The sequence below is a fragment of the Coffea eugenioides genome, chromosome 2, assembly GCF_003713205.1.
Source record: "Coffea eugenioides isolate CCC68of chromosome 2, Ceug_1.0, whole genome shotgun sequence".
Lineage (NCBI taxonomy): Eukaryota > Viridiplantae > Streptophyta > Magnoliopsida > Gentianales > Rubiaceae > Coffea > Coffea eugenioides.
Window position 1 is genome coordinate 39,563,248 of NC_040036.1, and position 70,937 is coordinate 39,634,184.

Sequence of the window (70,937 nt, forward strand, 5' to 3'; positions counted from 1 at the left end):
CTGTGACAGTCCCACCTCTCCCTAGGGCGAACCCTAGGGTATCAGCGGGTTGCTTGCCCAACTCTCACCAGGACTCAATTGTTCAAAGAACTAATATCATCAATGAAACGGAGGAAACATCTTCCGATACAGGGAATTGAAACCCTAATTAACATATAATCACAAACCCAACGATCCAATTTAGTACATATATCATCACATGTCAACTTACCACTCAACACTCAAAATTACATAGCATAAGTCATACTTAAAAATTTAAACTTACAAGTCTGCTTAACCAAGGTTACAACCTCAAAATGCAAGTACGATCAAAATAAAGCTAAGAAAGCTTTTGATCAAATCCCTTCCCGATTTGTTAAGAAAAACAAAGGGAGTGGGGTGAGCTAACGCTCAGTGAGGTTCCAAATAAGACAAGTAAACACATAGCCATGTAAGATCACAAAATAGCCAAATAAACACCGTATAGTAAAATAACAGTTAAATCACAGTTCAATTCAAGAATATGGGTGGTTTCTAAAAGCCAAATCCACTTGAGTTTGATCATTACCGGTTCCGTTGACACTCCATCAACGTTTGCATTTACCGGATATAAAGTCCATAGAACACCGCTTTCTTCAGTTTTCGTCCACCAATCAACCCTCCACCGGACCTGCACTCCATAAACAGTAGTTTGATAATACTCGAGTATACCAGGAATCCGAGTTTCCAATACTCAAGGATTCCAAAGAAATAGGATCAAATCGAGGATTTTACCACTGGTGGTGTTGGACAACACAACAAGCAAGCACAATGGATATGTTTCACCAGGGACCTCCAAGCAACATTCGATTTTCAGTGTACAGTAAACAGTCCTCAAGGTTTATCGGTCTTCTCGACCAAGCCCTTGCTGGCTCGATACAACCAACTCACCTATGAGGTTGGGTACCCAAACAGTAGCAGTAGTTGATGGATATCACCCAAACAACTCAATCACAGGCATTCATGGAGATATCACATCTCATAATAACAGTATACAGAGCTTCAGTGAAAAATAAGGGAGGTCGGGTGCGATAAAGTACACACTCGCTTCCATTTTATCAAAACCGTATTTGGCTCCAACAGTTAACAATCAAGTATTTCAGATATTTCACATAACAGGTAGCAACTAGTGGAACACTCACCTGTCCAGCAAAAGTAGTAATTAACGTTAAACATCTCAGTTACGGTCACCTTCGTTCCCCAAACCTAGGGCAACGAGTGAAATCGTTAACAATTAGATTCGTTCCTCACTAAATTATAGGTTCATTAAGAAACCAAGTGAGTAGTCTAAGCTACTTAATCCAGCATGCAAATGAGGTCCATACCATGGTCAAAGTTCATGAGAAAACAAGTTTAGTGTGTACATGAAAGCTTAGCAAAAGAAAAGTTTCATTTAGGCTTAAGGTTTCTTTTTTCGGGTTGAACAGTCTTGCCCGGCAGTCTCGGGAAAATGGTTATAATTCACTATAGGAAAGTCTGAATTAGATTCTTTTGGTGGCATTACAAACTAGATTCATACGGCTATATTTTTGTAGAAAAAACCATTCCCAAAATCCCAACATAAGTGGTTCAAAATTAAGCAACCAAATGAATTTTCTGGACAGTCTCGGATGAACAGTAATAACCGGGCAGCCAACTTTCAAGACTCGCCACGAATCGCTCGGAACGAACCAGAAAATGAACTTGGTACCATTTTAAAGCTCTATGAGTCTACTTTCAAATGCCACAAACGGCACTCAATTCTGATCATCGAGTAAATCGTTATGACCTTCACAAAATTGCTGGTCAGAAAATTTCGTGACCTAGTCCAGTTTTGCCTCTTTGTTTATAACTCAAAATTTATCCAACCAAAATGGCTAATTTTTTGTAGACAACCTCCACACACATAACCCAACATATATCCCTCATATTTGTAGTCAAATTATGCACAAAAATACCAAAACAAAATAGGGCAGCAAGCCCTTAAAATTATGGACAGCACCTTCACCAAAATCTTCTAACTTTCACCCCTTTTATGATTTTCACTCCCTTCACATAACAAGTTTTAGATCTAACTCAAAAGAGGTTTAAAACATGTTAATACCTCATACACACACATGAACAAGGTGCAAACATTTCATCAAATACATGGTAGGCATACTTACTAACTCACTTACTACTTTTTTAGTTCAAGAGTTTTAACCACAATTTCTAGTTTAGGTCAACTTCTAGTTTGCCCTCAAGGCTTTAAGTACTTCATATAACACAATAAAACCAAAGATTAAGGATCACACACCTCATAAATAACCATGACCAAAGTGCAAACATTTCATCAAACACTTGGTAGGCATGCCACCTAACTCAACTACTCTTTGGTTTATTCCAAGAGATTACTCCAAATCTCAATCAAACAACTTGTAGTTTGCCATTAACACTTTGATGCACATGATATATTACCATAAAACTACCATTTAAAGTGTACTTACCTTTCTTGTAAGATGCTTGAGCCACCAAATTAATCCACCAAAAGTGAGAACTTCAAGCTTGAATCAAGCACTAGATTGGAGGAAAATTTCTCACCAACTCAAACTCTTTCTCTTTTGGTTTTTGCTCAAGTTTAATCTAGATGTTGGAGCTCTCTCTCTTCCTTGCTAAGCCCTAAGAAATTCGGCCATAAGGAGAAGAAAATGGCCAAGTCCAACTTAAATTTGTCTCTTAACCCTTAGTCAACAAAATACTTGGCTAGGATTTTGCCACACGGTCACTTCTTGTCCACAACTTCTATTAATCCTTTGACTAATTATGTTTCAACCCTTCCAAATGTACCAATACCTATTTAACACCACTAATATCTCACATAAAGTTTCAACCACAAATAAAAGCCACTTGGTACAATGTAAGTGGTAACTAAAAAAATTGTTTTAGTTGAAGTGAAAGGATATGAAATGTAATGCATGGAAATTATTTTAATACATGTAGAATGCTATGCAAGGGTATATTATAAGTGGTGAAATAGTTAAAACTAATTCAAGAAAAACGTTTTAATTTCTTAGAGTATACGATACCACATAGGGGATACAATGTTAGGGCTTATAATCCGTGGTTTCATTCTTAGAGTAAGGCATGTAGTTTAGACAAATTATATTTTAAAGTTAGGATTCTCACACTCTCTCCCTCTTTAAAGAATTTTGTCCTTGAAATTCTCTTCTTAGCTCAGGATATTTTGCACGAATGTCCTTTTGAATTTTTTTTTTTTAGAGTATTGCATGATATCATTTGAAAAATCATATCTCAAGCTTCTTAAGTCCACAATTTATAAACTTTATACGGTCAAAAAATAGATTCAAAGGGTTACAACTTCTAGAACGTACCATTGTAAGATCCAATCCATAAGTCAGTCAAATTCCCACCTAAATTTTCAGTTCCACCCAGTAAAAGACAGAACATGTATGCGATTTTAGTCAATTTTGTAAAATCACAGATATTCAGGGGAATTAAGAACAATAGTGGACTTTTCACAGTTGATAGTACTCTGAATCTAGTTGCGAAAATAACAAACAAAACTCAATTCTTCTTTTTTTTTTCATCAAGATATAACAGGTTTCCTAAAACTGCCCAAGGTTTCCTGCGGACAAATTTTCAGCGGTACATCCTTTGTGTTTACTACTTTTTCAGCCAATTCAAGGCTTCATTCTTTCCACAAAATAGCTTTAACTCAAGCATATACATACCAAGCCAACATCTAACTACATCTCACTATATCAAGCATATAACCGTCGTCTACTCAAGTTTAGCAAAATGAAACCCGAAACTGAAATTCTTAATCACAAGTTAGAATTTTCTTTAGGCAAGTCATACCAAAGCTATCAGACCATGGTCAATACTTAAGCATGACGTGTGGTAGAAAATTCACCATAAAACTATAAATTACCACAACACTAATTCAACCCATGAAATTTTCCATAAAGCTGCCAAAAGTACTACCTTAATCCACTTGTTTACCTATATTGGGAGTAGAGGAAAATTGCTAGCCAAAGTTACCTTGTAACCTCAAGAAAGATGGAAATTCAGGGCTTCTTCCTCAAAAATCACTCCACCAATACCTTGAAATCTTTCTTAGTTAACATTTCCATGGAGTAACTTCATATTCAAGTACAAAATTGAGGTTGGAGTTGGAGGTCTCTCTCTGGTTTCTCTTCTCTCTTGGTTCGGCCAAGTAAGAGGGAAGATGAAGACAATTCGGTCAAATTGTTGATTTAGTCAAGGTGAAAAATGTGACGCAAACCTTAATCTCGATAGAAAGAAGAGTTACAACATGGTTACTATTCTTGCTAGCTCTTTAACCCATACACTGTACATTAAATCATTTCTTCCCTTCGAGCGACAAACGATAAATTTTTAACTCAAAGACCAAAGTAGGGCAATAAACTCAGGGATAAGGATCCAATACTGCACCACCACCAATATTTCATAGCACTTATTAAAACAACAGGTACCAAGTCCACTGTTCCTAAGGGAATACATCTTGCTATATAAAAATGTCACTATGCATAGTCCAATGATTATAACTTATCCAGGCAAAAACCTCATTAATGGCTATTCAACTAGGCAAATGTACTGGTACAAACTTATTCTGTACCTCTTCTGGAACCCCTTCATATTTCCTTTAAATCGTATGTTCTGATGCAATAGTTCAATGTTCTCTAGGTATTTTGGTTCCCATCATCTTTCCCAGTACTCAGTTCATCTCTTTTGGAACTCTATTTCTTTTTGAATAATCTCTATTTTCTTATGCAGATCAGTCACATTTGTCATCTCACTGATTCATTTATCTCGATAGTAGCTTGCCAGTAAATCAAAGGAGCAAAGTAAGTAACTAATTACAATTGGAAACTCTAGTCATATAACTTTTAAATTCATTCTCCTCCGATCCTGCCACAAGGAATTAAACATAGCTATCCTCAAGTGAGATAGACAAGATAGTAGAATACAGGTAGGCTAATAGCTCAAAACACAATGCCACTTATTCTTATTCGGGAATTTCAATACAAGAGTATCCTTATCACTTATGCACATAGCAACCCTAAAGCGTACTTTATGTGTCGGAACTTCTACATCCTATCTCAAGCTCTTGCATACAGGTATAGAATCCAATTCTTTTCTCAAATTCCCATGCATAATTCCAAAACTCACGATCTCGCCACGATCATAATCGAGTCAAGTCCATACTTAGACATTAGTGGATAGGTGTCAAGGAAGCATAGGAAAGAATGTCACAAGAGGAGTAGAAATATCCATATAGTTGTAATCAAACCGCCCCACATTCGAAATAAACACTTATCATGTCTTCACAGTCATGGGTGAAGGAAATAGGTCTTCAGTGCAAATTTCTCGACGTACAGTACAATCTAGCCACCATCTATAGAAACCCTGTCAGACTATTTTGAGATTAGTCCATGATAGCTTCCGAGATTCATTCCCTCAATCAGTCCAATAACTAGGTCAAATATTAGGATCTTTCGTGCCTTGACTTTTGCCATTAAAACTTGTCTCAAGTGCAATCAAGATACAGACCCTTATTCTAGGGCTCTCCACTTTTTGGTACTCAAGTACAAGAATCCACAATAAGGTAATTCACAACTCGAGCCGGCCAGTCTCAAGAGTAAATCACACATATTAGAGATTCCTACCCGACGTACATATCTACCTTCCCCAAGTATCATGATAAAGGGTTTACGCTTATAACAGTCATGATTCATAGCTTACGCCCAAAAAGAGCACCTAGTCCTTTCCACTGACTCACATAATCGGAACAATAACACCACTTGGCCACAAGCTCACTTCGCGCAGAGACCACGCGAAGCAGCAAAATATCTTCCATTCTTTCAAACCAGTTCTCGGCAATTTCGGGATCTAGTTCTCCAAGAAATTTAGGAGGTGTGAACTTTTGGAACTGATTCAGGGCTCTATCTTCACTTACTTCAAGGTTCCTTTACTAGTTACCCGGTGTTTGACCTTGTTGGTCAACGAACGGGCCAGTAAACAGTAGATCAGTCATACGATTGATAGCTGTAGCTACCTGGTCCCCTACTCCACCTCCGGGTCCCTGGTTCTAATTGACTACAAACCTTTATTCCTCTTCTTGGTCCTGGACCTATTCTCCTTTATTACTCACTGGTCTAGGGTCCAAGTATTTTAACCAATGGGTAAGTACGTGTTGGTACATGACAGATGCTTATTCCTTTTCAAAAGTCAAATAAAATGAAATCGGAGTCACAATAAGCGAGTGAAAATATAAAGCAATTAAATGCCAATGCCGTAATAAAGTCGAGGTCAAAGTCACCGTAACAGTCACAGTCCAATTCACAGTCACAGTCAAAGTCAAAGTATTATACATTCCAAGGCTCATAGTAGTTGTTTGTAAGATAACTAGACCAAAAGTATCAGGTACGAGACTCACAGATACAAATACAGTCATACAGTCATATCAAGCAAAAATCCAGTGCAAGTAGTCAAAAGAAAATTGTACAACCACCGAGTCACCACATCCCTTATCCTTTCTATGTATAGTAGTCAAAATCATCCAAAGTAGTAGCCTAGAGGTGTAGGCTTAGTTTGATGCGGGACTAGCTGACCCTCCTCCGGTCTGGGCAAGGTCAACACTTGCCTCGTCTCCAATGTTAGAGACTTCACCACTTAAGTCCACTGAAGTCCCCAAACAGGTCATCACAAACATTCAGGTTTGACTCGGCTCTATTCCTCACTTTTATTGCCTCCCTAAATGCCCCCTAAACGCGTCCTGAGCTTCTCCAAGCTACATACAAAGATTTACCAATCCTTTCATGGCCTTCAACCATATCATACCCGTGCTCCTTAGTTCGATCGGCTTGCATTTTAGTAGTTTCCTTTAGTTGATTGACTTCAGCTTTAAGCCTAGCATTGTCCCGGGCAAGCAACTTCCGCTCCTTCACAACGGCCAACACTACTCCATTAGAATAGGTAAAATATGCAGACACTCACACCACTTGTAGTGATTAGATAAGCCGCAATAGGCTCTAGGCCTCCGGGTCTGATTTGATACTTAATCATCGGTAAGTCCCCACGGGATGGCTCGCCAACCGGTCTATTGCTAGGGCCGCCAGATTCATCCAGCCTACACAAAGTGTAGATAAACTTAAGTACTCTTAAAGAAAAATAATCAAATATAATCCTCAAGTCGAAAATTCCTAACTCGCCCAAACCAATTCAAACCTAGGCTCAAAATTTTTTTTTTTCCTTCCAGTGATCACTTAACTTTCAAACCAATCCCACAGTCCAGCATCCTAAGCTTTTATGTCTAGGATACTCTACAAAGATCTGAAGCCTAAGCTCTGATACCAACTGTGACAGCCCCACCTCTCCCTAGGGCGAACCCTAGGGTATCAGCGGGCTGCCTGCCCAACTCTCGCCAGGACTCAGTCGTTCAAAGAACTAATATCATCAATGAAACGGAGGAAACATCTTCCGATACAGGGAATTGAAACCCTAATTAACATATAATCACCAATCCAACGATCCAATTTAGTACATATATCATCACATGTCAACTTACCACTCCACACTCAAAATTACATTAGCATAAGTCATACTTAAGAATTTAAGCTTACAAGTCTGCTTAAACAAGGTTACAACCTCAAAACGCAAGTACGATCAAAATAAAGCTAAGAAAGCTCTTGATCAAATCCCTTCCCGATCTGTTAAGGAAAACAAAGGGAGTGGGGTGAGCTAACGCCCAGTGAGGTTCCAAATAAGACAAGTAAACACATAGCCATGTAAGATCACAAAATAGCCAAATAAACACCGTATAGTAAAATAACAGTTAAATCACAGTTCAATTCAAGGATACGGGTGGCTTCCAAAAGCCAAATCCACTTGAGCTTGATCATTACCGGTTCCGTTGACACTCCATCAACGTTTGCATTTACAGGATATAAAGTCCGTAGAACACCGCTTTCACCAGTCTCCGTCCACCAATCAACCCCCCACCGGGCCCGCACTCCATAAACAGTAGTTTGGTAATACTCGAGTATACCAGGAATCCGAGTTTCCAATACTCAAGGATTCCAAAGAAACAGGATCAAATCGAGGATTTTACCACTGGTGGTGTTGGACAACACAACAAGCAAGCACAATGGCTATGCTTCACCAGGGACCTCCAAGCAACATTCGATTTCCAGTGTACAGTAAACAGTCCTCAAGGTTTATCGGTCTTCTCGACCAAGCCCTTGCTGGCTCGATACAACCAACTCACCTATGAGGTTGGGTACCCAAACAGTAGCAGTAGTTGATGGATATCACCCAAACAACTCAATCACAGGCATTCATGGAGATATCACATCTCATAATAACAGTATATAGAGCTTCAGTGAAAAATAAGGGAGGTCGGGTGTGATAAAGTACACACTCGCCTCCATTTTATCAAAACCGTATTTGGCTCCAACAGTTAACAATCAAGTATTTCAGATATTCACATAACAGGTAGCAAGTAGTGGAACACTCACCTGTCCAGCAAAAGTAGTAATCAACGTTAAACATCTCAGTTACGGTCACCTTCGTTCCCCAAACCTAGGGCAACGAGTGAAATCGTTAACAATTAGATTCGTTCCTCACTAAATTATAGGTTCATTCAGAAACCAAGTGAGTAGTCTAAGCTACTTAATCCGGCATGCAAATGAGGTCTATACCATGGTAAAAGTTCATGAGAAAACAAGTTTAGTGTGTACATGAAAGCTTAGCAAAAGAAAAGTTTCATTTAGGCTTAAGGTTTCCTTTTTCGGGTTGAACAGTCTTGCCCGGCAGTCTCGGGAAAACAGTTATAATTCACTGTAGGAAAGTCTGAATTAGATTCCGTCGGTGGGTTGGAAATAGGTTCATACGGCTATATTTTTTTAGAAGAAACCATTTCCAAAATCCCAACGTAAGTGGTTCAAAATTACGAAACCAAATAAATTTTCTGGACAGTCTCGGATGAACAGTACTGCACGGACAGCCAACTTTCAAGTCTCGCCACGAATCGTTCGGGTCAAACCAGAAAATGATCTTGGTACCATTTTAAAGCTCTAAGAGTCTACTTTCAAATGCCACAAACGGCACTCAATTCTGATCATCGAGTAAATCGTTATGACCTTCACAAGATTGCTGGTCAGAAAATTTCTGGACCTAGTCCAGTTTTGCCTCTTTGTTTATAACTCAAAATTTATCCAACCAAAATGGCTAATTTTTTGTAGACAACCTCCACACACATAACCCAACATATATCCCTCACATTTGTAGCCAAATTAAGCACAAAAAATACCAAAACAAAACAGGGCAGCAAGCCCTTAAAATTATGGACAGCACCTTCACCAAAATCTTCTAACTTTCACCCCTTTTATGATTTTCACTCCCTTCACATAACAAGTATTAGATCTAACTCAAAAGAGGTTTAAAACATGTTAATACCTCATACACACACATGAACAAGGTGCAAACATTTCATCAAACACATGGTAGGCATACTTACTAACTCACTTACTACTTTTTTAGTTCAAGAGTTTTAACCACAATTCCTAGTTTAGGGCAACTTCTAGTTTGCCCTCAAGGCATTAAGTACTTCATATAACACAATAAAACCAAAGATTAAGAATCACACACCTCATAAATAACCATGACCAAAGTGCAAACATTTCATCAAACACTTGGTAGGCATGCCACCTAACTCAACTACTCTTTGGTTTATTCCAAGAGATTACTCCAAATCTTAATCAAACAACTTGTAGTTTCCCATTAACACTTTGATGCACATGATATATTACCATAAAACTACCATTTAAAGTGTACTTACCTTTCTTGTAAGATGCTTGAGCCACCAAATCAATCCACCAAAAGTGAGAACTTCAAGCTTGAATCAAGCACTAGATTGGAGGAAAATTTCTCACTAACTCAAACTCTTTCTCTTTTGGTTTTTGCTCAAGTTTAAGCTAGGGTTAGAAAGCAAGATGTTGGAGCTCTCTCTCTTCCTTGCTAAGCCCTAAGAAATTCGGCCATAAGGAGTAGAAAATGGCCAAGTCCAACTTAAATTTGTCTCTTAACCCTTAGTCAACAAAATGCTTGGCTAGGATTTGGCCACACGGTCACTTCTTGTCCACAACTTCAATTAATCCTTTGACTAATTATGTTTCAACCCTTCCAAAGGTACCAATACCTATTTAACACCACTAATATCTCACATAAAGTCCCAACCACAAATAAAAGCCACTTGGTACAATGTAAGTGGTGGAAAATAAAACTAACTAAAAATTGTTTTAGTTGAAGTGAAAGGATATGAAATGTAATGCATGGAAATTGTTTTAATACATGTAGAATGTTATGCAAGGGTATATTATAAGTGGTGAAATAGTTAAAACTAACTCAAGAAAAATCGTTTTAATTTCTTAGAGTATACGATAACACATAGGGGATACAATGTTAGGGCTTATAATCCGTGGTTTCATTCTTAGAGTAAGGCATGTAGTTTAGAAAATTGTATTTTAAAGTGAGGGTTCTCACAATATCAGCACCTCCTTGACCTACTTCAATACCATCCCAATTTTCCTTCCTACTTCCTTAGAGATCCAATGAATTGGAAGATTCCACACTTGTACCCATTGTGGGGCAATTTTAAAAGCTTCCGTATTTTCTTTAATTCCTTCCTCGCAACTACTGAGCACAAGTACTTGGCTATCAATCACCCATGGCCCTCCATTGAGGATTCTTAACCTGTCATTTTGTTTAGGGATAAAGAACTAGAATAAATTAGGCCCCAACTCTGTTATTGATAATTCTTTTGGGTACCCCCAAGCTGCTGTGATGAAGTTCTTAACCCCAGTAAAGTTTACCATTTTTTCTCCTCTTATCTTCCCAATAATACTATTAGAGCACTCAGACACTCCTGCATCAATGTCATCCAGCTCTATCCATGTCCCATTTTGTTCTAAACCGGACAAGGCAAATTTTTTTAACACTTCCTCTAGTTCCTCCGCCATGAGATCTAAAGAAATCTAGCAGGATTCCTCTAGCTATTACCAACCAATGAAAAGAAGTTGAAAAACTAGTGAAGAAAATGACCCAAGCTACTATCTTTTCTATGTAAATACACTACCAGATAGGCACAATACAACCCTAGCCATGCAAAAAAATGCAGAATTTAAGGCATGGTAGAGTGATACATAACTGTTATACCTGAATTTCTTGCTTTCCACAAAGGTCCACTAGCATTTAAAACCTTCCTTCCTCTCGCCTTTTTGCCTCTAATAGTGGAGCTGGTCAGCCAATCTGAGACATCATAAATGTGGAACTATTAATTACACCATGGAATTCAATGAGTGTCGGTCCTCTGCTTTCTGAATTCGAGCCTTCCAATGTTCTCTGCCTTTACATTTGTTTGGATTTTTTGGTAAGGATCTGTTGTTGTTTGTGGTTGCACTGTTGTTTGTTTGGAAGAAGTTTGTATTTTGAGTTTTGAAACTGTGAATTTTGAATTTTGCCGGGCTCTTACTCCCACCCAGTGGAAAGGAAGCTCTCACTTAGAGAGAGGAACTATATATATATTTTTTCTCTCAAAGGGACTTGGTAAGTCAAACTCAGCTTAGGGAAATGAATAAAATGGATATTGATACAATTACAGCTAATGGGGCATCAAATTATATGTATGCAAGGTACTTTCAGAAAGCTGATACATTGGATAGCACTCATAATAAAATAGAATTGGACATCTACTTGATGGAAATGAAGGAAGGTCCTTCACTATCCAAAATTTCACATATTGGATTGGTGGAGAGATAATGCTTGTAGGTTCCTAATTTTTGCTGCAATTGCTAGAGATGTATTAGCTATTTTGGTGCCTACAGTTGCTTCAGAGTCTGTTTTAGTATTGAAGGGCTTGTGTTGGATTTTTTTCAAATCTCTTTAACTCCAAGAATGGTGGAGGTTATAATTTGTGGACAAGAATGGATTCACAAGGGTAATCAACCCATTGATTTGGAAGAAAGCCTAGCTGAACTTGAAGATATGGAAATAGGTAATACTTTTCATATTCTTGTTTTCTTTGTTTTAAAAATTATCTTATTGATTTGAGTTTCAACTTATGCCAATTTCATTTTTGGATGCTTTTGTTTTGTTAAAATTTCAAGTTTGACAGAGGAGCATTCTATTATTAACATTGAAGATTGAAAATTTGAAGAATTACTCGTTCTTCTTAATGTGTTGTAGTGTGTTGTAGATGCATACACTTTTTTCATTGATGTTTAATGTTTTGATTTATGTTCTTAGTTGAAAAATTGGTTCTGTTTAATGTGATGTACTGTGTACTAATGAAAATTAAATTTATCTATTAGATATTGTAATTCTAATTTGTATTGGATATTTGAGAATGACTTGTAATGGATTGTTGGATGAAATGTTTGAGAAAATTGAGATTTGGATTTGGGTTACATTTTAGTATTAATATTGGAATTATGGACTAGCTAATGAAGTTCTTACTTCTTGCATTAGAGTTGGATACCCTATGACCCACCCCTTTTTTATTCTTGGGTATCCGAAGACAGATTAGTGTCGAAAAATTGCTAACTCGATAAATTAGGGTTGAATAAACCAAATCACATTTGATATAGGTATCCAATCGTGCTGCCCCTAGTGGATGATTGTGGTAGGAAGGATTCAACAAATATGAGTAAAAGAAGAAGAGAGAAGAGAGGAGGTGAGTGATGCTACTAATGGATGGTTGTAGTAGGAAGGATTCAGCAAATCTTTAAAAATATCATAATAAAATTTTAAATTTTAAAAACATCTCAAAATATAACTAGAGTGAAAAGTGAAAAGTTATTGAGATAAAATACTAGAGTATAGTTTTTGATACATATTCCAAAAAATATCTTATCCATATAGACCAACAAGTTTTTCATAATGTTTTTATAATAATTTACAATAAAAATTTAACAAATATCTTCAAAAATACTTAATCCTATAAAAATTCAGTACGTATCCTGAAAAATATCTAATCTGTAAAGATCCAAATGCTTCTTGTAAAATTTTTACAGTGTATTATAGTAAAATTTTAACAAATATCTCCAAAAATAATTGATCCCGTAAAAATTCAACGGTAAGCTCTGTTGCAAAATTTTAGGCAAATTCTCATAAAACACACCATCCAGAAGATGAGAATAGGAATAATGCATTTTTTTGGGCGGTCATAAATTGTAGAATGCAGGCACATGCCTCAGTTTCGAGCACTGGCTGTAGCACGGGTCAAAACGCTCTCCTCTTGAAATGGCGACTGAGGGTTTCGAAGTTGAAGAATGGGACGCCGATTTCCTGGACCAGCTCGTGCAAGCCGAAGAGTTAGCATTATTAACAACCTCCGCCACTCAACAACCACAACAACAACAACAATCACCACCACCACAACAGCGGCAGCAGCAACTCCTTTACCACCACCCACAACCTCCTCTTCAGCCTTCACCGCATCCTGTTCCGCCGTACGGAAACATTAGCTACTCTCCTCCTCGGGAGTTGTCTCAGAGAGTCCATGACACTTCAGCGGTAGGTGGCCGTGGACACCGGGCTCTCGCTTCCTCCTCTATTTCTGTTTCCATCCCCGGTGGCCCCGAAAGCGCCACAGAACGAGAAATCGATGGCTTAAAGGTTAGGATTTTACTGATGCTTAGAAATGTTTCCAATCTACTGATTCTTTGTCGTAGATAGTGTCCAAAGTAAAGATTTTTTTGCTTTGTTAGATGATGTTCGGCAATCATATAGGATGTTCCTTTTGTATGCTCATCACTTTTGGAGGCATTTAGACAGTTTGGGTAAGAGCACTATTATTTGCTTAAGTGGATTATTCTTTTTGTGATTTTCATAGTATTTCTTTTAGTATCTTGCAAGTCATAATGGAGCAAAAGGAACAAATAGGAAAATGTGGAAGGAAATGTGTTTTCTATGTTTCTCCCATGGTATTTTAGATTTTGAAAGGTTTTGGAGAAACTGAAAAGGGCTTGTTTTGGATCCCTAATTTATAAAGAGCATAATCTTCGGCTAGCTTTTATCGAGGATATTTGTACAGACTTTTCTAATAGCAAAAAAAAAGTGTATATTTGCAAATGGCCTTTAATAGATATCTTAAAAGTATGGCCTCATTACCAATTAGGCATCCAAGCAAGGAGAAATCACCACCGGATTCTACTTTTTGTCCTTTATGCTGGTGGTCAAGATTGATGTTTTTCCTAATTTTTCTTGGCAGTTATGATGTTCCTAGATTTCATTTTGATCAGTTTAAAGTTCAACTCTCAACTTAAACCTGGCTACTATAAAAGTTTTCACAATTGATAGACTTTAATTTAGAGCGTATTTGTTACATGCTTCCCTACATACACATACTATCGTAGCGGAATACATGTTTCCATACATGCACACACACTGTTGTAACGAAATAGTGGGACAATATTGGAACATGTACAAGTATTTGTAGATAAGATGTATAGTTTTTTATGTAACATGTTGTGTATGCCTATAGCTAAAAAGTGCATGTGTACTCTGTTCAAGCATTTGGGTGGTTAAAGTTTTCAAAACAATCAATAACATATGCTTCTCATAGTTTATCAAAAATTATGAATGTCGACAAGCTTCATTCTTGCAGCTTTTGTAGCATTTACTAGAAGTAGTTTTATTTACCAAATTAAGAAGTTAAGTCAAAGGGAAAAGTTCTGTTTGTTTGTTCTGTTTCTTAAAGCAGTCAAGAATCAGTTTGTTGGAAGAAAACATGGGGTAGACAAAAATCTCCGCAAATTATGTGTAAACATTTTGACTTGTTCAAAGATACACATTCTGGTAATAACTTTGATGAGAGGCAAAACTAAATGAACTTTTTATGCTTTTGTTAACATAGAAAGTTTGCCTTTGATGTCTTTGACTCAAAAACTTGAATTTTGTCAATTTTCACCTGATATTGTGTGCATTGTGGGAATTGCATTACAGAGAGAGCTTGGTCATGTCTCGGAGCAGCTTAAAGTTCTGGTATGTACGTTCTGTGAATATATCAATTGATGTGGGTAATCATTGAAGTAATTCTTCTTGTATACTGTATTCAGAAGGAACTTCAAATTCAACTCTCTTTTGATGTAGTGCAAAGAAAGAAAAGAAGAATTGGCATAAGTTGGAAGGATCTTATTTAGTGCAGGAAGTATTTCGGAATGCTTAAAAATTTATAAGATTTTTTATGTTTTGAATTAATCTTTCCTACACTGAAGTGTATACACTGTCAGTGCTGGATGAATGACAACTATGCAAAATTTGGATTTGAAATCCAACTTTTGCACATGTCATGGATCCAATGGTGATAAGTGTTATACAGTGTCAATGTATATAAGATATACTCTCTTGTTTTTGGTTCAATAAAAGGACTTACTTGATTAAAAGGTAATTTCCAATGGACAGATGCACCTATACTCACATAGCTTGTTCCAGACTGAAATTTAGATTTGAAAACTATGCAAGAATTGGAGCCAAAAAGTCTAAATTACTAGATTTTCATTTTCTTTGGCTTGATTTTTAGTTTCTGTTTTAATTGGTGACTATTCTGTCTGCTGTTAGTTGTCTACTTTAGTTTTTCTTAATATCCATCAACTCATAGTCAGCCAGTGAATATGAAATTGTGCTATCTTGGAGGCTGACTTCATTCTAAGCTCTCCCTCTCTCTCTCTCTCTCTCTCTCTCTCTCAGAGTTACGACCTAGCCGTTGGATAAGTCCATTGACGTTTATGTCTCTTCCTAATTCAAGATTAGAATATTTTTGGTATATGGTTATGGTAGTGATAGTCCATATGTTGTTCATGCTAATTTGTATTGCAGGTATTCCAAAAGCTGAAAACCATCATATTATGTTATTTTTTATTTAAACACTAATCTAGCAAAGGCTGAAGTATGATCCATTACTGTGTTTGATATTGTTGAAAATCATGGCTGGTGAGTGCTTTCATAGGTAATGAATCATTGTGCCACTCTAGGAGGAGGAGTGCATAGACCTAAAAAAACAAAGAGACAAGAAAGAAGAGCAACTGAAATTCATATCTGCAAGGATTGAAGCCAGAGAAGCGGAGGACTGCCCTGCAAATAGTATTTCCTTGTGAGTGCATCTGTCCTTTGATGCTTGTTCTGTCCTTTGTCTGTAGAATTGCAGGTCACTTTTCCCATTGCACTGAGGGTCCATTTCTTTAGGTGTAAGATATTTTGTATGGAAAAATTTTTCCAAAGAAAATAACCTCATGGAAAAAAATTGCTTTTGTCTTCATGTTCCTGTGTTTGTTGACTTAGTGAATTTGATCTCCTAGAAATCAAAGACCCGTCATTGCTGTTGGATGCCCAATTCCCCAACCCATCACTCCTTCCAACCCATGGTACCATATGCTGACCACCAAAGCTACCATCCAATTGATGTGCTTTCCCATCTTGTCACTTTCAGAGTCAAAAACCTCCTCCCAATAGCACCACCAACACCACCTCCCTGCCCATTTCATCCCCATCCTCACCCCATGGCAAGAAAAAGTAATCATTAATCAGTAGAAAAATCTCATGAAATTGTTTTCAGATTAATCAAATTATTTTCTAAAGAAAGAGAGAGTATCTTCTTTCAGGGAATCCATACCCCAGTATTAAAGGTACAATTAGATCAAATAAGCTCCTCATCCAATCCAGAGTCTGTTTATGATCTATAGAAGTGAACCCTCAAAGAAGGAACCAAGAACTTTGAGTCTTTTTAGTTTTCATGAGGTTTTTGGAAGTTGCATTGGAAAATTGCAGGCAAGATCCACCAAGTGAGATGGGTGAAGATTATTTGAGAGCCTAGTACTGTTGCTAGTGCAGTTGTATCATATGAAAGAGCAAGTGAAAGCGTAAAAAGAAATGGCGAACATGTGGGAGGAAAATAACTTCAGTTAATAAGTTGTTTTGTGCCCAATGATGTAACATATTTTTCATCCGAAATTTTTTTTCTCCGCACTTATGCAACCGAACACCAGAAGTTGGTAAAAATAATTCAGTCCCATCAAACATAACCTGAAATTGGTAACTTTTTCTATTCTTGTCAACTGTTCAGTATTTGGACCTTTTGTTTTACATTTTTTATAACTTTTTTGAAAGTCTCATATTGTCATTAGAACTTTCAGTAGTTAATTGTTATTCACATTGAGAATTGAGTTAATCAAAATTTTTGATAAAATAAGGTATAGGTACTTCTGGAAGAAAACCCATAAAAGCTGACACTTTTAGGGTGGTGGACAGAATAGCATTTTTGGTAAAGTAGCTGGAAATATCTATTTTTCAAGATTTTGCTTTTGTTGAACCATCAATGTCTCATTTAATGAGTGTAAGGCTATAAAACTGTTTTTTCATAGGAATATGTCATAGAGAGGAAACCAAGGAACAATACAAGGGTTTTTCACAATGGTTTTGAGGCTTGAAATAACTATTTCCTCACTGTGATACTGTCTCCAGGATATAGTATAGTCAGACTTGAGCTTCAATCATTTTAAATACATCAAAATTATGGAACCCCATAAAGCATTACTATGGGTATTATTTAGACTTTTTCTTTGTCCTCTAACAGTATATGTGACCAACTCGTTTTTTATAGATTCTTGGGATCTGTTCATGTAAAGGCATCCTCTTTCTCCTAATACTTGAACTGTTGTCTCTTAGTTTTAACTCATATGTCCTTTAATTAATACCAAATCTCTTATATTTGACACCTTTTTCTGAACGTTGCTTTTTTTTTTTTTTTTTATTGACTAAAAGATGACTTTTGTAACTGTCACTATGTGAGACAGCAGAAACCACTCCAAAAAAAAAAAAAAAAAAAACCATTTGTTTACTTTAAAATTAAACATTACAGACTACACTAACAGGTAATCCCAGATAATAGTGGTGGAGCAAGCATCTTTGAGTTGTCCATTACAAAATCCAGATTTTTATGGGGGGCAGTGAGGAGCAGCCAGCAGGTGACTATCAGTCTATAGTAGTGTTACCCATAGGTGCTACCAGTCTGTTAAATTATTACTTAAAATAATGAGTAAAATTTTCAGCATCTTTGTGAAGGCGGTACTATGAGTTGGAAGACTATGATAGACCCAGAAAAAGGATGTTCAGTTTCTTAATTCAAAAGTTAGGTCATCTCTCTCTCCACAACATCAAAAACCAAATGGTGCAGCAGCAGCTTCCACTATATTATGTTTCATGTTATGTCCAATTCTTGGGAACTTATCCTTAAAGATCTAAGCTCTTTAAAGTGCATAAAAATTGCATGGGTCATGTTATCCAAACTTTTTAGGGTGCAAAGCTTACTAAAAGTTTTTCAAATTTGTGAACAAATAGAATCCAAAGGTAGGCAACTGTCCTCTAAATCTTTAGAATCTGAAAGAAATAAAGCTTTAATTACTAACCTTCCATCCTGGACACGTTTTCCAACTTGTTTTCCATTGGCATTCTAGGATTGCCTTTCAGTGAGGAGTGTTGGGTCTGTCAAGGTGAGATAGGCATGCACTAGTGATACATCATTGCTTGGACTTGAAGGGATGTTTGACATTACCCTTTAGTCAAATACTGCTTAATACTCAAATTAGTGGAACATTATGTTTTTCTATTTACATTGTGCTCTACTTTGTTGTAGTCATTTCTAAATGACATTATTCCCATTGGCAGGTGTCATTCTGTTGGAAAGGATCATGATGATGATGGAGTCCTGCCAGAATGTCAAAAGAATAATTCGTCAAATGAATTGTTTGGCATCAGTGTTCATCCACGTGAGTATATATCTAGAGATGGGACAAGTTAGGTCTTATGCAGCTTTATTATTTCTTATGCATGTTTCATCTCTGCATTGTTGTTTGGTATATTAGGTACATCACCTAGTAAAGCGGTTGGAGTTCAGACAGAGGATGCTGGTGACTGTGATAATTCGTGCTGTAGAAATGATGTAGTTGTTGGTTGTCATCATCACAAGAAGTTGCTAGATGTATGGGATTTATCAGATGACAGATTAGGAAAAAATTTAGCTTTAAATTTATTTGGGAGTTGTGAAGCAGATTTAAAAGTCCTTTTTGGGTACTTGTACTTGAGTTTACATTCCAATACAATGATGGAACACCCTATGCATAAATCCAATGTCCCTTTGAAGGATCACCACCATTTATCTCATTCCACTGATGCTGCAATAATCTTACATCTTTACCTCATGTTGACCAAGGTAAAATGACTAGTTTTTTTAATATTTATTTCTGATATTTCATTTGAAAAAGATCTTGTGACCAACTTAGAGAACCTATTACAAAAGGTTTGAGATGGCTAAGATTTTTGTGGATTATGTAGAACTATGTTAGTAAATAGTGTTCCCTCCTTGAAAATTAAATATTCAGTTGATATCTATTTATGACTCGTATTTTTATTTTTTAAGTTGAAAGGTGAATCATATATGTTGTTAAATACTGATAATAGCATAACAAGAGTTATAACTATTTTCAAATCGCTATGACGAAATTGGAGGGGATCATGCTAACAGGGCTAACATGTTTAATTGGTTAGGTATTGAAAATTTTCTCAAAGTTTATCTGCTTAAAGATAATACCAAACTCTTTCTGGAGCATGTACCATCTGTGTTCTCGGCTCCTTCTTCTTTTTTTTTTTTTTAAATATCCTGGTCTTCTGTACCATTTTATAGTTAAAATCTTAGATAAAGTATTAATCTTTTTGTTTAACACACGAATGGAGGAGTAAATCTATGCTACTTTTGATGTGGGACCATGGCAGGAAAGTCAGATAATTCAGTAACAGTTAACGGCTTCTTGTAATTGAGCTGTAATTGGGACCATGTGAGAAAGTCAGGTTTATTATATAAAGAAAGATAATTTTCTCACTTTAGGATGACTTTTTTCTCCTTTTACACACCCGTGAAGGAGAACTGTATGCTGCTTTTGATGTGGGATCATATTCAGAAAGTTTATATAAATCACTTAACAGTTTAAGGCTCTTCTAATTGAGGTTTAGTCTGGTTTGTTTTATATAAATTAAATGCTCACTTTAATAAACTTCATGGCTGTTATTTTCAGAGTTACTTTCAAATAAATACTCAGTTTTGAACATTTCTATGCCATTGCAGATTGGTAATCAAATGGTAAGATTGGAAGATTTGCTGGAAGCTTTGGTTGATTGTTGCAGGCTGAAAAATGTAAGCTTTGGTAGTGTGAATTTCTTGAGTGATTTATTTATTTTTTAATCCCTCAAGCTCCCTGTTTACAAAAAGTTTATGATACACTTTTAACCCCCCAATTCTGAGGAACATCCTTGATATGTATTGTCTAGTCTTATGGCAGAGTGAAAAAGCAAAGCTGGTTACTAGTTTTGTGAGAAGATAGGTAGAGCTGTAGGAGCTTTTGTATATGCTTGGTCATGGATGATAATGTGGATGGCAAGATTGTGATTTTTTTTTAGTTCTTCTCTAAAGAGTTGAAGCATAGTATAGGCTAAGACTGCATGAATGAATGTCTTCCACTTTTCAGGCATTGACTGATCCCAAGTATGTCATTTAGTTCATACAGCTGCGTGTTCTACTATTTTGTGCAGATTGTAGTGGGTCTCATTCTAGATCTATTGATGCATAATTTGTGGATGACATTTTGTGGGATTTGGGACGCCCGAAATGGTGGATTTTTATGCTTCAGTTATCTATGATTAACTTCCAAAAATTTTGTGCTAGTATTACTATTTTCGTTGTATTAAAGTATCAGTGCCACATTGGAGGGTCCTCTGGACTATAGAGACTGCATTGACTATGTAAGATTAGGAATATCAAATTCATTTTTTTATATTTATAAGTTCGTTGATAACAAACTTGCTTCCTTTTCTTGTTTGTGGTCAGATTTAGTGCAGGTGGCCTTCGAGCAGTACTAATTGCTAATTTCTTGCCCCACAATCGGGCAGTGTGCTGGGGAAATAAATAAATTCTATTACAAACTACTGAACTCTACTCAAATCAAAATGTGTTCTTTAACAAAAAGAATAATGGATTTTTAATGGAGTGAGCAGAAGCACATTCTAAGGGATAAGAAAAATTATTAAGTTGTGAATTGAACATCTACAAGGGCAATACTCACCTTGTTGCTTCGGGTCTTGTCATTGAAATTCTTTTGCTGGTGTCTCTTTGAATTTGGACTTCTTTAAGCTTATATAAAACATAAAGTGGATTACTAGAAACTTCAATTTGCTTCTTCAATCTTCATTTGATTGCTTGTCTTATTATGATTCATGCATTTTTTGTAGTACTATTTACTTTACCATCCTATTTCTGTTATAGTTTTAGAAAAGAAGCAACATTTAAAGGGGGTGAGCTTTGTCTTGTGAACTTGGATTATACAAGTGAACTAAGCATTTCTGGTATAAACTCTGGGTATATTTGTCTTGCTTCAACCTGGTAGTCACAAATATAACTTTTTGTGCTTGGACATGCATTCTTGTTCTAACTAGGAAGTCATTTGTAGATTTTAGATACCAATTTTAAGCATCAAATAATTTATGCTTACTGCTAATGTTTGCTTTTGAAATGATCTGGTTGCAGGGTGTCATTGTTTATAGATCTTTGCGTGTCTTACATGTGGTTATAAAGCATGCTTCCCATATGCAAAAGAAAATTGGTAGGAGGTATATTTCCCTTTGCCTCTCTCCCCCCTTCTGCCCTCCTCTCTGTCATGCCTGTCTCTCTGCATTGATCTGATTTTGTACATTGTAACATTCTTGCAATGCCATTTGATGGAACACCTTTGTTTTCTTTGCTTGATAACTCTCCTAATGTGGATATCTTTGGAGAAAAGCCATCCGGTGGCTGGTGAAAGTTTTTAGTTTGTCAAATTGGTCTTGCCTTTTCTGTGGATGTTCACTTCTCCATGTTGAGTTTAATTAGCATAACAGAAGGTAAACATGTGGAAAACGTGTACTTGGAATGTTGGAGATCAATAGTGTTTCACTCCCCAATACTTGACCACTATATAGATCCCAAAAAAGTAAGACATGAAAGAAAGAGAGGAAAAATTACTAACATATTCTTAATTTTTGCCAAATGTGGTTTTGCTGACAAGTGCAATGGGGTGCCTAATAATTAGGAATTAAATTGATCCATAAGATACTAATCAGTAACTTGATGTAGCCTACTTTGCTACATTTCATTTAAGAATTTTTGGAAGGACTTATGGAACTCACCTCTAGCATAATTGATTAGGCAATGCTTGTATAGAAAATTTTGGTGTAGAGATCACAATAGATAAATTGCTGATATCTCTGTCTCTCTCTCTCTCAATTTCTTAAATCTAACTAGTTGTTTATGACCTTACGTGCATTTCTGAAGAGGATTCTTGAAGAGATCTCCGGAGTAGTTGTATATAACAAGCGATAATACTCTTATTTACTTTTTAACGGTAATAGTATTGTTTACTAATTCTCTTTTTGAGGTTTTTTATTCTTGAGATTTTAGCTGTAGGGTACTCCTAGTACATCTTCTGAGCAATTTATGATGCCATATAACACTCAAATTTTTTTGTGTAGTAGGGGGTATCAATTATACCCAAACTTTGGTACAGCAGAACTATTGAGTATCAAATCTTTTGAAATTGTTTTCAATAGGTTCAATGGAACTATTCCAGTGGAAATTGGTACTCGCTGCTTGTCGTGTGAAAAAATGGTTAGCACTTAACTTTTAAAAATTAATAATAATAATAATAATAATAATAATGGCAAATGATAAAAAAAAGAATATCAAAATTTTTAAGGGATCTGCTCAAATTCAGCCTCAACATCATCATTATCTGGTACATCATTGACTCCAATCATCAACATGATAACAATATTCATCATTTCATCATTGTCAATCATCTAACCCACGTCATTGACATTGATAGAAAACTTCATCCATCCACACCAACCTTTTCTAAATTCCATTCTTCTTCTTTATTTAACTCCCAGTTGAGATGAATTCTTTTGGGGTTAATTTCTTTTCTACAACCCATTGGAATATTTGCAATGTTGTAATGAGTTCAATCTAGAATTTAAAAACATAAAATAAAAGGGATGGTTAAGATGATTAATGTCCCTTGTAAATCAATGTATTGATATCTTGAGTGCTCATATTGCCCTTATTTTTTGGGTTTGGTTTATTTAGTTTAACTGATGATTTTTTTTTTTTTATTAAAACCTGCTTTGAATTTGATTTGTTGGTATCTTAACTGCTAATATGAGTTTAAGGGTTTGACTTTTGGGATTTTGGAAGAAATCCATTGAGAATTGTTTGAGAATAGAAGAAACTATGGAAATTTTTTGGAGTGGGATCATGGGAGAGGACGAGAAGGATATGCTGCTGACTTTCTTTCATCCCTTCGTTTTATTTTTGTATTTTTCGTTTGGCTTAATTATTGACTGCTAAACTTTTTATTCTGAAGTTGACCCTACTTTGGGCACATGTGGCTGGGACTTGATCAAGTTCGGCTACCAATTTCTACATAAATTTATGTGCTGAACCTATCAGTTACAATGGTTAAAGATTAGTTACTCAAATAAACACTTGAAAGATGGAGTACCAAAGTGCCACTCACTAAAAAGTTAGGTACTATTGGTGCCATGTACTCTTCATTTCTCAATTGAAATAGCTCTTTCCTTTTGTATTTTTGTATCATTTTTCTGTAAGTGTGAATATACATTTCCTGGGTTTTTCCACATCACCTACTCTTTTATGTCTCTTGGAAATTAAAAGAAATAAAGACAGGAAAAAAATGCATTGACATTCTGAGATTGCGGCATTCATCTTCTTCTGTTATATGTTTGATTTTTCCAGTGTACTGTACCAGGGAGAACATAATCGTTACTGGCCCTTCTGCTGAGCACATTCTGGCAGGCATTGGCGAAGAGCAATCACTCAAGCAAGGAAGTTCTCTCTATCGTAATGCCAAGAATGTATTGAACCAATGGGATTCTCACCCGGGGGTAAAATGGTTAAATGCCAAAAGAAAATTTTCCATTCCTGGCCTAACAAATTTTGAATGGGTCTCATTGTTTGAGCTCATGAGCCAAATTGCCATGACAAATAGTGAAGAACATGTGAAACTCGAAGCGGTTTCTATTATGAATATGATTCTTATAAGCTCTACTGTGTACTCAGAGAGGGAGAAGTAAGTTTTGAATGGTTTTTCTTATCTGTCTCTTGCACATCTTCTGATTTCTATAAGGTTCATATAGCTTGCCCTGCTATAGATTTGCAGCAGATCCAGTATTTCAATGCATATCACAGCTATTGAGGAAGGAAACTGGTCTTTGTTTGCGAAAGGAAGCTGTAAATCTTCTTTACCAGCTACTTAACTGTGAGCACCGACACCATATCTAGACTTAAATTTTGAGTTTTTTGTGAATTTGTGTATGCCATCTACTTTTAGTTCAAAGTTTGGTAATGTTTATTGCTTTCATCTCTAGATGTGCTGATTAATCTGGATGCAGCTATGCTTGTATTTCTGGAGAAGCAAGTATTGTACTTTTCTATTTTTCTGCAAAAGGACACTGCAAAAGAATATTGATTCTTAAGGTTTTGGTCAAAAACAGATTGCTTCATCATTACTTGTCAAATGAAAAGAGCTTCTTCACCTCTGACTCACTGGAAAATTTTCCTTTCATATTGTTTTTTAGCAGCAACCTTGATTTGCTTGATGGCTATATAAACTGATGTGTGTTTCTTGTTTTACTTTCGATGTCTCGATAAGCCTGACAGAAATTTTATATCCCTTTCTTTTATTATAAAATGTCTTTAGAGTTTATTATTGATGAAATACCAAGGCATCCACATATTATGCTAGATAATGAGTTTTTTTTCTGGATTTATTTATATACTTGATTACACAACTTGGGCAATAGTTATGTATTTTCTGGGACGTTACACAACTTGGGCAACATGCTATTGAGGTTTGCCATTTTCTTTTTCACATTATGCAATTTTATTTTTTCACATGATACATCATGCATCTGGCCATATCCTTTTTTTGGGTCTCTTCCCGTCGTAAGTGGTGTGTTGTGGCTAATACTTTATCTGGCTGTCTTGAACAAAGGTCCCAAAGTAACAGCTGCATTTTGTATGGAGAATGGTGAGGCTGCAGTAAGTGCTGAGCTTGATGCTAAAACTCATCCATCTTTTCGAGAGTTCAATGCAATAATGGATGGTTTGGTAGAATGCGTCACTTGCACTGGAAATAGCACGAAGGTAATTATGCTAGGCAAGGCTTATTCACATATTTCTATGAGTGATTTATTGTCTTCTCAACATCTCTGTTTATTCTTGAACAACATCAAAATTTGCCTGCTCTTATAGGTGCCTTTCCTTTTCATATGAGACTTCCAACAAGTTATATCTTGAAATTCATATGGCCACTTGAGTAGTCTAGGTGCTCCTAAGAAACTAATAAGTTCATCAAAATTCATTTTGCTTGAAATTTTTAGAAACCTTTAATAATTTTCTGGAAATAAATCTATTGCCAGAAGATTATATGGATATGTGGATTTAGAGCTATCCAAATATTGGTTGAGTTACACCAATGTTAAATGAGATTTCTTTGATTTAGCATTGAGAAATTAATGCTGGAAAGATTGTACAAGGGGTAAAAAGTTTCATTTGATCTGGCTTTTATTTGAGAACCGTAGGAAATACTTGAGGGGCTGTTTTTCTACCGCAAATCTTTGTGCTCTTAATATGCTGTACGCAAAGCTACTGCTCTCTCTTTTAAGATTAGTCCAAAACCTGATCATGTACCCTAAACTTGACTCCCTGAAACAAGTAAGTATTCAGCTTTTCCTGGGGAATGCTTTCACTAATGAAATACTATTACACCCGAGTGCTTAAGTTGCTGCCTGCCTATTTGGAGTTTTGGGAAAGAAATCATGGTACTGGACAGAGAATTTGTCGATGTCTTCACATTGAATTTGCTCATCTTTCAGGAATTGAAGCTTCGAAGATGTGCTGTAACTGTGCTAGCTTTCATAGCATCACTTGGAAAAGCTGGCCTTGGGATTATTTTGAATCATAGGCTTCCAGAAAGGACTAATATCCTTGCAAGTATTTTGGAAAGCTTGGCGTCCGATGTGAACCTTGAACCTCTGGATTCTGCTCAGTCTGTTGAAGTCTTCAGAGAAAGGTTTGTTAATCTGTGATTTTATAGGTGCTTTTGTGTACTACAGAAATATCAACTGCATTCATAATTGTACTTGTACCTGCATAAAATGTAGCGACGTATTTGTGATTAAAAGCATAAACATGTACTAGACAAAGACCATATATTTGTATATATGCTATGTTTCTGGACGAATAGATAATCTAAGAGAGGAAGATGGATGTATTTTTACATCTGGGACCAAGTTAACACTTATTTCCATATCTGCATATGTATTACTATAATGTGTTTGGATGAATAGATAAATAAGAGAGAAAAATTAATCTATTTCTAAATTTGGAGCCAATAACTCTTTTCTTTACTGCTCTTGTTCTTTTGGTTCTGTAATTTCCCAGGTGATATGTGACCTCCATTGTTTTAGCTCATACATGTTTTTTACTTTTTTTTTAATGATATGTAATCTATCCCTAAACAAAGCTTACTGTTAAAAAGAGAAAAAATTCTCGGAGTTAGTTGTCATAAACTTCTTGTTACCAGGTGTCCTGTGTCTTAGAGCTGCTTTTAGACTGAACTGTAGGTTTTGCATAATATAGGCACCGGAGAAACTCTCTCTGATCTTTTACTTTCTATTTTTCTTTTTGCAGAACCTTGGTAATACGTGAGGCTCTTATACTTTTAAATAGACTTGTTTCGCATCCTCAATTCTCCACTGCTGTTTTGCAAGCATTAACCAGCGGTAGAGAGGTAACCAGCTTGACAATTGATGTTGCAAAAAGATTATCCCACAAGGGCAAGTTCTTGTGGCAGGATGACAGCATAACAAAGCAGATCAGGGAATCTGAAATTGTGGAACTAGCTCGGGTGTTCAAGAGAAGAGTTTTTACATTCTTGGGAGATGGTGTATCATGATATGCTTCAACAGTTGAACAAAGAGTTCGGACTTTATGAAAGCAACTTCATTTTGTTAGGACCTATTTGTTGCAAAGCTCAAAACGTTTACGAGTTCTTTAGTTCCCATTTGTTGTGTTGTTTGTTATATGATAAAGGCTTATATACACCTTTTTGTTCAGTCTCGTATTGGATCTGTAATAAAGCATCGCATATTGGTTTTATAATTCATTATTATACAGGACTAATTGTTGAAGGAAAATTCTACAGTTCCTTTAGTGATTTTAATGGAATCATTCCCTCAAACAAATCTAACGCATCGATGTCATGTCGTTTAGTCATGGTAGAGTTTGCTGCATTACTATATTTCCTTTCAAGTACTTAGCAACCTATTATAGGTTACGGTTATCATTTTGTATGGGATTTGGGGCAGGGACGGTCATCAGTATGACCGTCCCTGCACGGTTGAGGGCCAAGATTGGCCCTCAAAATTTTGTGCGGCTGAGATTACACCATGTAATTCGATTTCCGCGCCAAGTGTGGGACCCACCACTATCTGTTGTGAAAATACATCCTGTGAAAAAAAAGTTACACGATGTACAAAGAAAGTTACATGGTGTTGATAATGACCAAAATTGGCAGGGACGGTTGCACCTGCAACCGTCCGTGCCCCGAGTCCTTTTGTATGAGAGATTTATATCTTATTCTCTAAAATATCAAATTAATAAAATAACTATTAATTTATTTGTTTAAAAAATAATTATATTTTTTAATGTCATAATATCCTTGACTACAAAGAAAATCCTATAAATCGAAATTCGTTTGATATTATCCCAGATATACAAGGTACTAGCAGTTCTATTTTGCATTAATGAAAATAAAAACTAAAAGCATACAATATTATTAAACATTTATATTACAAGTTATTGATTATATTAGTACAAACCAAATCGTAATAGACAATTAAAGACTTATACGTAAGATGGGATATACTTCTGTGTCAAAAGATTTGATAATTATATGGCCGGAAGCGCCTCATTTCGTTTTAGGAAAATTTGTCAAATTGCTCCCCAACATTTAAAAAAAAAAAATTTTAGTCCTTAACATTTAAAATCAGCCAGAATAGCTCCTAACATATAAATTATGAGCCAGTTTGGTTATAATGTTTGTATTTGCTTATTTCTTTGGCTAAAAATAGCACGCCTCTCTCACGTGGCATAATTTCAAGGGTGAAATCGGAAAACACACTTCTCTCCCTCGGATGAACACGAGAATGTTTAGAAAGCTTACTCCATAATTTGGGCAGTCATCGAATCTTCTCCCTGGATTTACAGGTTTCTAAGAAGTCATAATGATGGGTTCCTTTCCATAAAGACATTGCTCGTTGTTTGGATCCATTGTACTTTTCAATAGGTTAGTTTCTTCTTTGCATTTTCTTGCTATTCTTCCTCAATTGCACAGCCATCCAATTGCAGCTGCATTTTTCCTCTTCAATTTTGGTTTTGATGTGAGGCAATTAGGGTTTAATTGGGGAAATATGAAGGAAAGATAGAAAAACTCAACTGAAAATGAAGTGTGTTTTTCGGTTTTGCCCTTAAAATTATGCCCACGTAAGAGATGCGTACTATTTTTAGTCGGAGAAATGAGTAAATATAAGCATTATGACTAAACTGGCTCTAAATTTATATGCTAGGGACTAAAAAAGTTTGAATAATAATAAAGTAATAGATAAAATTAAAAATATTAGGGACTAAAAAAGTTTGAATAAGGAAATGTTAGGGACTAAAAAAGATTAATACACTTTTGTATAGAAATAACTACGCATCTATACTTCATTATTTTCATAGGTCAAAATAAAAAAAATTAAAATGAAATTGTTAATATGTTGGGTCTTCACTCATCATGACTAAAACTCTCCTTTTCTACTTCCTTCTAGGAGGAGTATTAAAACTCTTTTCTTATGCTCAAAAGGAAAAATTTGAATACGAAAAGTAATAGATGAAATTGTACATTCACATATATCACAAATACTAGATGAATGGAAATTGATAATAAGGGAGATCTAATTTTGAAATGATGAGGGGAGGTATCTAACTTTTAGTATGAACTAGAGGCAAGGTTAGTGTATTTTACCCCTTTTTATGTTTTTTTTTTATTCATGGAAACAGAGCATTGCTTTGTAATTTTATGAAGGTTTTGTTTTTGTATAAAGGAGTACCCATATGAATTGAGTAATAAGATATGCCTAACTGAGTTGTCCTGCTAGCATTTGTGGAAATAAAGATTGGGAATCAGAGCAAGACTATGTACGTGTTTGTGTAGTATATAAATGGAAAATGATATGAAAACATATGTAAGTATGATTTAGGTAATTTGTACAACAACTACATCATTAGTGTGTCATCAATGCTCTTCAAGTTTTCCATGAGTACCACATCCTCTGCGTTTATGTATTCTTTGTGTTCGACATGGTTGGTTCGGCACTACTGTACTGACTTGAGTAATCTGTGACTCCAGTGTAGCGTCATGATTTTCAGTACTCTGGTCTTCATCTGTACTTTCTGCATGCTATTCAGAAGTATCGAGATGTCATGATTTTTTGGTGCTCTGAACTTCATCTATACCTTCTGCATGCTATTCAGAAGTATCAAGATGTAAGTTTCCACTAGATGTAAATTTTGGAAAAATCACTGGCGACCTGGAATTCCCAATGGATGTAGTTTGCTATTGCATGACTTGGGCTTGAGATGTGTTAAGAGTAGATGCACCAACATGGTGCTCAATGGTCTGTAACCCTCCATTGAAACTAGCCTGGATGGTAGGCCCTCATGATCGGAATCTACAGTGCCGTCCATCTCCATGCTGACCTCTATGGACATTTTGAGGAGCTCGCTGGCACGGCGTTGGTTCGCATGTTATGGAATGTCCTATGGTACTAGTGGAGAGCAAAATGCAAGTCGTCATGACTCCCTAACATGCTGCAATGTTGTAGATGCAAAGTCTTTCATTGCACCAAAATAACTCCTATGTTGCTTGTCACTAAGTGTCATAGAGTCCGGTGCCATGTGTGCGACATTGCATCCATCTAAAGAGTAAATACAAATGAATAAGGATTAATAAAGCCAACCATAAAAAATAAATCAAATAAGATGTGTCTCACGAACATCATGTAATTTTGAACTTACAAGATATTCTACTCTAGCACTATCACCCTAAAAGCCTTTTGGGAAAATGGGGTGCCTACTTGGGTTTGAAACGTAAAGTACTGTCTGCTTTCAATTCCACTGAAGATACTCATCTGATGGAAATGTAGGATCTTCAACTACATTACCATCTTGTACATGCGCATGTCAATCAATCCAGACATCAATATAAGTTCTATGTGTGGTAGTCCAGTCTTGATTCCCTTTATCATGACAATCTAGAGAATACAGTGCTGATCGGTTTTTCGACAATCTAAGGTCAGGTAAGGGCTGATGAAACCCAAATTATCACACAACCCGATGAGAAAGGTAGGGTTTAATGACTTCCCGATAGATAAAATACGTGACAGACATCCAAATATCATGCCCTGCAATACATTACTTAGGTAGAGAAGTGAGAACATTCTTCTAATATGGTTGCCATATGAATTGTGAAAATAGAAAAACAAATATGAAATGACCCATAATTTGAAAGGTTCTCCATATGCAAATTACCATATGCATCACTCAACTTTGTCAAATGAAATAAAGATAACAAATTTAGGGTGAAGTTCAAATATTTTATAAATTTTTTAAAAAAAATCTTGACAAAATCTCCCCTATAATAGGAGCAAAACTCCCAACCAATAAACCCAATTTTTGAAGAATCAAAGACCATCTAGCTATTCAAACAAGTCTGTATATTCTATTAGCTTGGTGAGTACATAGGCAAAGTTTAAGAACAAAGTCATGGCATAAGTAAAATATCACTTTGAGATGTAGACCTGTCAATTGATCTTGAAATATGGGTAGGACATGTCATGCAATCCTATGTAGATTGAACTCAACATTCCACCTACATAGAACAAATGAGGAGGCAAGTAATTAGTACATATGATTCTCGTTTGAATTAAAGATTAGGAATACAAGTTTAAATGGTAGGTGCGTGCTGAGCTCCATATGGACCAGGATAGTGCTCCAATGGCTACACTCGATTAGGGTGCATAGTAGGTTTACATTTCCATGCCCATAGCTATGAAAACTTCAGTCATTATGACATTGCAATAATATAATAGTAAAATCACCTCATTTTTATTGAGTGTAATGTACTTGTAGCAACACTAAAGGGCTTGTAATTGCCAATTTAGAGGGAGATGTGGTTGTGCACAAGGATTGATAGAAGGTGGCCAAAATCACACTGTCCCAACTACACTATCCAATGGTGTCTAGGTCACATAGCAATAGAAGATACAGTGATCCTTATTTCCAGACTTATCAAATAGCAAGTGGCCGCCTAATAGTAGAAGGAGGTAGATGCATGCCTACTACCTACATAGGTCATTGGAAGCATTGGCCAACAGCTATGGACTATATCTAGTGTTCTGGATAAACACCCTAAGTTTAGATTTTGCCTATCAAAGTCTGTTACTATGGGAGAAAAATCGAAAAGCTCCTTGCATAAGAGTCCCTAATCTTGCACACTACAGGATGTATCTACTCTTGTAACTAGAGAACCATCATTGTATAGTCCCCAAAATGATCTCTACATCCTGTAAGGTCATCGTAGCCTCTTCGACGGGCAAATGAAATGCATGAGTATCACGCCACCATCACTCTACCAAACTAGTGATTAGGGCATGATCCACCACCATATATCCGCATTCAAGCACCCTCTCGAGGATAGCTGTATGATTCCAACAACCCTTATCGCATCTCCTAGCATTGAGTTGATCGCCTACAGTATGCCCATGAAATATGGGATGTCCTTGGTGCACTCTTCCTGTTGAAATAATGTCTTGTACATATGGACTGGAATGCAGATATGGACATGAGGAAATGCCGGCCATAATGATAGAAATATCTGTATATGAAATTAAAGTAATATTTGTCAATACAAATTTTCATAAGCTTACATACAAGTAGAAAATGTTGAACAGGTTACAATATGCAAAAGCAAAAAAAATCTATATTCGAATGCCCAAAATACATTACGTGAATCCATACTAACTTGACAATGTAAGAATTATGCAATAGCACAAAGGGATGTATCAATAAATTGTACATTACGATGGCGTATCTGTCGCGCCCCACTTTTCGATTGAGTGAATGTGTGATGGTGAAAATAAAAAGGCCATGGGACTTTAGAATGCGACGATTTTGGCCAAACAAAGTTCAAAAGGGTTTCTTGAAAAATGGAGTCGCCACTTGGTATAGAGTTAGGGTGTACCAAGTCACCCAAAAAATGGTTTTTTGTTTTTGAATAAAAAAAGTAAATAAACCCTTTTAAAGAACTTTTGGGTCTACGTAACCAAAAAGAGGGATCGGGGGTCACATTTGACGAAGGGGAAGGCAAGGATAAAAAATCCAAGGCACCCCTTCGACCTAGCCAAGGCTAGTTGCGTGACTTAAACCAATTTTTCCTAATTTTTCTACCCAAGGTATGTATCGCGTGTTGGATATGTCTATATGAATGCAAAACCCTAGACCTAGGGGTATTGGGGGAAATTTCTCTTCAAAGGTTGAGTGGTGCCAATCACATTAATTGTGAAGCCCAATAATGATCCTTTGGAGAGGTCACACGTAATCCTAAATGACGTAAAAATGAATGGGGTGCATGTCATGTGAAAATGTAAGTTTATGTGAAGTGAGAAAAGTGGAGGTGTGCAAATGTATTTACAAGGTAAGGTGAGTAAAGAATGATAATGTGAAAATAATATAAAGTGCATGTGTGCGAGTGATATGGTATAGAGTGTGAGTAGTTAAATGAAAACGTGTAAAAGTAGTGTGAAGTGAGAATGTGGAAAAAGGGTTAGAATATAAAGTAAGTGTATGTGATAGTGAATCAATAGAATGCATGAATCCTATAGGAATGCATCAAGACGGGAACGGGGAGTCCTAACTTTGTGACTTAATCTTCCCTTTGATTAGAAGGCGAAACTAGCGTGCTAAGGCTATCGAGTAGCCACACTCGCTCGTTTCCCTTATCAGAAGGGGACTCTTCAGGCAAATGAACCCTATAACTAGCATGAAATGCAAAAATCCTAAAATGAGGGGAAAGGGGAATCGAGGAGCATGCCAGATGATAAAACTAAGGAAAAATGCATGATATGTAGTGAACAGGCAAATAATGCATTAATGAAAAACAAAGGAAAAATCCTATTGGGTCTAGCGTTGGACTAGCCCTTTCTATGAATTCCTAATGAAATAATGAGCCACAACTAGCATTGGACTAGTGTGGTGACGTACATTCATCTATCACATTTATTCAGGCTATGGAAAGCGAGTAGACATGCCAAACACTTATAAACACATAGCACATAACATTTTGCATGCTCGACTAGATGCAAGGCCCTAACAAAGCAAATTAACACGTAGCAACTAAGCATGCAAGGCACATGAGACAATTAAAGCCCTAACTATTACATTTGCTAGCTAGGCACAAGTCTTCGATAGGTCTTCATTGAATGCTCCTCCAAGCCTTATCTATTACATTAGGGGGACCCTACTACAATCTAAAAGGGGGAAAGGGAATAAAATAATTGAATCCCTAACTATTACAAGCCAAGAGGTGTACACATACCCCATAAAGAATAATTTAAATAAAAAGCAAAAGTAAATGAAATAAATGAAATAAATGAAAGGAGTTAAAGGAATGGCAAGGAAAGCAACGTAGACATGCAATTCACACTTAGCACGTTGGATCACATAGGAGAAATAAAAATCAAGGAGATATAGGTTACCTCCCTTGTAATTGGGCCCCACTGAAGTGAAATCACTTATTTATCCTCCAAAATAAAAGAAATGGTCAAGGCACCAATTTATTTGGCAAATAATCACAAAGGATAAAAATAAACATGAATTTGAATCAATTAAATCATGTCAACAAACCACATTTAAGAAGTCAAGAGAAGAGAGGACTTGATTGCAAAGATTGAAAAAATTTTGGGGCCAAAATTAAAGAAAAATAAAGTTCAAGGGCCTATTTGCAATTAAACCAGGGACTCAATTGAAAGGAATGGAAATGTCTAGGGCCACAGTAAAAATATCCAAAAGTCAGGGGACTGGAATGAAATTTCGTCATTGGGCTACTGGACTTAACAGGCCATTGGGCCCTTCTCTCTATTTGTTTGGGCCAAGACTCCTTAGCCTGCCACAAAGCCCAGAGGCTACATGTGGGCTGGCCTCTACTTATCAATAAAACAAACCCAACAAAAGAGTGGGCTTTAGCCCCCCTTAAGCCCAAGCCAAAAATCCAAACAAAATAAACTAAACCCACTTTCATAAATCCAAACAAATTATTATTACCCACAACCCAAATCATAATATCAAACCTAACAAGATTAGCAAATCAACTAAAATTATTAGGCCATAATTATAATCCAAATCCCAGAATTAATCTATCCAACAAATCACATAAAATATGCAAACAGAGGAATAAGCTTAAAAGGGCAAAATTAGTTTGATTTTTCCAGATTTTGGGCCGTAATGAAATGAGACAGAAAATGAGGGATTAAATTGCAATTTTAGACATTTCTTCACTCATGTTTCGCAGAGGCTTTCCTCTTCATTGCTGATACCAGTTAAGCATTTCAGCTTTCTTTTCGATTAGCAAAACCAGAAATTTGGTTTCGATTCCAATCATTCCAGCAAACAATGAAACTCACAACAATTCTCCCTCTCAACATCGATTCGGATTCAAGCATAGAGATAAAAAAACAGAAAAAAAAAACAACGAACCAACACAGCTTCTATCATGGAGAATCGTTCATTATGTTCGGACAAGCAAAAACCATCCGAATGTTCCATTTTCTTCGTACGTAAAGCAAACGAAATCATCTTCAAGTAGAAGGTTCATTCGGGCATTTTAGCAAACAGCAAATGGGCATGAAAAAACTCAACGGATTTCTGCTTAAATTACATTACAACCGGCCCCAAAATTATCAGAAAAGCAAGGAATTCAGTCCAACACACGCAGAAAACATATGCGAACAAAATTACCGACCCTCAACAGAAAAAAAAAATCATGATGACAGACCCACGGCAGCCATGCTTCTGAAATTCATTCTTGAAGAAAAAAAAACTGAAATGTAAAAGGGAAAGAATAGCTTACATCGTTTCTCACGGTGAAGATTCACGAGCGGCAGCGGTGAATTCCGATGATGCGGTGGCGAGCAATGGTGATTCCAGTGAACGGCAGCAGCTACAAGCTTTTCGAATTTGCCCTTTATTTTTGCTGAAGCTTTCTTCCTCTGCTTCCGTTCGCGGCCGGGGACTTTTCCTCTATTCTTCATGTCGCTCTGTTCTTTTTGGTCAAAACCTCCCCTATTTTCCCTTTTGCTGTTTTTCGTTGATTGTTTCTTCCATTTATGCTCAGCCCGCCGCCCGGTTCCTCTTTTTTCCTGCTTTCCTTTCTTTTGCTCTCGGACGAAATTTTTCTGTTTTTGTTCTTTTGCCCCTGCTCGGCAATTCCGCCGCCCCTGCCCTCTCAGCTCTCAAGCCTTTTTGCTTTTTGCTCTCCCTTTTAGCCGCCACCCTTCTCGGCCTTTTCTCCGTGTTTTTTCCCTTTTTTCCTCAGATTCTTAGCCCCCAGCTTCCCCTTGTTTTGTCTAGCCTCTGTTTTTTCCCCTTGCCCGCTGCTTGGCCCCTCTGTTTTTAGCTCTTTTCTCTTCCCCCTGTTTTCAAGCCTCTTCGAGGGTTTTTTCTTCCTTTTTTTCCGATGCCCCCCAAAAAAACCCCCCAAGTGTCCTTGACAGCTACCCCCTATACACTTGTCCTACCATTCCTCAACCACTTGTCTAATGCTTATTTGCACACTTGTTCAACATGCAATTGACACACTTGTTTAACATGCTTAATTTTTAAAAATTACCTTGCAAAATGCCTTAGCAAGAAAAAATCAAATTTTAAAAAGATAAAATGGATCTTTATTCGGGATTTTCCTAAAATTTAGTGTAAAATTGCTTTAAAAAGAAAATGATGAATTTTAATGCATTTAAAATAAGAATGAACATCAATTACCATTTGCAACCTCCAATCAATTAAAAATAATAAATATGAGACAAGAATAAATAATAATAATAAAACTAAAAATTGAATCAAAGGAAGTCAAAATTGAATGAATAAAGCTAAAACTGAATCGATGAAATTTTTGGTGTCTACAGTATCAATAAATTGTACATTACTAACTTGATAATGTCAATTTACTACACTACATGGGTCCCTATCTCTAAACTATTTCATTCAAGACCTATAATTCGGACAGTTTCTTCTATCATATCCCGGTTGATGACAATTTGCACATCTTTTTGGTTCCTCTAGGTTTCTGTTATCTATCTGGTTCCGAATTCTTCTAGCTCAAACTAGTTTTGCCCGACGTGCAACACATTTGCTTTTGTCTGCCTATAGCTCGATCTAGCCAAGTTTCCGAATGCGATTAAGGGTTGAACCTTCCTTAATACTGCACTGACCACCTCCTTTTTGTATGCTAGGGATACACATGCATTCCTGAATTATCTCGCCTATACCCGCAAGTAACAAATTGACTCATCCTCACATTGTATTTTACCTCCCCAATAAAAAGACACTCATAGAAGTCTTTTTACAGACATATGCATGAAATGAATCCCTATTTTGGAAAAAAATAGAATGACTAGTACAAGTGATATGAACCAGATCCCTCACTCTAGTCCATGAAGATTTCACATGCTCAAGTTATTCGAGTTTCAAATTGTGTCATTTATTTGGTGTTGTTAAGCAAGGGTTTTTAATGTTAATTACCTTGCTAATTTAGTTGTTTATCTGCTTTAGTTAATTCGGCTAGATTGTGTCTCAAGAAGGGCCGACTTCTTGTTATTAATTTTAGAAAAATAAGTGATTCCAAATCACATTAGGATTTCTAGACAATTCCAAAGCACATTAGGTTTTGAGTCTATGTAAGGCTATAAATAGCCTAGTCTTCTCCAATATTTTTTAGTTAATTAGATTTTATAATAACAATGGTGAGTTAATCATTTTCTCTTGTCCAAGAGAGTTTCCTTTGAATACTTGAGAATCTTCTCAAGTTATTCATTCGAACTTATCAATCAAGTACCTCCTTGATTGTGGCATTCTACTACCTACAATTTGGTTCGCTAATACGTTAAGTCACGGGTTGAGATTGTATCAATATTGTTCGCCGCTTAGAGGGTTAGATTGGGTCAAATTCTTCGTTGCCAAACCGTTAGTGTCGTTGTCTAGATCGTGTCCAAGTGCGTATCACATCAGTTGGTAATCAGAGTTAGTCGACAACCACCAGGTTATATCCTTCTTTTCTTTTGTGTTTCAAGTCATATACTCTTGTTTCCAATTCAAATTCTTGTGTCAACAAAAAAAAAATTGAATCGCTAGGGTTTCTTTGTTTCTTCTTGTTGTTTACGTCTTGTTGCTTGCTGTCCGTGATTGATTCTTGGTTGCGTTGTGTTTCTTGATCTTGTTGGTGTCTTGTGATCTTGTTTTTGAGTCTTGAAATCGTTGAGAGTCACCAAAAAAAAAAAGGTACTGTTCATCAGGTACTGTTCATCCGTGGGTCCTGTTCATCCGAACACAAAAATCTATTTGGGTGTTATCTTTTTGTGTTTTGTGTCTAGTTCAATAAAAAAAAAAAATTCTGGTCGCTATTTTTGTTCTTGAAAGCCGAAATCAAAGTAGGGTTTTTTGAACAAAGGGGGTTGGGAATTTTGTCGTGTCTTGCACTAAAAGAGGCTGTTACATTATTTCTTGAAGTTCTTGGCAAATTTACCTTGTTTCTTGGAATTCTTGACATCTATCTTGAAGTAGTGGTTTGGTTCTTGAAATTCTTGAAATTCTTGAAGCCAAGATTGACCATATCTTGAACAAATCAAAACCTAATTCTTGTTTCTTGAATTGGGCTGATCTTGTGCAAATATCCAAACGAAATTCTTGTTTCTTGTTGTGATTAGAATTGAAAAAGAAGAAAAAGAAATCTAATTGCGTTACAAAAAAAAAAAGAGAGAAAAGAAAACGCAAGAACAAAAAGGAAACCAACTTGAATTTGAAAACCAAGTTAACTTGGGTTTGCAAAACAAATCCTAGTTGCACTCAAATTACCAAATTCTGATTGGTCACCTTTGTAGCCGTGAAGAACTAGAAAATCAGCCACTAAACTTAATACAAACCAAGATATGCCATCGGACAAGATTCGAGTTCCTATAGGACCGTGACGCGAGCTCGAGCTAAGAAGATGCGAGAGGAACTCCAAGGGCTTGTTTGTGAGGTGCAAATCCAAGAAATTGTCCCCATGGTCATTGAGGGACTTGAGCATGAAGGATTGAAGGTTCCATGATGTTCAACTCAAGGAAGTCCATGATTTGACCTCTTCCTAGTCGAGTATTGGTCTAGCCGTTTATTTAGTCATTTTGAGTCTTGTTTAGTCATTTTAATTCAAAGAATAAATTGGCCAAGCTTGCAAGCTAAGTGAGCCGACTCTAGGACTCCTACAATGTAGGAACCTTGCCATGTCACCCTTTTCCGTTTCGCTTTAGGTCTAGCCTTTTCCTTTGCACTTTAGGTCTTCTACTTGTATGGCTATAAATAGCCTACCTTGGGTCATGTTTTATTGATTCAATCAATAAATCAGATTTGAGAGTTTTCTTGGTTTCTCCAAGGCTTATTGAACAACTTAGAATTTCTTTAGATGTTCGTGACTTATCAATCTAGAATCGCACTAGATTGTGGCGTCTACTACCTTTATACCAAGGTTCGTTAACCACGTGATTAACGGGTTGAGGTCATCCACTCCAAGGTTTGTATCCTCTTGTCGATCCTGAGTCTAATCTCTTACGGGTTTCGTCACAAGGCTGACGACGTTTGTATCAGTTGGTAATCAGAGCTAGTGAAAAGGCATCACGTTATATCCCTTTATTTTTCCCTTTTTGAGTCAAGTTGTCCGAAATTCTGTTTGTGTTTTGTGTTGTCCGAAAATTCTGTTTTGGTGCTTTGCCGAAATTCTGTTTGGTGTTTTACATTAATTTTTTCCAGATTTGTTCATTGTTTGTTTGTGTCTAGTTGTTGTTAGTCGTGGGGTCTTTCTTGTGTTGTCCAGAAAACAAACGAAAAAAAGAAAAAAAAAAAAACCAGCCGCTAGGGTTCTTCCTTGTCTTTCCATATCGTGTATTGTGTCCTTGTGCAATCTGTCCAGGAATTTTAGCCGTTAGTTTGCTACTGATTTTATCCAAATTATAGCCTATTCCTTGTGCTTTTTGTGTCACTTTAGTTGTGCAAACAACCCAGAAAAAGTGTCACATACCATTGTTCTTGAGTCAAGTTGCTGGAATTTTTTTTTCTTGGACTGCCGAACCTGATTTCACCATTAAACCTTGAATATTTGTGTTGTTTCTTGCAAATCTTGGATACCAAAACCTAATTTGGGAAGTTCTTGAGCTTCTTGATCGAAATCTTGAAGTTCTTGAATCAACCAAAACTGATTTGGTAATTCTTGATTACACCTCACGGGTTTCTTGAAACTTGGGAAGAAAACTTCAACTTTCTTGGCAAACTTGAACCTTGATCCGAATCTAAGTTGTTGGGACAGAAAATCTGAGATCTTGAAAAAATAAATTAGAGAGAGCTGCAAAGAAAAAAAAAAGAGAAAAAAAAGAGAAGAAAGCATCGGCTCTAGTTTCCTACTTGGAAAACAAGTCCCATTCTTGATCCACTTCTAATCCTAAAGCTGTTGGGATTGAAGTCAGCCAAGAAACCCAAGAAACCGAATTCAAACCTTCCTAAAACACCCTCACCCTTTCCATATCAGACCCAAACAACTTTCCCAAACCCTTGTCTTCCAAAAAAAAACCCAACCAGATTCATAAACCGCCCCCCCTTGGTACGCTTTCCTACTTCGGTTGCAAGACCTTTGTGGACCGAATTAGTTGACCTTCAAGGGCTGGAAAACCACCCCACTTGGGCATTCCAAATACCACAAACTCCATAAACAACCTGCCCGAAACAACAAGAAAGCAACGAACCAAATTTCCAGCAATAACAAGAGTCTTTCCTTCGATAGAGTCTTGTCTAGGATCCTTAGAATTTCAGCTTTGAGTCGTGTATTGGTCAGTCTCTTCATTTTTTCCTTTCAATTGCTACAATATTGTGATCTTGGTTGGTAAGTTGAACAACTCTAGAAAGGAGTTCTAACTTCTTCAAGGAGTTGACCGAGGAGCCTTGAAAACACATTGTGAGATCATTAGAGCGATTAGACATGAGAGCGAGAGCATACACGTGAGGGAGTGTGCGAGGTAAACTTTGCTTCTCTTCATTATTTGATTCATACCCTATACTTCACCATGACTAACGAGGGAGGAACGAGCTCCCAAGCTTTCAAATTTAAACTTTTTCCAGATGCAATAAGGGGAGAATTCAAGCAGATTTTGGATGAAACTTTCGAGCCTCTTCATAGACGCCTTGACTAAATGGTGAATAAGGATGTCAAGCATAGGGGTTCTACACAACTTCATCCCAATGTCCAATCTACCTCTTTAATCCTAAGGGAGTCAAAGAAGTGGTATTACGTGGTGTAGATGAGCAGTTGGACATCGTCAAATCTCAATTGCATGGTTGGTTTTATACTCGTTGTGGTGTCAAAGATAAAACCTGCAGCTTGGCCATTGAAAGGAGTTGTGAAGTCAATCTTACAAGCGCTATCATGTTTAACAAATTAAATCTTCCAACCATTGATCATCTTCAACCGTATAAGTTGCCGAGTGCTCATGGTGATGTTTGGGTTACTAAGCACACACTTGTACCTATTCAAATTGGCAAGTATGTGGATGAGGTGTTGTGTGATGTAGTCCCAATTCAAGTGACACATGTATTGTTGGGTAAAGCGTGGATGTTAAGGCGAGAAGTTAAGTATGATGGACATACTAATAAGTATTCCTTCTTATTCGATAGTCGTCGTTTTGCACTTGTATCACTTATTTATGACCAATTTTGTATGATCTAGCATATATGAAAAGTGAGCATGAGCGTTATAGTATGAAGAAAGAGCTAGATGAGGGAATTGTGATTGATGAGGTAAAATTTGAGGGAGTTGAAAAGGAGAAAGAGGTTGAGAATAATGAGAGGAAAAAGTCAGCTATTGAGCATGAGAAAGAGATTAAAAATTCTAAGAGTGAGCTGATTGTGAGAAAGGATGTGAGATAATACGTTGTTTCTAACGATCTTAACTCTACTTTGTTTAGTGTTTCTACTTTTATGCAGGTTAAGCAAGGAAAAATTGAGTTGATCTTGGTATGTTCTATTCCTAAATCCATTGGTGAATATCAAACTTTTCATGGAGTTTGTGTGAGAACCCAGAAAAAAAAAATTTAGGCATTATTTTATTCCTGTGCACCTGTTTTTTTTATATTTTCTTTATTATATTACTTTTATCAATATTTTATCAGTAAAAATAGGTTTTAAATCATTTTTCTAGTATAAGTTAGTTTTTGAGAAATTTGGAGTGTATATTGGACGTGGGGCCCGCTAGTGCATTAAGTGAGAGAAATTCGGCCAATTAGGTTAAATTGTGCATAAAGGGATTTAATTCCTAAGTGTTAGGAGATAATTGGAGGTTACCTAGATGGATTAACCATGGGGAGACAAGAAAATAACTTCAAGCAACAACAAAGTGCCAAGTGTCACTACCTAGTCAAACTTGACTTGCCTAACTTTTCTTTAACTTTACTAAAACTCCAATTTTGACCCAAATCATCTTCATTTCATCACCTCCTTGGCCGAGCTTCACCTTGAGAGAAAAGAAAAGAAAGCTTCAACTATATCTTCCATTTCTTGCACAAATCTTGAAATCTAACCGATTAAACCTTGAATTAGTCCACAAAATAGACTTGCTAAGGGAGTTTGAAGGTCTTGGTGGAGTTGTTTTGGAAGAAAAATCTCTAAGCTACTACCTTTCTTGAGGAGTTAAGGTATTTTGCTTGGAACTCACTCTTTGTTCCTAATAATGATCAATTGGTGACTTATGGTAGCTTATTAGGTGATTTTATGGAAGATTTTATGGATTAAAGTGAAGTTAGCTAAATTTCTGATTTTTTTTGAGAATTTTTCTGTTTTCATATGATGGTTATGGTTAGCCTTGAATTGATGGCTCTAAATGATGTTAAATGGATCTCTTGTGCGTTAATTGCGGTTATTTGCGGAAAATTTCCGCTTGTGCGGAAAATTTCAAATTTAGGGTTTCTAATTGGGGCTTTTCTATGGTTGGTTGTTGAGCTTCTAATTGGCTATGATTAAAGAGTATTGTGACCCTAATGAAGTGTATTGAATGGCCTATGAATTGTTTGGGTGCTTGTGGTTGTTTTGGATGCATTTTAATGGTTGTTTTGTAGGATGGAAAAGCTGAAATTTTAGGGGAAATGCTGTCCAAATGTTTAGGATATTGGATTCTTGTGAGTTGGATAGAAATGAAAGGTTTTGGGGTTTGTTTCTACTTTTAACCCTAAATGTTGTGTATTTTCCATTTCCAAGCTATACTTGGTGTTTGCCTTAATAGTTCATTTAAGAGGTATTCGACTCGTGTCCGAGTCTCAATTGTGCTTTCTTTATTGTTATAGGGCGTGCCGGTGATCCGAGGCTCACGTCGGGCGAAAACTTGTGAAATTGCTTTGTGTGACTTGGTGAGTGTACTACTCACATGTTTGTTATTCCGTGGCTTTATTGTACTTGGAATCTGTGATTGGATTACATGTGATTATTGTTTATGCTAGATGGGACGAGAGTGTACTTTACCACTCTCGTACTCTATGGCTTACTTGACCGTTTACTGTATCGCGTGAAATTCTCTTGATTGTACTTGATTTGGTGTCGTTTGGACGTATATCCAACGACCTTTATTGTTCACTCTGAGCTCAACCTCACTGGTAGTCAATTGACTCGAGCCAGCAAGGGCTTGGTCGAGGAAAATTGACAAGCCATGGGGACTATTTTGGGATCTTTGGGTATGAGACCCTTGGTTCCAGTATACTTGAGTATTACCAATTCTGTACTGCTTGGTGTTCGGGCCCGGTAAGAGGAATGTGTGGTGGACGGAAAATCGGAGTAAAGAGGAGTCTACGGTTATGATTACCCTATTTACATTGACGGAGAGTCAATGAGATGAGATCAAGTATGGCAAAAGAGGAAAAGGGCTCTTGAGAGCCGTCCGTATCCTTTTATTCTCTATCGTTGTGTGGTATTGATTTTGCTCACTTGATGAACGTATTTGGATTGAATATTCTTGTGTTTATGTGATCCTGGTATATTTACGTGATGGTACCTCATTGGGCGAAAGCTCACTCCGTTAATTTTATTTTCCTTACAGGGAACTATCTTTTGGACTTTTGATGTTTGAAGAATGAGTTGAGCTAGTTTAGATATTTTTGTGTAGCTCCTCAGTGGTTGGAAACCCTAATTGTACTTGGATTCAAATATTGCCTTTTGATGTGTAAATATACGAATGTGGTTTATCAAAGTGTGTATTCATGTTCATGTGTTATAGTTGGTTTGTATATATCCATTTCAAGGATTATATGAAGTTACTTATATTCGCTTGGGTCTTGGTCGGATTGTGACGTGGCAGTCACTATTCACTTCCGTTTCGATTTTCGTTTTCCGTTTCATGATTGTTGGATTGGTTAAGCGCGCTAATATTTTCTGGAACGATTTGAGTTTGTGTATTACCGTCTTAGTAGTCCTGGTGAGAGTTGGGCAGGCAGTCCGCTAACCCCTTTGGTCCGCCTTAGGGGAAGGTGGGGCTGTCACAGTTTGCATCTTAAGTGTTGTATCTCTTTGTTATCCATTGATGTTCAACTTCAACCATGAGCTTGATTTGCTTGTTGGGAGGAATAATGAAGTTTCAAAGGGAGTTTCTACACTTGAAACTTGTTATAAACTTCCTTCTTATTTAGTTGGTGATAATTCTTTCCTCATTGTTCCAAATTCTGATTCCTTACAACCTGATTTTATTCTTCAATTTGAACGTACAAAAGTTGCCTATCTCGATCTTGCTCTATTTGTGCAAGATAGGCCATACCAACAACAACTTACAATGAATTTTGTAACTTTGCACAATCATATTCGAGACTTTTCTAACCTGATTGAGCATCACTATGAAGATCCTTATCTTGTGAATGTGAATGGTAAGCTGTCAAGTGATTTTATACCTACAAATGCTAATTGTGTGATTTATTGTATAGGTCCAAATTCGACCGTTCATGACAAAAGGCTGATTAGAGAGCTTTGGAGTGGAACCTGGAATTTTTACAAGCTTTATACAAGAGTCTTGGAGAATGTCTTTGTTCAAAAGCATCATAAGGTTGACCAAATGACATGCAACATGGCTCGTAGTCATTCATCTATTTCCAACATTACTGTCCTTTAAGCGTACCGTCGATTTGTGGACAAATCACTTCCAAGAGGAGGGGAATGATATGATCCGAATCCCCCACTCTAGTCCATGAAGATTTCACATGCTCAAGTTATTTGAGTTTCAAGTTGTGTCATTTATTTGGTGTTGTTAAGCAAGGGTTTTTAATGTTAATTACCTTGCTAATTTAGTTGTTTATTTGCTTTATTTAATTCGGCTAGATTGTGTCTCAAGATGGGCCGACTTCTTGTTATTAATTTTAGAAAAATAAGTGATTCCAAATCACATTAGGATTTCTAGACAATTCCAAAGCACATTAGGTTTTGAGTCTATGTAAGGCTATAAATAGCCTAGTCTTCTCCAATATTGTTTAGTTAATCAGATTTATAATAACAATAGTGAATTAATTACTTTCTCTTGTCCAAGAGAGTTTCCTTTGAATACTTGAGAATCTGCTCAAGTTATTCATCCGAACTTATCAATCAAGTACCTCCTTGATTGTGGCGTTCTACTACCTACAATTTGGTTCGTGTGACACCCCAACTTTTAAGATGCTATTGTTTTACGGTTTCTTTAGTTCATTTTATTTTAAAACATTATTTTGTTTCAGGGAAGATACTAAAGTTATTTCTTTGGGTTTGATTTAAAATCTTATTTTTTTTTAAAAGACTAGAAACCCTAAAATTTTAATCAAAAACCCTAGTTTACTTGTGACTATGTTTAAATCCCTCATATTTGACTCAAAACCCTAATTTTATTTTATGGAATTGTAAAATTCATCACACTTTTCTTAAAATTCCTTTTATTTGGAAATTATTTATTTAATATGATCCTCCTACTCAAGTACTCCACAATAAGTGTAAATAAACCTAGAAAGTAGGGTTTCACTCTTCGTTTTCAAGATTGGAGCAAATTAGGGTTTTCGCGATTTTTTCGCCGGATGAAATTTCAGTATGGAGCAAGGATCAAATTTGGTGATTAAAAATGACTTTTAAGTAAGAAATAATATGTGATTAGAAGCAATGATACAAGGTTAGTGAATAGGAAGTAAAAACCCTAGTACGTGTGTTTTTAAGAAAAACGGCGCGAACCGGAGGGTCCCGCGCACTACCGATTGAACGCACCACCTGACCACCACTTTCTTCCCATACAAGTCTATTGATATTTGAGTAAAATATCTCCTAATTTACAGCTAAGCTTGACCGAAATTTGTGGCTCAAATGCAAGGAAGGAAAGAGAAAATTTTTGTGGTTGAGGTTAAGCCAAGTGTTGGCCAAACTTGTGGTTAGAATTAATTCTTATCTTTCTACCTTCTTATAAGACAAACTTAGCTTAATCTCCTTCATTATTTTCTGCATCTTGGCCGAGTAAGGAGAGAGAGAAAGGGAGAGCAAGAGTTGCACCATTTTCTTCTTGATTTACACCAACCAAGTGCTAAAATCGAATTCTAAACCGATTGATCGTAAGTTTGAAAGCTTGGGAAGCTAAGGGAATCAAAAATTTCAAGAAATAGTGGAGGATCACTCTTGCAAGCCTTCTTTTTGAGGTATAAATTCTGATCTATGGCTTTGATCCTTTTATTCTTGTTTAAGATGTTAAATAGTTCATGTTTTGGGTTTGATTACAAGTTATGCAAGTTGATGTGATGATTTTGGATGAGATAGGTAAGTTAGGGTTTGATTAATTTCTGCCTATAATTGATGTATGATTGATATATGTTGTATCCAAAGTTATATAGGGGGTTTTGGTAGCAAGTGTAGCAAGAAATTAAGAAAACTATCATTGAAACCAAAAGATTCCAGATTTCTGGAAAATTTTTTCCCCTTTCTGTCCGTTTTTGTTGCACCATGTTATAGGCCGAATTGGGCTTGGCATAAAACATGAAAGTTGTAGAGAATGGTATTTTAGAGGTGCCTACAAAATTTCAGGACAATCAGAGTAGAGTAGAATGAGAAAAGTCAAAATTACCCTTGCTGTCCTGTTTCTACCCGAACCTGAGAACTGCAATTGTAATTGGTTATTTTGGTTTGGACTGTTTCAGAATTGGTTGTTGAGGCCTTCTGATAGAATTTATCCCTGTTTCTTAGCTTTCAGCTGGTTTTGGAATTTCTGGATTTGGACTTATGTAGGCTGTTTTATGATGTTTGTACTAGATTACGGTTTGTGAACCTGTTTTGCGATTCTGGTGTAGTATGTTACATTTTTGACGTAGTTACACTCGAAATTTGACTGAGTTTCCTTCTTCAACATTGTAGCCTCTTAAGTCCTGAATATGCCTGTAAAAGTTCGGGTCAAACGGATTAGTGTATCATGAGTTATAGATGAAATACTCAAGTCTATTTTGAACATCAGGTTCTGTGCGTTTTTAGTTTAGCTTCTGTCCGTGACTTTTTCGGTTTTGATCCCGTACGATCTGGGTTTTGACTCCTTCAAAAGAAATGTAGATCTTGGTTTTGGATTCGAAACGGTATAAAGTGAATCGAAATCCGAGTTCCGTAGCTCCTGTTATGACCAAAACAAAATCGATCATCAGAACTGCCTTGAATCTGGACAGTTCTGACGAGTACTTTGACAGTCAAATTTCGTTCTGTTCTGAGTGGATTCAGGTCTTGGCCAAAACATCAAAGTTTTATCCTTATGTCTCAGCTTTCTAATGCCTTTGGAATTTCCTGATTTGGATTTGTGAACTGGGAGTTATAGTCCAGCAAACATACCCTGTCCGTTACTCTGGAGTGCAAATTCCTGGAACGGTTTTCTGCACTTTCGACCTATTTCTGTTCAGATCCGGATTTAGGTGTCTTCATGAAAATTGTATCCCTTCCTCTTAGCTTCGCAACGGTACCTCATGTACCTTGATCCGACACTCATAGCTTCGATTAGGCTCAAAACAGTTTTGACGGCAAAATGGCTAGGCCGCCATTTCCGTTTCCGTATGCCGTTTCCGCACATGTATGTGCCAATTTTGTCGTTATGCTTGTTTTAGGCATATTAGTAGCCGTTTGTGATACTATGTGATGCAATCTTCTATTTCAAACGGTGGTGAGCTAGGTGGAGCCGGTGGGGCCTACTAGCTACTTTTCGCGACACGAATTTCGTCCTTTTGTTATCCTTGTTCGTTGTGTAAGTATTCAGGCCGCTCTTGTGTGTTAGTTGCTTATGTGTTTCGATATGTATGAAGAGGGTACCTAGGCGAGGGTGTACTTTATCGCACTCGACCTAAACCCTAACTTGTACACATATTTGTACATGGCTTGTGTATATGAGCAATTTTGAAACTAAAACCCTTGAGCTTGTGGCTCGGGGTGACTTTTGAATAATTTTGTGAAGTTTGTGAGTTTGGGGTTGATCTTCCGACCTAGATGGACTATTCGAGCCGGTCAGGGCTTGGTCGAAGCCAGTCCAACTTAGTCTGAGGTCACCAAGTTTGTGAATCCGGTTCACCGAGAATGTGGACCAAGTTTGTGACCTGAGCTTGTGAACCAAGCTCAAGTTTGTGATTTCGTTCGTTCGAGCAAGTTTGTGAGGTGCCTGGCCAGAGAGGGTGATAAGGTGTACGGTGGGTGTACAAGTGAAGTTCTACGGACCATTATTTGAGGTCGACGGAGTGTCGGCAGGAGGTCACACATGGCAAACGATCTGGCTTTGGAGCCACCCGTATCCTTACTATGTGATGTTATCTTTCTGCTTTTGCTTTACTCTTACCATATAATTGGTTGATACGTGAAAATTTACGCTTTTGCCCCTGTTTACTTACTAAGCATATAGCTTACCCCGTTCCATTTGTTTTCCTTAGCAGGGGGACGACACGGGGATCGTTCGGGAAGGTGGTTAGATTTTGAGCTATAGAATACTTGAATTTGTATTTGTTAAAAGTTGACGAGTAAGATGCACATAGTTGGCGTGGTGATTGTAGTTATCAGTTTTTCTAGGTTTTACTTTCTGGTACTTGTGATATGTAATTCTTGGAGAATTGAATGTAATATTTGAGATTTATCTTATATTTCATTGGAGGACTGTAGAGAGTGAGTGAGTCCCGGCGAGAGCTGGGCAGGCGACCCGCCGAACCCTGGGGTACGCCCTAGGGGAAAGTGGGGCCGTCACAGTTCGCTAATACGTTAAGTCGCGGGTTGAGATTGTATCAATATTGTTCGCCGCTTAGAGGGCTAGATTGGGTCAAATTCTCCACTGCCAAACCGTTGGTGTCATTGTCTAGATCGTGTCCAAGTGCGTATCACATCAACAAGAGTCCAAACTATTTGTTGGGTTAGGAAACTCTATCCTTTTTTCAAACTAAAAAAATTTTGAAAAAAATTTTGGCAGCATCTCCCCTATAAATCGGATAAAATTCCCTACCAGCAAACCCAATTTTTTTTTAACTATCAATGTTCTTCAAATCATTACCATTTTTTAGCTACCCGAAGAACAAACTACAATAATTATATCGTGCATATAGCAGAATGTGAAATTACACTAATTTTCTGGTTAGTCCTCACTTTTCCACATGCATGCAATTCCAGTATACACTACAAGAGAGGACTTAAGTTTAATTTCATCTATTAATAATAAAATAAACCTAACAAAAAAAAATCAGACAACCACTTCTACTAACAAAAATTTAAAAACTAGAACATAAACTATAATTGGATAGCAATTATATCTACTTTTTTCAAGAGCAAAAACTACATTGTCCTTTCCCAATGACAAAATCCAAATTTGCAAGTCAGCAGTAGAGGGGTCAAAAAAAATCTCTCTATTTGTCAAGTTTCAAATAGCAACAAAGGGGGTCACGAAACATACTTGTTCAAGTATCAACTTGTTTAAGTAGTTGGGCAAATATCATAAATCTAAAGAGAGGTAACCTTGTTCAAGTTATAAACTTATGAACTTACCTAATAACTAGTCTAAGATTCAAAAGATGGTCTTGTGTGTATTTGATCCTAGTGTTGTGACAGCCCTACCTCACCCTAAGGTGAACCAAAGGGTTCAGCGGACCGCCTGCCCAGCTCTCGCCAGGACTACGGAGTCGAATCACACAAATCCGATATTACGCGAGAGGACCCAAAAGAAATGAGCGATTGAAGACCGCCAAGCTTAAACATGGGGAAAACGCTTTCATATATACATGTCACTAGGTTTACAATTCAAATGGAACCAGTGAAACGAAATACATTTAGGGTTTGCTCATTCTCGAGGAGCTATACAAAAGAACAAAAGAGTTTCTAACTAGCTCAACTCGCTTCTCAAAATCATGATTTCCAAAAGAGGTTCCTGTAAGGAAAACAAAGATAACGAGGAGGGGGTGAGCTTACGCTCAATGAGGTACCAAACATGTAGCAGAAAAATCAGGTATTTCACGTTATACAAACCAGATACACATGCTCGCTATAAAGTAAGACAGGTAAACACAAGAACTCAAATAGGAAGGATACAGGTGGCTCTCAGGAGCCAGCTTTCCAGCGCAGTACTTGATCCAAGCCGGTTGACTCTCCGTCAACGTATATAGAACCAACACGTCCATAGACCCCACTTTACACCAAATTCCGTCCACCAAACGCCCCTTTACCTGGCCCGCTCACCTCAACAGAAACAGAAATGGTAATACTCGAGTATACCGGAATCAAGAGTCTCAATACCCAAAGATCCCAAAACAGACTACCGTGGTTCGTTATCTAATCGTCCAGACCCTTGCCGGCCCGACTCGAATAACTTAGCCACAGGATTTGAGCTCATAAGTCACAGAAAGGTCGTTGGTTACAAGTTTCCAAACGACGTCCGAACAGATACAGATACAGATACAGATACAGATATCAGATACACAGATTCAGATTGACACCAAAATTGGCATATGAGCAGACAAGAGAACGAGTGTGATAAAGTACACCCTCGTCTCAAACAAATTAAACAGATTGCAGAGCAGAAATCAAGTTAAACAGCAATGAAGGGGAGTGGTACACTCACCGGTTCAAGTACAGATACCTCAAAAGTTTTCACTTCGGATTGGCTTTAATCGCCCAGAAACCCTAAAATAATCAAAGTAAACCAATTGAAGGTTTCACATCCAGAATCGAGTAAACAAAATACACATGTGAGGCTCGACTACTAGTCGTATGCCTCGCCAAATAATTACTAATGCAAGGGTACAAAACATGATTTTTGGGAATAAAAAGGTAAATGAAGACCTAGGTTCAACAACCCAAAAGCCCTTCATTTCTATCACAAGCCAAATCAAACTTAAAGGAACCAATTGGCCTAGAAAAAATTGGACAGCACTTCCCCTAAATTTCTTACTTTTCCAGCCATCATGGCTTCATTATTTTCCTCAATCAACTCCCAAAGTCATACTCAATATACATTCATCACCACAGCCGTTCAATAGGCTCAAGGTTATCCAAGTACAAAAGTTAGCTAGGAAAATGACCGGAAATAAAAGTCAAGCCCTAGAATATTCCACTAAGCACAAGAAGACTCGATTACAAGTCATAAACCGATGCCAACACGATCACAATAGGGTTCCATAAGCATATATAAGCATTAGAGGAAACCAGAAATTTCGGAAATGTAACTAGCTTTGGCCCTGAAAAAATAGTTTTTGTCCTCATTTTGCGGTAATGGCACAAATTTCACTATGCTTATCGGATGAGGGTACAAGACCCACCATCTCGAAGCTAAAATACAGGGATACAACATCACAGAAGGTCACTCAACCCAGTTTTGAGTGCAAACAGGTCAAAAATGCAAGATACTACATCAACAACGTAAAACAGATTCACCAAAACGCATTCTAGCGGAAACATCATAACTCAGGCTCTACAAGTCCAAATCCAGAAATTCCAAAACCATATGAAAGCTGAGAAACAGGGATAAATTTCATCAGAAGTCCTCAACAACCAATTCGGAAGCAATTCCAGGCAAAACAACCAATTACAGGCGCAGTTCTCAATTTCGGATAAAACCAGAACAGCAATAGTAATTTCGACTTATCTAATTCTACACTACTCCGATTGACTTGAAATTTTGTAGCCACCTCTAAAATGTCATTCCCTACAACTTTCATGTTTTGAGCTAAGGCCAATTCGGCCTCTATCTAGGACCTAAAATTCGGACAGAATGCTCCCTTAAGAACCCTAGGTTTTTCAATTTTCTTCCAAAACAGAAATTGGTTGCAATTAATCACTTTTCCCACCTCCTTAAGTCATTATAGACCATTTCCAATCATCATAGATAGCCACACAATCATGCTTATATTAAAACAGAAAAATCCCCAAAAATAATAAAACTTCATCATTTCAACCACAAATCAAAAATTAATCCATAAACTTGCATCTTATACTACCACTAAGCATGATTTAAGCATCAATTAAAGGAGGAGGGTGGTTCTTCACAACTTACCTTTAAAACAAGAGAGAGAGAGCTATTGGTCACATTAACTTTCCAAACAACTCACAAACACTAAGTGAAGAGGTTTTATGGAGTAAAACTAAAATTAAACGGTTAAAAGTGAAGATTAAGCAAGCTTGGAGCAAAGAAATTGGAGAGCTTTTCTTCCCTTATTGCTTGAAGGTGGTCGGCCATATGAAGCTTAGAAATGAAGATATTTTGGGTCATTTTTGGTTATTTAAGTCAATGGTAAGAAAGGTCTTAAGGTAAGCCCAATCAAATGGTGACACTTGTCACCTTTTATTAACTCTCTACCTAACTTGTCTCTCTCATATCAATCCAAATTGCACCCTCCACTTATCTCTTAACACCCGGTAAATTCATTCCAGTATTCAAAACTTAATCTAGTTGGCCGAATTTTTCCAAACTTTTCACACTAGTGGGTCCCACGTCCGGTATACGCTCTTAATTCCTCAAAAACTAACCGATACTAGAAAAATCATTTAAAAGCTATATTTACTCATAAAATTTATTTGCACAATGTTTCGAATAAAGAAAAGGTGGAAAAACGTATAATTAAAAGAAATTAAAACCTAGAAATTAAGAAAATTACGAGTCCTCACAAGTGTTACCAACCAAAGCCTTTGAATGTGTTCAGTTTGTGTCATGAACTTCATCTGCACCTGTATATATAGAATGGAGTTAACTACAAACCAAAAAAAAAGTAAAAAAAAAAAATTAATTGTAGCATGTATTGGTAAAAAATTTTGAACAACTTAGTAGAATTTTTGAAAAAATTTTCACAGAATCTCCCTTACAAATGGACTAAAAGTCTTTGCCAGCTAATCCAATTTTCCACCTATCAGTACATAACATAACATCCGCAAGTCACGACCAATGGCATAACTAGATCATTCTCCTAAACATCCATTGTCTTCCTTTAAGAGTATTAATGGCATACGGAGAAGAATATATTTAAGGACTACATAATACTACATATTTGTTCTTCACATGTATATGGATTTCCATTTTCTATGCTAACAATATTTAGAAATTATAAAAAATAAAAAAAATTTCCAACCTGCATTTCATTTATCAATTGTCACACCAATGGGTAAGTATCACTTTTATGTATATTTTAGCACAAATCTTATCAATCACAAGGTGTAGAACATTTTTCCTTGTTGATTTATCCAATTATCTACAAATGTCATCTTCAAATATGACACTTAGATATATCTTCAACAATTTCATGATGCCCACCCAACAATTACTACAAAGCAAACTTCGACGGAGTTATCTCCCCCAGCAATGCGTCATCCGACATTGGAGTGGTAATCAGGGATGATCAAGGACATTTTATTGCAGGCTTTTCACACAAAATCTTAGGGCTTATGGATCCATTAGTGGTAGAGTCTTTTGCTGCTAAACATGCAACAAAACTTCTTCATCAATTGAATTTGTAACAGGTTGTTCTTGAAGGAGACTCTCAAAGTGTCATCAAGGTGATTGAAAGTTTTGAACCCGATGACTCTCACTCTGGTATTCTTATTGAAGATGTTATTTTTCACTTGCACAATTTCTTAACTTGGGTGGTTTCTTGGGTTCCTAGAAATAACAATAAGGTTGCTCATCTTTTAGCTACACATGCATTATCAATTCCAGATTCTCATATGCGGAATGACTCTCCACCTTGTTTTGTTATTTTTGCTCTTGAAGCAGATTTAGTTTGATATTAATAAAATTTTCCACTCTTTCAAAAAAGTATGACACTTAGGTATAGAAGCAGAGAAAAAGTTTCCATTATTCATAAATTTGCCTCCACTCTTTGGTAACTTCAGTATGACACTCACCATTTAGACCATGTTAGCATATTGGAGAGACATTCCTAATTTTATGATGAAATTTAAAATTTTTCTACAAATGGGGCTTTTTGAGTGTAGCATTCCATCATGTGATGTTCGCATTTGTAAAATGCAAGCTTACTTGTGACAGCCCCACTTTCCCTTAGGGCGTACCCCAAGGGTTAGCAGACTGTCTGCCCAACTTTCGCAAGGACTAACTAATTCAAAAATTCACAGAAGGCACTAAAATGCATAATTAACTTCAAATCGTCAACCCAGTACAATATACAATAGTGTCACCAATGATTCAACTTAAAGTACAAACCAAAGTATTCAATCTTATACAAATACATATAAGGTTTACTATTACAGAGGAGCTTCAACAAAATGCCTAAAGTCTATAACTAGCTCAACTCTTCCCCAAAAATTACGATCCCAAGACTTCACCCCCTGTAAGGAAAACAAAGGTGACAAAGTGAGCTTTCGCCCAATGAGGTACCACAGGGTTACGCAATAAAAAATCACATAGTTCGAACTTTAAACTATCAAATATAAGCATCAATTAGGGAGATAAGTAAACACCACCACTAACAAAAATTGGTTCAAGTAAAATGATACAGATGGCTCTTAGGAGCCAAATTCCCAGTCGTATTAGCTTGATCCAAACCCGTTGACACTCTGTCAATGTTTAGAGAAGCAAAAAACATTGACCGTAGATCCTTGCTTTACACCAGTTTCCGTCCACCAATCATACCCCTTACCAGGCTCGAACACCAAACAGAAATAGTGGTGGTAATACTCGAGTATACCAAATATCAGAAGAATCCAGTACTTAGTCAATCAGTGACAATTTTCCTCATAGCCCATCAATCTACCTCGGCCAGCCCCTTGCTGGCTCTATTCGATTAACTACCAATGAGGTTTGAGCTCAAATTTACAGTAAGGTCATCGGATATTGGGCTCCAAACGACATCAAATTTAGGCACAAGTAACATATTCTAAATGAACAGTAGACCAGTCAAACAGTGAAGTTGAATCGAGTGTGATAAAGTACATACCTGTCCAGTCCAGATTAAACCAAAGTCACAGTCATACAAATCATAAATTTTAGTCACAAGTAATTCACTTAAACAACAAGTCATGCAAGTGGTACACTCACCGATTCAAAGTAGAGCAATGTTAAACATTCGTCCCCGGGTTGTGCTCGTTTCACCGTCAAACTCTAAAACTAACCAAGGCAAGATGTCATGGTCTGACCATTCAAAGCTTAGGTTAATGAAGTACACATTTTAGACTCAATTATGAGCCATACGCCTATCCAAGTTTGTTCTCTTAAAACACAAAGTTTGAAGACAAATTTGAAAGTCCCAATCAAGGAATATCTAAGTGCATTCTAGGGCTATGATTCAAGTAAGGTGTTAGTGTGAAAAGAAAACATTTAGACCCAAAAGACGTGAGAGATCTAAAGAGATAAATTAGGTATGTACAACTCATGAAACTTAGCAAAATATACGTAAGATATACACACAACTTTTAGAAGAAAAACAACCAACCTCGAGATTAAAGTTGGACAAATGTAACTAGAAAACATGCTAGAAGAAACCATTACTTTCCCTCTTGTTGTATACATGATTTTTGAGAAAGTTTTAGCTTATGTGATACTACCAAGGTGGATTCAAGCAATCAAAAGCAACTTAAGTCCAAACCAACCAAAAATCACACCTTTGTCGTTACTTTTACTCACTCATATCACAGAAAAGAAAGAAACAAAATTTCGGCAGCACTTCCCCTTATTTCCTTAACTTTCCCTTCCAAACTCAACACTTATTTTCATGGCAAAACATCCTCAATCAAGACCACAAGTCATAGGCCATAAAGGAGACTTGTTTAAGGCCACAAAGCTACTCAAACTAGCGAATTATCTAGCTCAAAAGTAACCATACCAAAGATGAAAAATGTTAACCCTAAGCTGAAATTCACCACTACAAGCTGAAAATTTCTATAATGAAGCCAAAATAACATATAAAAGCTGGAAAATCCACATGCCAAAACTAATAGATCATAGCCAAACTTAAATTAACATATCAAAGCTGAAATTTCTCAATCAAAACTGGAATTTTCAAACCACCACACAAACTATGAAATTTTCCATGAAATCTACCAAAATCAAGTCTTAAATCTACTCAAATGCAAGTTAAAAGAGAAGAGATGGTTTCTAGACATGGCTACCTTTAAACCCTATGTAAGGATCGAAAACAACCTAAGAGGGGGGTGAATTAGGTTATTTTAAAATCTAATCAGGTTATGAGACACTTTTTTGTTCAATATGAAATTTACCCTCTTTTCTAGGTGACCACTCAATGAATCAATTAGTGAGAAAGCAAGAATGCTTGAGAGTAGGAGAGATAAGCAATTAAGATTCACAAGATAGTAAGTAATAAGGAAGGAATAGCAAACCAATTTGACTACCAAGCTCCTCTTGAGCTTGAATATCACTTTATAGAACAAGCTTCTTCAAGTTGATGAAATACAACCAATCTTTGTGTACAAAGGAAGGATCACTTCCTTCTTGCCCCAAGCTACACTTGGTCAAGCTCGGAAGTTTTACTATCACTCCTGATAACCCTCACAAAACTATACTATTGAAGTATTTTTCTCACACAAGAAAAGCTTACATGAAATTCACACAACTAAGAGTACAAATCTTCTTTGTAGAGTATTTTCTCACTAAAACTACTCTTGATCTTTCATATTCTCAATGTGCAAAAGTTCTTTGAAAATAGTTGACCATGCATTATTTATATGAGACCAAAAAGTGTCCCTTTAATGTTTCTAACGGATAGAAGGCAGCTGAAGATTGAACTAGCCGTTAGGAGTATCGGATGTCCGGTACTTTCGATACTCACGTCCGACAGCAGGCAGTGACCTTGAAGAATCTTTTTCAATTCTTTCGGATGTCCGATATCTCTGATGCTTACGTCCAAAAGAGGATGATGAATTTGAGAAATCTTCTTCAGTTCTTTCAGACGTCCGGTACCTCTAATGCTTTGCGTCTGAAGTGCTGCATTGTTTATCGGACGTCCGGTGCTCTAATGCTTTGCGTCCGAAAGGAGTCAGTGAGCTACAGGGAATATTTTAATTCCTTCGGACGTCCGGTGATGGAGTTCTTCAAGCGTCCGAAGTTGCGTAATGATTATCGGACATCCGGTCCTGTCTTCACAAATGTCTGACAGCTTTCAACATCCTTTGTCTCTTTCAATTACACTTGATCTTGGAATCAGATTTGCTTCATAGCTGAAAGTATTTCTTGAAGAGATATTAGTATCATCCAATTATTTTGTAAAGATCAAAAGCTAGGGACCAAAATTGACATTCTCCCCCTTTTTGATGATGACAAAACAATGGATGAAAGAAAGACAAAGAATTGAGCATAAACTCTCCCACACTTATTGCATCCAAAATTTTTAAGTGTCAGGATAACTCTCCCTTACACATTAACCATTTACACAACATGCCATCATCCATTTCTCCCCCTTTTTGTCATCATAAGATGAGTTTTACAATCAACATCAATCAATGTCAACCAATATCCAATCCAATATACCAAACATACTAGAAATGCAATCCAATAACACAAAAATAGAGAAATGATACCAGAAATCAGCAATCACCAACATACCAATCATTCAGCAATCATTAGCCAAAAACAGAGAATTTATACCAAAAGAAGTACCAATTAGAGAAATACCAACGAAAATACATTAGCAAATTAACTAGAAGTCATCAAAGTTAACCAAGATCCATTAGTACAGAGTACTTGAAACATCAAACGAGAAAATACAAAAGATGCAACCTAATATGAAGTGCAAATGCCTAAGAGTGCCTAAATGGTGATCTTGGACGCTCCAGGCCTTCTTCTTGCAGGGCGAAACTGAGCAGGATTCACTTCATCTTTAGTTTCCTTATCATCTTCATCACTAGCTTCAGTTGTTGGAGCCTTGCCTTTGTCTGAAGTCGAGGGATCATGAGGAGTAGGCTGAGAACTTGAGGCATGGACTTCAGGAGTGGACTCAGTTTGTGGCTTTTTATCTTGTGGAACAGGAGTTGACTCAGTGTGTGGCTCCTTTTGATGCACATGTTCATCTTCTTGTGGGACAAGAGGCACAAGCAGGTTTCTTTTGTCCAGAAAAGTGGCTTGTTGCTCAGATGACATGGTCATCATTAGACCATCTTCAAGAAGGAGAATATGTTGTTTGAGTTCCTCAAGTAAGGAGATGACTTCATGATTGGATGAGATAGGCTGAGTGGATGATTTTCTAGGATGGATGGAAAAGGGTGAAACATAGTGAGACTTGATGTGATATACACTTTGACAAGATCTAGACAACGACACCAACGGTTTGGCAGCGGAGAATTTGACCCACTTTAACCCTCTAAATTGCGAACAATATTGATATTATCTCAACTCGTGACTTAACGAATTAGCGAACCAAATTGTAGGTAGTAGAACGCCACAACCAAGGAGATACTTGATTGATAAGTTCAGTATGAATAACTTGAGAAAGATTCTCAAGTATTCAAAAGAGCTCTCTTGGAAAGAGAAAAGTGAATAACTCACGAATTTGCATTGATCAAAAAATTGATTTTGAAGGTCTCTTGCATCGGCTATATATAGCCATACACTTTGACAACTTAAAGTGAATTGGATTCATTTAAACTAGACCTAAAGTGAATTGGATTCACTTAAACTAAAAATACTTAAGTAAACTCGGCTAGACTAGGGCTTTTTGGGCCGAAATAATGATGAAATTTGCTATCTAATGTTCGGCCAAATTGAAGGGTTGTTTTGGTTGAATTTATTAACCAAAATAAATAACTAAACAGCAACTAAAATGACAAATAAGCCCTCGGCTTTGACTAAGGCAACAAGCAAGACTAATCTTCACTTGACTCTTCAACTTGGAGCAAGGTATATATTGTTGAATTTTCATTCTCCAAGCCTTCAATGACCTTCAAATCATCCCCAACTCTCTCTTGGATCGTGCAAACAAGAGCTTGTAGGGATTCGCGCATTTTCTTGGCACGAGCTCTTGTAACCAGTCCTAGTGGGGCTTGAACCTTATCCGATGGCATAGCTTGACTCGTATCATTCCCTCCTCTTGATAGCAATTTGCTCACAAATTGAAGCATGAATGATGATAAGAAGAGTTACATGCCGTCGAGTCAATTTTATTATGATTACCACAAGTTTCATCTAATGCCTAAACCACTTGCTAAGCCGGAAAGTAAACCTTGTTGAACCTTGAATCTCGCGAACCAGCTTCAATGTATGCCCAACTTGATCACTTGTGACCATGAGGTAAGGATCCTCAAAGTGATGCGATGTAGATCCCATGAAATCAAACTCCTCAAACTTGAATAAGCTTGCAAAGTATTGAAACTGTCTTGGTGAAGTTGGAGCTTCAGGTGGACTAGGTGCAAGATGAGCATAGGCATTGTAGTGACCATTGAAGACCTCGCTCCTTATGTAAACTTGTGGCACATGGGCAGTTCTAACGTCTTGAGGATGCATATAGTTTGATCCTCCAAAAACGTGAACAGCTTTGAAATCATCTGATTCCATGAATGGGCACCAAATTGATCTAACTCCTAGAAGATAAACTCCGTGGAAACTCGCAAATTGCACAAGTGAGTTTGGGATGGAACATTGTAAGATCAAAGCGATTGCACTTTGCTTAACCTGCACAAAATAAGAAATAATAGACAATACAAAGTTAAGATGGATAGTACAATAAGAAGTTCTCTTCACATCCTTAGATTTTGCAATAGATGTTTGCTTTCTCTCTTGTTTTTCCTCTATGGCTGAACCACTCATGGAATATTCCTCACACAAATCCTTTGAATGCTCACTCACTCTTCCTTTGATAATCTCCTCAGATTTTACCTCAAGTATATTCTCAACTTTAACCTCACATTGTGCACCAACACACACAACTCGCTCTTTACCAAGTTTTTGTCGTAGGAGGTGTTGATAAGAATCCCACCACCACGGCTCCTCAGATAGCTCGATTGTATCCTTAGACTTTGAAGTAATTAATGTATTGGGCTCCTTTTCCCTTTTGATCAATTTTTCTTCCTTTAGCTCACCATGTGTTGACTAATTGCGAGAACTCTTATGCTCCACAGCTCGAGTGTGATTATGAGATTTCTCAAATGAGCAAGCTGATTTGGTTGAGAATGAACCCCTTTTAGATGTTTGGTACTTCCTCCTTTGGTCCTCTTTATAGTCATCACAAGTGTGCTTGTATTTCTCATAAACACCTTTCGAGCGACCACGACCCATCTCCTTCTCGAGGGTATGAAATTCATGGTTTCACATTTTAGCACGGTTAGATTGAATGGAACCCCTCCTCTTGAGAGATTCATTCTCAAATCTATCAAGCCTTTTATGCATGAGTTGGACTGATTTGTTTAACTCCCTTTCAAGATCTCCCAATATGGATTCCAACATAAGTGTAGGGTTGAAGTGGTGTGAACTCCCTTTGGTGGACATCCTTATCCTGCAAAAAGGTTAGCAAAACAAAGGAAGGTTTCCTCACAACACACCCTCACATGTATGCACTCATACTCGTGTATCACTCAAGTGTTTGAAACACTCTAATGATCTCACCAAACAACTTCTCAATGCACTTGATTGCTTCTTTTGAAGAAATCAGAATTTCCTCCAAGAAATCCGACCAAACTTCACTCAAGTTGTCCCAAAAATGTGGCGTATAATTGCTGGGTTTTGTAGTGTTTATTGGACCGTCAAGTGACTCAAAAATGCAGTGAAACCTCGATGCAATTTACCGGCTTTAGTCCGTAAAAGATAGCCCACGAATTGGAGGAGTTTAACTTAGACAAGGACTAGATTGGAAGCTAACAACTAATTGAAATCCTAGACTGATTTGGACTCCTTATGGACCCTTCTAAGTACGAAAAACAATCTGAAAAAGGACTCAAAACACTAATGTATAGGACTAGACAGAATGCTAAGTTCAACCAAACAAGATCAAGATGGCAGAAATTTTGGATCCTAGAGTGACTCTACCCAACTTTGCACTTGGCTGATTTCTTTTTGGAAGTTGTAAGCAAAGTTTCTTGGGTGATTTTGGGGTTGTTTGGGCGTTTGTTTTTCCAGATTCCTCACGGAAAAAGGAGGGTAATTCGACTTGGGCAGTTGAGTGTGTTTAGGATTGGTTTTAGGAAACCCAAGTCAACTTGGTTTCCCAACTCAAGTGGGTTTCCTTTTCTTGATCCGATTCTGGTTTCTTTCCTTTCTTTTTTTTTTTTGTAACACAACCAGAATTCTTTCTTTCTTTTTGAATTCGGATCTCACTTCAAGAAAAACAAGATTTTCGTTTAGTGTTGCACAAGATCAGCCTCAATTCAAGAAACAAGAGTTAAGGTTGATCAAGTTCAAGATATGGTCAAGATTTTCAAGAACCAACCCACGACTTCAAGATATATGTCAAGAATTCCAAGAAACGAGGTAATTCTTTCAAGATGTAAGGATCGAAGACAACCTAAGAGGGGGGGTGAATTAGGCTTTAAAAAAAAAAACCTGCTAAGATATAGTTCACTTTTTCACAGACTACCTTTCTTTTCTCAAATATCTCCCAATGAACGAGATAACACAAGAGCACAAGTATTCGTGAGATGAAGAGAAGAACAGTTTATGTAGAAAAACAGTAAATGAAAGTAAGGAAACAAACCAAGCTTCAAACACAACTGAGGTTTGAACACCACTTTTATATACCAAGTTACTTCAAGTTGAACAAACTTGCAACCAATCTTTTGTGTACAAGGAAGGGATCACTTCCTTCTTGCCCCAAACCACACTTGGTCAAGCAAGGAAGTTTTACAAACACTCGCAAACCCTCACTATGCTACACTATTGAAGAAGCTGTGTCACACTTGAAAAACTACACGAAGATTACACAAGCAAAGAGTACAAATGTTCCTTTTAAGTATTCTAGCACTAGAATCACTCACAATCTGATGTAGGCTTGTTGTGCAAAGTTCTTCTGATGTGGTTGACTTTGTTCTTTTTATAGGAGACCAGAAAATTCTTCAATTAATGTTGTCAACGGACAGAAGGCAGTTGAAGAGTCAACTAGCCGTTGGTGCTGTCGGACGTCCGATGTTTAGCTTTTATGCGTCCGAACGAGATCAATGAGTTCTGGAAGTTTTCTTGAATCTCTTAGGACGTCCGATCATGCGTCCGAGGGTAGAATGCACACTTGGAACTTCTTCTTCAATTTCTTCGGACGGCCGATGCGTCCAGAGTGTTGCGTCCGAAAAACAGCAACGGTTGTCGGACGTCCGAGTCTAAGTTCTTCACACGTCCGAAGATACTCAAAGGATGTCGGACGTCCGATAATCTCCTTTTGTGCGTCCGACATCATTCTCAGTGCTCTTCATCCTCTTCTTTTCCTGTTTGGTGTTATTTCTGAAAAGGATCTTCTACAAAAAAGTATTAGTAACATCCAAATGTTTTGTAATCATCAAAAGATATGAATTGAGATAAACAATCTCCCCCTTTTTGATGATGACAAAACATTTGGATAGAGCAGAAAAATATACAAATTGGGATATAACAACTCCCCTTAACGAAGTGCATGAGTGTTCAAGAAGAAAAGTAATCAACGTCATCAGTGCTGCTCCAACGCAACTCCCCATGAAATTGACTCCCCCTAACTAGTTACTCAACATCATCAGTGCTAATCCAAATCCATTTCTCCCCCTTTTTGTCATCACAAGATTGAGTATCAGTTTTGGTACCAGCAGTACGATCCATCAGAAACATTATCAGTATACTCATTAACAATGTCCAGCACAGTTTGGAATCAACCATTCAGCAGATTCCAATCAGAAACATTCATAGCAAACACATTCATTCAGCAGATTCCAACACACAACCATTCATAACAATCATTCAAAACATTCATAACAAACACTTAGTTATAGCATTCATAAACAGTAGAAAATATCCAGTTATACAGACCAGGTGTTCAACACTTAGTACAAAAGTGCAATGCAAAAGATGAACTATAATCCTAGATTAAGGTGCAGTGACCTAGTAGTGCCTAGATGGTGATTTTAGATGATCCAGGCCTCCTCCTGGTCAGACGATATTGTTCAGGGTCCTCTTCTTCCTCAGTTTCTTCATCATCATCTTCATATGCTTCTTCAGTTACTGGAGCCTTGTCTTTATCCTTGGGCTGAGAGCTGGAAGCTGGTGTGGTCTCATTACCAGTAGTTGGCCCTGTGGGCTCAGATCTTGGTTCTTTCTGATGAGCAGTCTCATTTGTCTCAGGTATAGGGGGCACAAGAAGATTCCTTTTTTCAAGGAAAGAGGATTGTTGGGCAGAGGTCATGGTCATCATGAGACCATCTTCAAGAAGCATAACATGCTGTTTGAGGTCTTCAAGTAAGGAGATGACCTCAGAGTTGGAAGAGAAGGACTTACTGGCAGACTTTCTAGGATGCATGGTGAAAGGAGAAACATAGCCTGACTGATCATGGGGAGTTCTAGGAGTGACAGGGGTTTCATGCAAGTTTTTTCTTCTAGACTCGGCCACAGTCTCCTTGTAGCACCAATGACCATCAAAAAATTTTAGGTTCTTTCTTTCAAAATAAGCTTTTGAGAAAACTGATGAAACACTGTCTTTTGGAGATTTGCCAGAAAAGGGTATTTCAAAATGAGCAAAAATAGGGGTCAGAAATCTGCCATAGGAAAGCTTCCTACGACTATCAGTGCTAATTTTGAGCAGAAACTTGCACATTATAAATCCAAAGTCAATGCGGATTTTTTCAACAAAGCAGTAGAAAAGATAGAGTTCCATTTTATTTGCATCTGTTCTGTGGCCATCAGTTGGCACCAACAGATTCGAAATGATGGTGAAGTTGATCAGATTCTGAGGACTGAGATCATCCAATCTTGCCTCAGCAGGGGTGCTGAATTTGGTTTGAAAATAAGTCATGAGTTTAGCATTGTAAAAATGATGATAGGCAGAGGGAAATTCCTCATACGAAAAGAAATTTGCAATTTTTCCTTTGAAACTAGTTTCAATACTAGTTTTCAGAATAGAATTCACAATGTCAGGAGTTAACATGATGTCTACAGAGTTGACCCTAGAGATGAGTTCAGTGTGTGATGTACCCTTTCTAAGATTAGCAAAAAATTGATAAAGCATGTCAGGATAAAAAACATTAGGAATGGTCAGAAGATGAGTCCATTTCTGGAATTCAAATAGTTTGATGACAGGTTCAAGATCAAGCTTACGAAATTCAAAGGGAATGATGAGCCTTTGGGTGATGAACCCTTTTTGAGAGACTAACTCAAATCTGTCTCTGGCTTCATCATCGATGAACTTTGGTAGAGGAACGGGTTCAGGTACAGGCTGAGATACTGGATTCTTCCCAGAACGTGTCCCTTTTGAGGTTTGAGTGGCAGATGCACCAACATTTTGAGTCTCAGTCCTTGTCCTTGGAGACTTCCTAATGGAGGGTTCAGGTGTTGGCTGACTCTCAGTAGTGTTTTCTTCATTCTGCTGATCAACAGAGGGATCAGCAGATTGCTTTTTCTTGGATTGGGGAGTTCTCTTCCCCTTTGCAGTCCTTTTTCTTTTACTAGAAGACCTTGTGACAGTTTCATCACCTTGGGTAGCCTGCTCTGGTTCCTCATTTTCACCAGCAATGTTCCCTTCAGAGATCTGCCCTTCCATTTGTTCATCAGATGATTCAGCAGTTGGAGTAACTAATTTTCTTTGGGCAGTCTGCTTTACTTTGCCACCACGGGTCATTTTCTTCTTTTTAGGTGCCACAGGAGGTGGATCAACAATTTCAATGTCTTCATCCCTAAGCCTAAAAGACCGTCCGGCACTAGTAGATCCTCCCCTAATTCTAACCATGATGCAATGTGGATATGATTTTTGATGCAGAATGTGGTGTTCAGAGGAAGAATGCAGTAAAAACCAACTAGAGTGCACTAAGAAGCCGCAAGGAGAGAGTTATGTGAAGTTAGGGCTTTGTATGTGAATTGGGAGTTTTGGGGTAGTTGGGGGTTAGGAGTGATTTTTATGAGTGATCAATGAGCAATAGAGGTGTAAATAAGTTGGTTGGTTCAATTTCTCGGAACTTGGTTTGAGGAAAGAGGAATTTGAATTTCAAATGTTAGAGGAAACTGAAAGGTTGCGTCCGAGACTTATGGAGGAAAATGAACTGAGAAGAATGGGTAACTGCCTTATAGGACTCAATTTTTGAGTGTCGGACGTCCGAACGAAGTGAAGCGTCCGACACAACCGTCCGAACCAGGGTTTTTCTGAAACTTGGACGAAGAACACTGTCGGACGTCCGTTCCAATTCATCGGACGTCCGATAAAGATTGACTGGAAATAAGACTTAGAACATTTTTTTTGAAACACCCAATTTTGTTCTCAAGGACACAAATTGATCTAGCGGAAGAGCTTTTGTGAGGATATCAGCAATCTGTTCCTTAGAACAAACAAACTCAACACGGATTACCCCCTTGGAGACAAGATCGCGAATGAAATGATGCTTTATATCAATGTGCTTAGTCCTAGAGTGTTGAATGATTTTTTGTTAGATTGATTGCACTGGTGTTGTCACAGTACATGGGTACACATTCATACACTAAACCAAAGTCATTCAATGTGTTTTTCATCCATAACAATTGAGCACAGCAAGCACCAGCAGCAACATATTCAGCTTCAGTAGTGGACAGTGAGATAGCATTTTGTTTTTTACTAAACCAAGAGACCAAGCAATTTCAAAGAAAGTTGCATATGCCAGTAGTACTTTTTCTATCTATTTTACAACCACCAAAGTCAGCATCAGAGAATCCACACAAAGGAAGTTCATGACATTTTGGATACCACAAGCCAAAATTTAAGGTTCCTTTAAGATATCTCAAGATTCTTTTTACCGCATTCAAGTGTGATTCCTTTGGACAGGATTGAAATCGAGCACATAAGCACACAGCAAACATGATGTCAGGCCTACTAGCAGTTAAATAAAGTAAACTTCCAATCATACATCTGTACTTCTTCTCCTCAACTTTTGTACCTTCTTCATCTTTGTCAAGTTTGGTAGATGTGCACATAGGTGTCCCAACAGGTTTTGAATCCTCCATTCCGAATCTTTTCAGCAACTTCTTGGTGTATTTTGTTTGATTTATAAATGTTCCATCTTGGGTTTGAATCACTTGGAGTCCAAGGAAGAAGTTCAGTTCTCCCATCATACTCATTTCAAATTCTTTTTGCATGATGATAGAAAAGTCCTTGCACAATTTTTCATTAGTAGCACCAAATATGATATCATCCACATATATTTGTACAATCAAAAGATCTCGTGAGCTTTGTTTTGTAAAAAGTGTAGTGTCTACAATGCCTCTTTTAAAACCATTTTCAATAAAAAATCCACTCAGACGTTCATACCATGCTCTAGGAGCTTGTTTTAATCCATATAAAGCTTTTGAGAGTTTAAACACGTGATCTGGATAAGATTCATTTTCAAAACCAGGAGGTTGGTCAACATAGACTTCTTGATCTATAAATCCATTTAAGAAGGCACTCTTAACATCCATTTGAAATAATTTAAAATTCTTGAAACATGCAAATGCTAAAAACATTCTTATGGATTCCAGCCTAGCTACTGGTGCAAAAGACTCATCAAAGTCTATTCCCTCTTCTTGAGTGTATCCCTTAGCCACCAGTCTAGCCTTATTTCTAACAATCTCCCCTTTATCATTCATTTTGTTTCTAAAAACCCATTTAGTGCCAATGATAGGATGGCCTTGTGGTCTGGCAACCATGGTCCAAACTTCGTTTCTTTCAAATTGGATTAACTCTTCTTCCATAGCTAAAATCCAGTGCTCATCATTCAATGCATCAACAACATTTTTAGGTTCAATATGTGATACAAAAGCAAGATTATCTACCAGGTGTCTAGAGGAACGAGTCCTGACCTTTTCAGAAGGATCACCAATTATAAGCTCCCTGGGATGATTATGAGCAAATTTCCATGCTCTTGGAAGATCATTAGGAGTAGTGGTATCTCTATTATTCACTTCTTCAGCTGGACTGACCTGAGCATCAGTATCCTTTGAATCAGTTTCTGGTGAGGCAGAGTCATGATCATTGATTGCTAGCTTCTTCAGTTCTTCTTGAACACATGTGTCACATCTTCACCACAACTCATAGAGATGTCACCATTAGATTCATCAAAAGTAATGTGTATAGCCTCCTCTATAATCAATGTTCTACGATTATAAACTCTGAAACCTCTTTTGTTTTCACAATAACCCAAGAAAATTCCCTCATCAGATTTCTTGTCAAACTTTCCAAGATGTTCCTTGATATTCAAAATGAAACATTTACAACCAAATACTTTGAAGTAACCGACAACAGGCTTTTTGTCATACATGAGCTCATATGAAGTTTTGTTCAAAATTGGTCTTAGAAGAACTCTATTCATGGTATAACAGGCTGTGTTTATGGCTTCAGCCCAAAAATATTTTGGTAAATTGCATTCACTAAGCATGGTTCTAGCAGCCTCTTGGAGAGTTCTATTTTTTCTTTCTACAACTCCATTTTGTTGAGGGACTCTAGCAATAGAGAATTCATGAGTAATACCATTATGATCACAAAATTCTGGAAAACCACAGAACTTGAATTCTGTCCCATTATTACTTCTAATCCTGACAATTTTCAAGCCAAGCAGATTTTGTACTTTAGCAAATAATGAGGTAAAATTCTTAAAGGCATCATCTTTATGAGCAAGGAATATCACCCAAGTATATCGAGAATAGTCATCAACAATTACAAAACAATATCTCTTACCACCAAGGCTTGCAGTCTGTGTAGGACCAAACAGATCAAGATGCAGAAGTTCAAGTGGTTTTGAAGTAGAAACACATTTCTTAGGTTTAAAAGAAACCTTGACTTGTTTTCCAAATTGGCAAGCATCACAGATTCTGTCTTTTTCAAATCTAATTTTTGGAAGACCTCTAACAAGTTCCTTTTTAGAAATTTCTTTCAGCAAATCCATATTGAAGTGACACAACCTTCTATGCCACAACCATGGATCCTCATTTGCTACTTTGAGACATTTGAGATATGAGGAATCAAATTTTTCAAGAAAAACTACATAGACATCATTAACTCTTTTTCCTTTGAAAACAATGTTGAACTTTGAGTCAAATATGAGACATTCAAGCTTTTTGAACAATACAAACAGATTCCTATCACACAATTGGCTAACACTTAACAGATTGTAGCTCAAATTGTCAACAAGAAGAACATTGTGGATAAAAGTTTGATCATTCTTACCAACATCGCCAATACCAACAGTCTTGGCTTTGTTATCATCTCCAAATGTTACCTTTCCACTTGCTTTTTGCTTGAGTTTAATGAATTGTGATGCATCACCAGTCATATGTCTTGAACATCCACTATCAATGAACCATTTTGATTTTTTAGCAATGTTATCCTGGTTCACCTACACACAAACCCACAAGATAATACTTGGTACCCTTTACATATTGGGTCCTTGAGAGTTAGTATTATGTTTAACTACCCACATGCATTTCATGCCATTCCTCATGTTTTTCTTAACATGACAGTTGCTATTCATGTGACCAGATTGACAACAAAAGTTGCATACTGACATTGGATCAATCAAATGAACAGGTTTAATGAATCTGACTTGCCTTCTTCTGTGGATAGCAAACTCATTTGTATTTTGGTTCAGTCTTATTTGATGAGTATTAACATAAGGTACAGTGTCATTCTTTTGAAGATGGTTCTGTTTCAAATGATGCAACAATTGACATAAGTCATCCATCCTTTTTCTTAAGCTGCATTGCTCACTTCTGAGTATGTCACAGTAATTTTTCTTTTTGTAAAGTTCAGCAAGCACAACAGACTCAGTCCTTTTCAGGTTATCATTTTCATACTTAAGACATTTGTTTTGTCGAAAAAGATTTGCATTGTCTTGTATTAGAAAGCTAATTTTCTGCTTCAGTTCCTTGTTTTTAACATAGGAATCTTTCAATCTGTTATGCATTTTTTCTAGAAAAGAATTAACATCATCATCAGATTCACTATCACTATCGGTTTGAGAGTTGCATTGTGTTACCTCTTCATCTCCAATAGCCATGAAAGCCACTTGAGCAGATTCCTCTTCTTCTTCAACTTCGCCTTCTGAGTTGCAATCATTCCAGGTAATTTGAAAATTATTGAACTTTGGTTTTCGTTCAATCTTGTTTTCCTTCTTTTTCTTCATTGGACACTCATTTGCATAATGTCCAGGTTGGCCACATTCAAAACATTTATCATTTTGCTTCTTGTTGAACTCTAGTTTCCCTCTATTTCTGAAGTCATTAGTCTGATTCTGGAAGGAATTGCTGGATCCGCCTTTCCTGAATCTTCTCTTATTGAGAAATCTTTTGAAGCCTCTTGTGATGAGTGCAATATCACTGTCATCACCTTCCAAGTCATTTTCATCCAGTGAGGCTGTTTCATCTTCATCTTGTGAGGCTTTCAGAGCAATACTCTTTCTTCCTTTTGTGTCTTCTTCATCCTGCATCTTAGATTTAAGTTTCAGTTCGTAAGAAGTTAGAGAGTTAATCAGAGATTCAATGGATAAGGAATTTAGATCCTTGGCTTCCTCTATGGCAGTCACTTTGCTTTCCCAATCCTTTGATAGAGCATTCAGAATTTTTCTGTTCTTTTCACCTAGAGAGTACTCCTTCTCAAGCACCTCTAAATCCTTGATCAGATCATTAAATCTACAATACATTTTGTCGATGTTTTCATGAGGCTCTATCTTAAAAGATTCATACTTGGTGACCAGAATGGACTTTTTCTGTTCTCTTACGTTGTCACTACCCTCATGAATTTCTCTTAGCTTATCCCACATTTCTTTGGCAGATTTACACCCTTTTACTCTAATTGACTCATTTGAGTCTAAGGCACTATAAAGAACATTCATGGCTTTGGCATTCAATGTGAGATTGGTTCTATCTTGAGCATTCATCTCAGCTCTCGTTTTTGGCGCAACAAACCTGTTTCTGCATCAAGAAAGTTAGCATCATGCGGTCCTTCATTCACAATAAACCACAGCTCAATATCAATGGATTGCAAGAAGATAATCATTCTTTCTTTCCAACTAACATAATTGGAACCAGTAAACATGGGAGGCCTAGTAACAGATTGCCCCTCAACAAACATAGCATGACTGGTTGTCATCTTTACTCCAAGCCGCTTGAGCTTAATCTCTAGGAGACCAAGCTCTGATACCAATTGTAAGGATCGAAGACAACCTAAGAGGGGGGGTGAATTAGGCTTTCAAAAAACCTGCTAAGATATAGTCCACTTTTTCACAGACTACCTTTCTTTTCTCTAATACTTCCCAATGAACGAGATAACACAAGAGCACAAGTATTCGTGAGATGAAGAGAAGAACAGTTTATGTAGAAAAGCAGTAAATGAAAGTAAAGAAACAAACCAAGCTTCAAACACAACTGAGGTTTGAACACCACTTTTATATACCAAATTACTTCAAGTTGAACAAACTTGTAACCAATCTTTTGTGTACAAGGAAGGGATCACTTCCTTCCTGCCCCAAACCACACTTGGTCAAGCAAGGAAGTTTTACAAACACTCGCAAACCCTCACTATGCTACACTATTGAAGAAGCTGTATCACACTTGAAAAATTACACGAAGATTGCACAAATAAAGAGTACAAATGTTCTTTTTGAGTATTCTAGCACTTGAATTACTCACAATCTGATGTATTCTTGTTGTACAAAGTTGTCTTGAAATGGTTGACTTTGTTCTATTTATAGTAGACCAGAGAATTCTTCAATTAATGCTGTCAACGGGTAGAAGGCAACTGAAGAGTCAACTAGCCGTTGGTGCTGTCGGACGTCCGATACTTGGTTTTTATGCGTCCGA

At 37.0% G+C, this 70,937-nt stretch overlaps 2 protein-coding genes across 2 annotated transcripts; one reads left to right on the forward strand and one right to left on the reverse strand.

Annotated features, from left to right (window-relative positions):
- Positions 1 to 13,295: 13,295 nt before the first annotated feature.
- On the forward strand, positions 13,296 to 27,344 carry LOC113763925. The gene is made up of 12 exons (XM_027307921.1): positions 13,296 to 13,695; positions 15,025 to 15,063; positions 16,053 to 16,171; positions 18,742 to 18,842; positions 18,939 to 19,285; positions 20,195 to 20,263; positions 21,650 to 21,732; positions 23,925 to 24,245; positions 24,328 to 24,434; positions 25,170 to 25,321; positions 26,053 to 26,249; positions 26,870 to 27,344. The coding sequence occupies exons 1-12, from the start codon at positions 13,321 to 13,323 to the stop codon at positions 27,132 to 27,134; spliced, it is 2,175 nt and encodes a 724-aa protein (XP_027163722.1). The 5' UTR covers positions 13,296 to 13,320; the 3' UTR covers positions 27,135 to 27,344.
- A 35,698-nt stretch (positions 27,345 to 63,042) lies between these two features.
- On the reverse strand, positions 63,043 to 64,869 carry LOC113759695 (nucleolar and coiled-body phosphoprotein 1-like). Its single transcript, XM_027302271.1, has 3 exons — positions 64,298 to 64,869; positions 63,426 to 63,715; positions 63,043 to 63,350 (listed from the first exon to the last, which is right to left on the reverse strand). Exons 1-3 carry the CDS (start codon positions 64,867 to 64,869, stop codon positions 63,043 to 63,045), a joined length of 1,170 nt encoding a protein of 389 aa, XP_027158072.1.
- Between the last annotated feature and the right edge of the window lie 6,068 nt (positions 64,870 to 70,937).

Bases quoted from the DNA above. Each gene is read 5' to 3' on its own strand.
- LOC113763925 (XM_027307921.1), top strand. From the start codon at position 13,321: ATGGCGACTGAGGGTTTCGAAGTTGAAGAATGGGACGCCGATTTCCTG. The intron at 18,843-18,938 runs GTGAGTATATAT...TTGGTATATTAG, and splicing joins TGGCATCAGTGTTCATCCAC to GTACATCACCTAGTAAAGCG. The intron at 19,286-20,194 runs GTAAAATGACTA...ATGCCATTGCAG, and splicing joins TTTACCTCATGTTGACCAAG to ATTGGTAATCAAATGGTAAG.
- LOC113759695 (XM_027302271.1), bottom strand. From the start codon at position 64,869: ATGGTTAGAATTAGGGGAGGATCTACTAGTGCCGGACGGTCTTTTAGG. The intron at 63,716-64,297 runs GTTAGTCTCTCA...GCTCAAAATTAG, and splicing joins GAAGCCAGAGACAGATTTGA to CACTGATAGTCGTAGGAAGC. The intron at 63,351-63,425 runs GTAAGTCCTTCT...TGCTTCTTGAAG, and splicing joins GCATCCTAGAAAGTCTGCCA to ATGGTCTCATGATGACCATG.